This window comes from Scyliorhinus torazame, chromosome 5 (assembly GCF_047496885.1).
Source record: "Scyliorhinus torazame isolate Kashiwa2021f chromosome 5, sScyTor2.1, whole genome shotgun sequence".
NCBI lineage: Eukaryota > Metazoa > Chordata > Chondrichthyes > Carcharhiniformes > Scyliorhinidae > Scyliorhinus > Scyliorhinus torazame.
Genome location: NC_092711.1, coordinates 175,853,915 through 175,925,355, shown reverse-complemented (window position 1 = coordinate 175,925,355; position 71,441 = coordinate 175,853,915). Strand labels below are relative to the sequence as shown.

The 71,441-nt window shown below is 48.1% G+C and overlaps 2 protein-coding genes and 1 long non-coding RNA gene across 4 annotated transcripts; all 3 read right to left on the bottom strand.

The window, feature by feature from the left end:
- Window positions 1-20,100: 20,100 nt before the first annotated feature.
- On the bottom strand, window positions 20,101-30,158 carry LOC140420759 (uncharacterized). Its single transcript, XM_072504742.1, has 2 exons — window positions 29,996-30,158; window positions 20,101-21,984 (listed from the first exon to the last, which is right to left on the bottom strand). The coding sequence occupies exon 2, from the start codon at window positions 21,633-21,635 to the stop codon at window positions 20,346-20,348; it is 1,290 nt and encodes a 429-aa protein (XP_072360843.1). The 5' UTR covers window positions 21,636-21,984; window positions 29,996-30,158; the 3' UTR covers window positions 20,101-20,345.
- A 13,541-nt stretch (window positions 30,159-43,699) lies between these two features.
- Window positions 43,700-52,602, bottom strand: LOC140420758 (uncharacterized). Its single transcript, XR_011946555.1, has 2 exons — window positions 52,190-52,602; window positions 43,700-50,031 (listed from the first exon to the last, which is right to left on the bottom strand). It is a non-coding gene; the product is annotated as an uncharacterized lncRNA (long non-coding RNA).
- Window positions 52,603-60,759: 8,157 nt separating this feature from the next.
- Window positions 60,760-70,337, bottom strand: LOC140420757 (uncharacterized). Of its 2 annotated transcripts, none has more exons than XM_072504740.1 (2): window positions 70,212-70,337; window positions 60,760-66,728 (listed from the first exon to the last, which is right to left on the bottom strand). In XM_072504740.1, exon 2 carries the CDS (start codon window positions 66,361-66,363, stop codon window positions 65,188-65,190), a length of 1,176 nt encoding a protein of 391 aa, XP_072360841.1. In that variant the 5' UTR covers window positions 66,364-66,728; window positions 70,212-70,337; the 3' UTR covers window positions 60,760-65,187. The 2 variants fall into 2 exon arrangements, with proteins under 2 accessions (XP_072360841.1, XP_072360842.1); XM_072504741.1 differs by having other exon boundaries at window positions 70,225-70,337.
- Between the last annotated feature and the right edge of the window lie 1,104 nt (window positions 70,338-71,441).

Below are 71,441 nucleotides of genomic sequence, written 5' to 3'. Positions count from 1 at the left end.
TGCAATAAAATGAAGGAGATCCAGTTCAAGATACTGCACCATCTTCAAATTACGTCTAGTCTTAGACTATATCCGCGATGTGCCTCAAGTGCCTGATAGTCAAGGGCAACTATGTATGTTGTTTATGGACCTTTGTCAAGATCCAAGCCTATTGGCGAAATGTGGTCAGGGAACTGGAGAGGATTTTAGACAGAGTGTTAGAGTCGAACGCTTTATTCCTGATCCTGGGTCTCCTACATGGACGAATCACTGATTCTATTTAAAAAAAAGCTGTGTAATATCTTGACTGTTGCCACTCGTAAAAATATCCTCTACTCCTGAATTAGCGACAATTTCCCCTCTGTCCAAACCTGGCATAGGCTGATTATCGAAAGCATACCAATGGAATTTTTAATGTCTGTACTCCGTTCTAAGTCTGATGTATTCCACAGAGTATGGAAGCCCCATCTCAAATACACAGGTTCCATTTTATCTGACCTGCTCGTCCTGGGCTTTCCATGAGCTTTTTATGCTTCATTTTAATTGGACAATGTTGTTAGTTTGTTTCACAATATTAAAGGATATGCAACCTGCATTGTTATCCTTCTGTTTTTATATAATCTTACCCTCTTTCCCCACTCACTATGTTAACCTGTTAACTGGTTGTTAAATTGATCCGGCATTTCATCGAGAGGCTCTGGTCCCTCAAATATCCTGTCCCAAATGAATTCTGCAATGTGTTCCTTGTATTTATGCTGGGAATATCCCTTTTTCTCTGCACCCATTTTCCACCAATGTTTCTGTAACTTTGTGTTCATTGTTAAAAACCAATAAAAATATGTATTTTAATCTATCCAGCTCATCTGTGCATATATTCAATGACCTCCCCCTCCCCCCCCCCTCCCCCCTCCCCCCCCTCCCCCCTCCCCCCTCCCCCCCCCCCCCCCCCCTCCCCCCCCCCTCCTCCCCCCTCCCCCCTCCCCCCTCCCCCCCCCCCTCCCCCCTCCCTCCCCCCTCCCCCAAAGCCTCCATTGGTCCCTGCAGAAGAGAATTCAAGAGACAAACAACCCTCTAATGGAAGAGACGACTGGAAATATATAATGTTGCAACAGTACAATATTACACAACTGGAAATAATAAATGTATTTTATTACAGAACCATCACTAATATATCTAATCTGTGCCATATAACATTAGATATATCTCTGTCTGATATTACTTTTCTGTCCCCTTAAATGTCAGCCATCTTCTGGGGAAACCAGCCCTTCAATTGGGAAAATTAGGAAAGAGACCAGTGTCTGGATTAGCACAGTGGGCTAAACAGCTGGCTTGCAATGGAGAACAATGCCAGTAGCGCGGGTTCAGTTCCAATACTGGCCACCCCAAACAGGCGCCGGAATGTGGTGACCTGGGGCTTTTCACGGTAACTTCATTGAAGCCTACTTGTGGCAATAAGTGATTATTATTGTATTATTATATTATCCTTTTAGTCAGACAATTTTAGTGAAGACAATCTTCACTCACACAAAGCTCGTGCTCTGATTGGCTGGAGGACAAGAATCCTTCCGGCGCTCCAATTCTTCCCATTGGCCAACATCTCAGCAGAAAGGTCAGGAGGCGGCTCCCTCCCGAACGTGCGCACCTGTCCCTCTCCTTTAGGCATGCGCAGTCCCGGGCCGCGGGGAGATCACCGAGCGGCTTCTCGCTCTGGCCGGAGTCATCAACCCGTTGCTGGGAAACCTTGCATTTCGGTGGTGTGGGGGGAAGGGGAGCAATAGATGGGGGTGGGGCTCCCGTGTCCGTACCGGGTATGCGCACTGGAATCTGGAGACGTCATTGCGGAGCAGCGTGATTCCCGTTGGTTGATTCAGGCAGGACTCCACTGTGAGGTCAGAAAGCGGAAGTTGGACAAGAATTTTAGACTGAAGCTTCCTCCTCTGGGCAACAGCAGAAAATTAATGTCTCAACCTTCCCCATTTATTTTCTTATTCTGGGTGACATTGGTCACTTGCAGCAACTGAAGTGAGGGTGCATACTCCGGAAAGCTTGGCCCAGGTCTCTCTCGCTCTTAAAGACAGTGATATCCTTTGCTCCCTCAGCTTGACACATTTATTTGTCTGGCTAAAAGGATGGTCTCTTTCCTAATGTTCAATGAAAGGGCTGGTTTCCCCAGGAGATGGCTGACATTTAAGGGGACAGTAAATTAACACTGAACAGATTTATGTTCAGTGTTACATATTACTGACTCAATATATTATTTACAGTTCTCTGTAAGATGCAATGATTATTATTTCCAGTCTTGTGATATTATTCATTACTTGGTACTACTGAACTAAGCATTGCTAAAAAAAAAAAGGGACTTCTGTTGAAACTTTTCATCTTCACTCATCAGGACAGATGCAAGAATACCAAATTTCAAAGGGAACATTAGCACACTGGGCTAAATCGCTGGCTTTGAAAGCAGACTGGGCAGGCCAGCAGCACGGTTCAATTCCCGTAACAGCCTCGTCGAACAGGCGCCAGAATGTTGCGACTACGGGCTTTTCACAGTAACTTCATTGAAGGCTACCTGTAACAATAAGCGATTTTCATTCATTTCAAAGTAGTTCCTGATTGGTTGGCAAATCAGAATTGATTGGGTGATGCTTTGCTATTGTGAATAAAACAGTTTGATCATCAATCTTTTGAGTATTGATTAAAGGTGCAAAATATCCAACTAATTTTATTCCAGTTCTATATATGATTATCAGGACTCTGTTTCTTGTACCGGAAGTGGTGAGAATTGGCCTGTCCACCAGAATGTCCTGCCACCTTTTGGAGATTTGGGAGGCTGTGTGTTAGATAAAGCAAAGTGTGTATGGAAGAAGAGTGTGTGAGACAGAGATTTACTTTTGGGGAACGAATGAGGAAAGAATGTTCCATAGAAACTAGAATTGTGTATTCTAAATTCCTATCCTGTACAGACAGTGCTGAATTGTTGTCAACTTATTTTACAGGCTACTAGAAGGGGAGGATTCAGAGACAAATCTCAAATGCAACGTCACAGGAAGATCTGACAGGATCTTTTGATTAATTGAGACGGAAATATTATTGGCCTTGGAATCTTCAGGATAAGTTGTTTGTTTGTCCTGCCTGGTTAAAAATATTATAATCATCAGTGTGACTGGGAAGGGTCTGAGACTCACAGACCCCCGAGTGAGAGTGTTCCAGACCATTAACTGTGGAAAGAGCTTCAACCAGTTACACGTGTCGTGTGTGTGGACAAGGCGTGAATAAATCGTTGACCCTGGAGAAACACGTGGAAACCTGCACCATGGAGAAACCGTGGAAATGCAAAGACTGTGGGAAGGGATTCAAAGGCCCATCGCAATTGGAAATTCATCGACGCAGTCACGCCGGGGAGAGGCCGTTCCCCTGCTCTGAGTGTGGCAAAGGATTCAGTCACTGCTGCTCCACCAGCGAGTTCACACCAGGGAGAGGCCATTCCCCTGCTCTGAGTGTGGCAAAGGATTCAGTCAGTTACCAACCTGCAGACCCACCAGCGAGTTCACACCAGGGAGAGGGCATTCTCCTGCTCTGACTGTGGAAAGACATTGACTAGGTTATTCGCCCTGCTGAGACACCAACGGGTTCACACTGGAGAAAGACCGTTCACCTGCTCAGTGTGTGGGAAGGGATTCAGTCAGTCATACAACCTGCTGAAACACCAGGACAGTCATAACCGTGAGAAACACTTCAAATGCTCTGACAGTGGTGGTGGCTTTAAGAACTCTGTGGATCAGATGTTCCACCAGCACATTCACAGAGGAGAGAGATGGTTCAGCTGCTCTCGCTGTGCAAAGAAGTTTAAAAAGTCATCCACCCTGCTGATACACCAGCGGATTCACACTGGGGAGAGGCCATTCACCTGTTTGCAGTGTGGCAAAGGATTCAGCCAGTCATCCACCCTGCTGCTCCACCAGCGAGTTCACACTGGGGAGAGGCCGTTCACCTGCTCTCAATGTGGGAAGGGATTTACTCAGTTATCCAAATTGCAGACACACCAGCGAGTTCATACTAGGGAGAAGCCATTCACCTGTGCTCAGTGTGGGAAGGGATTCAGTCAATCGTCCACCCTACAGAGACATCCCTGTTAAAATTCCCCGGAGTGAATTCGCCGGTGCGTCAGAAGGTGGGATGACTGAATAAATTTCTTCCCACAGTCAGGGCAGGTGAACGGCCTCTCCCTGGTGTGAACTCGCTGGTGGGTCAGCAGGTTGGACGATCGGGTGAATTCCTTCCCACAGTCAGGGCAGGTGAACAGAGCCTCCCCTGTGTGAACCCGCTGGTGTATCAGCAGGTGGGATGAGAGAGTGAATCCATTCCCACACCGGAGCAGATGAAAGGCCTTTCCCCGGTGTGAACTCGCTGGTGTGTCAGGAGGGTGGAAGACTGAGAGAATCCCTTCCCACACTCGGAGCAGGTGAATGGCCTCTCCCCGGTGTGAACCCGCTGGTGTGTCAAAAGGTGAGATGAGAGTGAGAATCCCTTCCCACACAGTGAACAAATGAACGGCCTCTCCCCAGTGTGAACTCGTTGGTGTGTCCGCAGGTGGGATGACTGAGTGAATCCCTTCTCACACTGAGAGCAGGTGAATGGCTTCTCCCCAGTGTGAATTCGCTGGTGTTTCCGCAGGGTGGATAACTCAGTGAATCCCTTCCCACACACCGAGCAAGTGAACGGCCTCTCCCCAGTGTGACTGCGTCGATGAATCTCCAGCTTAGACGGGACTTTGAATCCTTTTCCACAATTCCCACATTTCCATGGTCTCTCCATGATGTGGGTATCCTGGTCTCCCTCCAGATTTACTGGTCAGTTGAAATCTTTTCCTCAATTAGAACAGAGATAAGGCCTCTCTCCGCTGTGAATGGTGCAATGTTTTTCAGGTTGTGGAACTGGTTAAAGTTCTTTCCACAGTCTGGAACACTCTCACTCGGGTGCGTGTGTCTCGGTGCTTTTCCAGTCACACTGATGTTTAAAATCTTTTGAAGCAGTCAGAACAGATAAACATTTCTCCTTCCACCTTCAAATGCCAATGATATTCCGGTCCAGATGAATCGAGTGACTCTGTCAGATCTTGATGTGATGTTTGGTTTGAGATTTACTTTCTGTAAATCCTCAACTTTCTAATATCCTGTAAAAGGAGATCACAAAATTCATTCCTGTCATTACAAGCTAGAAACATAGAACAGACAATTTCAGTTTCTATGGAACATTCTTTCCTCTCTCATTTCCCAAAAGTAAATTTCCATCCACATCCCTCTGGCCAGTGTCACTGTGCAGTACCTAATATTCCATTCCAATTCTCTTCTCACACCTAGTGGTGCACCAAGGCAGACTTTTGTCTGTTTCCGTAGCTAGTTATTCCGAAAACATAATATACACCCTCCAAATTCTCCTAAAGGTGCTGGTTCATCCAGCTTCACAGATCCATGCTCACCACTTCCTGCCCAAGAAAGTAGAGACCTGATAATCATTGGTATTACTGGAATAAAAGTAGCTGGACATTTTTCACCCCTTTAGTTACACAAAAATATTGGGTGTCAATTGCTCTGTGTTGCAATCAACATGGCAAAGAATTGCCCAATCAATTCTGACTTGCCAAACAATCAGGACCTGTTTTCAAAAAAATTGTTCCCTTTGAAATTTGCTATTCTTGGATCTGTCCGGATGAGTGAGGATGAAAAGCCTCGACTGCTGGTCCCTCTTTTTAGCAACACACAAGTTCTATAGCACTGAGTGATGAATAATATTACAAGACTGGAAATAATCGGACTTCCAGTGGCGGCCATGGAGTGAGTGGTCGCACATTTGGCAGCTCCTGCTCGAGGTGGAATTTTTGGTCCTTCTCCCCAGTTGCTGGGCAGATGTTTTGAAGGAAAATGGTTTAAGAGTGGTGGAGGAAGACTTTACTCCATCGGTGAATGGATTTGTGGACCAGAAGTGGGTTTAGAAGAAAGGAGCTGCAAGAGCAAGAAGCTCTTTGTGTGACACAGGGAAAGATGGCGGAGAGCTAGGGGTCAGCCCGACCAGCTCAATGGTCGACTGAGCAGCTGGTTGACTTTCTGAATGAAACTTTCAGCCAACAGAGGAGGGAGGCTCTGGAGGATCTGGAGAAGGTGGTACACCCGCTGAGAGCGGGGATCGATCGTGTGGAGCTGAGGCTTGAGATCCAGAGCCAGGCGATCCAGAAGGTGGGGGAGCACGAGGTGTAGCTTACCTCGTTGGTGGCCGAGATCGGGATGATGCGAGAGACCCAGAAGCGGCTTAAGGAGAAAGTGGAGGACCTGGAAAACTGCTCCCGGAGACAGAATTTAAGAATTGTGGGGATGCCAGAGGGCATTGAGGGAGCGGTGCAGGCTCGTGTCGCCAAAATGCTGGAGACGTTGATGGGGGAAGGGGCCTTTGACTGGCCCCGGTGGTTGATCGGGCGCACAGGGCGCTGATGAGGAAACCGCAGGCGAACGAGCTGCCGAGGGCTATGGTGGCGAGGTTACGCCGATTCCTGGATAAGGAGAAGATCTTGAGGGGGGCCAGGCAGACAAGATGTACCTGGGAGGGTAATGAGCCCTGGGTATACCAGGACCTGTGTGTGGACCTGGCCAAGAAGAGAGCGGGATTCAACCGAGTCAAGGCTGCCCTCTATAAGTAGGGGGTGAAGTTCGGGATGCTGTACCCTGCCCACCTCTGGGTGACCCACAATGGTCGTGAGGATTATTTTGGAGCGCAGGCGGAGGCGATGGAGTTTGAGAGAGACAATGGACTGGCAGGAGAAGGACATTGAACTTTGGAGGAGGTGTGAGGAGATGCTGATTCTCTCTGTCCCATTGTGATTGTTGTTTTTTTATTGTATTGTTTTGTTTGGGGTGACGGTCAGGGAAGAACCTCGTTTCACTCAGGGATCGTTTGTCTTTCTTGCGAGGTTCTTTGCTGGGAGGCTGGAGGATCAGGTGGGGTGAGGGCATCTTTTATTTTCTTATTGTTATTGTTGATTGCACCATGGAAGTGCTGGGGGGAGGGGGGATCAGTGGGGGGTAGGAAGTTTGCCGCTGTGGGTGGGTCAGCCAGGCTAGCTGGGCGAGCTAGTTCACAGGAGCGCAGTGGGGGGTGAGCAGGTGATCAGAGTATTGAGATTGTGTTGTTCAGGGTGTTGACGGAGGTGGTGCTGTTGAAGTGCGATAAGGAGGGGGTTGGTGACGGTGGGCATCAGAGGGCGGGCCTGGAGAGTTGCGTGATGTGGGCCGGGGCTGGCCCAAGAGAAGCTATGGCTGATCAGTGGAGAGGGGGAGGGGCACGCCCCCTGACCAGTTGATCACAGGGAGAGTGAGAGGGCTGAATGGGCCGGTCAAAGTCGTGCATGTTCGCCCACTTGAGGAGCTTAAACGCGGATGTGCCATTTTTACAGGAAACACATTTGAAGATCGAGGACCAGACTAGGCTAAGGAAAGGGTGGGTAGGCCACGTCTTTCACTCAGGGTTAGATATGAAGACACGGGGGGTGCCATTTCAAATCCCCTGTAAAAATCCAAACACAGCGTATTGTGAAATTATTCAATTTAAAACAGAACGAGTTGTTGGGATTCACTGCCTGACAAAGCTGCAGGAAGGAAATTCAACTGTAACTTTCACAAGGGAACTGGACAGATTCTTGAGGAAAAGAACTTACCGGGCGATAGGAGTAATTAGATAGTTCATTCAAAGAGCTAGCATGGGAACAATGGACAGAATGGCCTCTTTCTGTGCTCACTGAGACTCATTTGCATTTGAAGAAAGTGGGAAATACCTGGAAGCCACTTCCTACGATGCGGGTAGAAGCAGAGATGTTGGAATGTTTCCAAAGGAAAATTGGATGGGCTTTTGAGGGAAATAAACTGACAGGAATATGAGGATAGATCATATGGTTTGATCTACAAGTTGTGAATCTTTGGAATTCTCTACCCCAGAGGGCTGTGGAAGCTCAGTCATTGAGTGTGTTTAAGACAGAGACTGACAGATTTCTAAATCCCAATAACACAAAGGATGTGGGGAAAAGACATTGAAGTGGATGATCAGCCATGATCGTATTGAACGGTGGAGCAGGCTCGACGGGCTGAATGGCCAAGTCCTGCCCCTATATTCCAATGATACAAAGATAAGCAGGAAAGTAAATTGTGACAAGGACATAAGGAGGTTAAAAAGGTAGATGTGAGACTTCCGGGTGCGGCGATGACCAGCTGAGTCGCACGTTTCGGCAGCTCCCGGTGAAACGGACTTTTGGGCTCTTGATAGGAGCCCCAACGGCAATTTTGACGGCTAAAAACACTGTGCGGTAAACCAGAAGGGAATCCCCCCTGGATACGGATGAAAAAAGGAGAAAGTGGCCGGATTGCAGTGGATCCTTTAGAACAGCGGCAAGGAAGGCAAGCAAAAACCAAGATGGCGTCGGAAGGTGGCAGTTTAACATGGGGCCCTGAACAACAAGAGTTCTTGAAATGCTGTGTGGAAGAGCTCAAAAAGGAAATGAAGAAAGAGCTGTTGGCCCCGATACTACAGGCGATCGAAGGGCTACGGGCCAAGGCGGTGCTTCATAAAAAGAAGATAAAATTTGGAATGCTGCAACCGGCAAGACTGTGGGTCACATATCGAGGGAGGCACCACTACTTTGAGACGGCGGATGAAGCGTGGACTTTTATTGTGGAAGAAAAACTGGAATGAGCGGGTTATTAAAAAGAACGTTTGAACAAAGTGGTGGGGCGAATGTGGGGGGCGAAGAGGGGGGGAAAGAGGAGTTTTATGTACTAATCCTGCGATGTGGTAACTTTTCTCTCTTCCACAGGTGGTGATGGGGGAGGAGGGGAGGTGGAGGAGATGGGGCGTTGGCCATTGGGGGCGGGGCCAAAGGAGAAGCGCGGGCTTGGTTCCCGCGCTATGATAATCATGGCGGGAATAGAGAAGCAGGAAGGAGGGGGCGTTGCACGGTGCGAGCCGAGGTCACGGGGGGGAAGCTGAGGTCGGCCAGAGTTTGCTGACTTCTGGGAGCAACATGGGAGGAGTAATTACGCTAGCGAGGGATCTAGCGGGGGGGGGAATTACTGGGTTGCTGCTGCTGGGGAGAGGGGGGAGCTGGTATGGGAGGGGACGGGCGGGGGGGCACCGCCTGGGGGAGATACAGCTGCGTGAGAACCGGGTGAAGAGCTGGAAAAAGGGGATCGCTAATCGACAAGGGGGGGGGGGGGGGGGGGGGTAGGAAGCCCCCCAACCCGGCTGATCACGTGGAACGTGAGAGGGCTGAACGGGCCGATAAAGAGGGCACGGGTACTCGCACACCTTAAGAAACTTAAGGCAGATGTGGTTATGTTACAGGAAACGCACCTGAAACTGATAGACCAGGTTAGGCTACGCAAAGGATGGGTGGGGCAGGTGTTCCATTCGGGGCGAGATGCAAAAAACAGGGGGGTGGCTATATTAGTGGGGAAGCGGGTAATGTTCGAGGCAAAGACTATAGTGGTGGATAACGGGGGCAGATACGTGATGGTGAGTGGCAAACTACAGGGGGAGACGGTGGTTTTGGTAAACGTATATGCCCCGAACTGGGATGATGCCAATTTTATGAGGCGGATGCTAGGACGCATTCCGGACCTAGAGATGGGAAAGCTGATAATGGGGGGAGATTTTAATACGGTGTTGGAACCAGGGCTGGATAGGTCGAAGTCCAGGACTGGAAGGAGGCCGGCAGCAGCCAAGGTACTTAAAGATTATATGGAGCAGATGGGAGGTGTAGACCCGTGGAGATTTAGCAGACCTAGGAGTAAGGAGTTCTCGTTTTTCTCCTATGTCCATAAAGTCTACTCGCGAATAGACTTTTTTGTGCTGGGAAGGGCGTTGATCCCGAAGGTGAGGGGAACGGAGTATACGGCTATAGCCATTTCGGATCACGCTCCACACTGGGTAGACTTGGAGATAGGGGAGGAAACAGGAGGGCGCCCACCCTGGAGAATGGACATGGGACTAATGGCAGATGAGGGGGTGTGTCTAAGGGTGAGGGGGTGCATTGAAAAGTACTTGGAACTCAATGATAATGGGGAGGTCCAGGTGGGAGTGGTCTGGGAGGCGCTGAAGGCGGTGGTTAGAGGGGAGCTGATATCAATAAGGGCACATAAAGGGAAGCAGGAGAGTAAGGAACGGGAGCGGTTGCTGCAAGAACTTTTGAGGGTGGACAGACAATATGCGGAAGCACCGGAGGAGGGACTGTACAGGGGAAGGCAAAGGCTACATGTAGAATTTGACTTGCTGACTACGGGCACTGCAGAGGCACAATGGAGGAAGGCACAGGGTGTACAGTACGAATATGGGGAGAAGGCGTTCAGGTTGCTGGCACACCAATTGAGGAAAAGGGGAGCAGCGAGGGAAATAGGGGGAGTGAGGGATGAGGAAGGAGAGATGGAGCGGGGAGCGGAGAGAGTGAATGGAGTGTTCAAGACATTTTATAAAAAATTATATGAAGCTCAACCCCCGGATGGGAGGGAGAGAATGATGGGCTTTTTGGATCGGCTGGAATTTCCCAAGGTGGAAGAGCAAGAAAGGGTGGGACTGGGAGCACAGATCGAGGTAGAAGAAGTGGTGAAAGGAATTAGGAGAATGCAGGCAGGAAAGGCCCCAGGTCGGATGGATTCCCAGTCGAATTCTATAGAAAATATGTGGACTTGCTCGCCCCGGTATTGACGAGGACCTTTAATGAGGCAAAGGAAAGGGGACAACTGCCCCCAACTATGTCTGAAGCAACAATATCCCTTCTCTTAAAGAAGGAAAAGGACCCGCTACTTAGCGGGTCCTATAGACCTATTTCCCTCCTAAATGTAGATGCCAAGATCCTGGCCAAGGTAACGGCAATGAGAATAGAGGAATGTGTCCCGGGGGTGGTCCACGAGGACCAAACTGGGTTTGAAGGGGAGACAGCTGAACACGAATATACGGAGGCTGTTAGGGGTAATGATGATGCCCCCACCAGAGGGGGAAACGGCGATAGTAGTGGCGATGGATGCCGAGAAAGCATTTGATAGAGTGGAGTGGGATTATTTGTGGGAGGTGTTGAGGAGATTTGGTTTTGGAGAGGGGTATGTTAGATGGGTGCAGCTGTTGTATATGGCCCCGATGGCGAGCGTGGTCACGAATGGACGGGGATCTGCATATTTTCGGCTCCATAGAGGGACAAGGCAGGGATGCCCTCTGTCCCCATTATTGTTTGCACTGGCGATTGAGCCCCTGGTGATAGCGTTGAGGGGTTCCAAGAAGTGGAGGGGACTACTTAGAGGAGGAGAAGAACACCGGGTATCTTTGTATGCGGACGATTTGCTACTATACGTGGCAGACCCGGCGGAGGGGATGCCAGAAATAATGCGGATACTTGGGGAGTTTGGGGATTTTTCAGGGTATAAATTGAACATGGGGAAAAGTGAGTTGTTTGTGGTGCATCCAGGGGAGCAGAGTAGAGAAATAGAGGACCTACCGTTGAGAAAGGTAACAAGGGACTTTCGTTACCTGGGGATCCAGATAGCCAAGAATTGGGGCACATTGCATAGGTTAAATTTAACGCGGTTGGTGGAACAAATGGAGGAGGATTTCAAGAGATGGGATATGGTATCCCTGTCACTGGCAGGGAGGGTGCAGGCGGTTAAGATGGTGGTCCTCCCGAGATTCCTCTTTGTGTTTCAGTGCCTCCCTGTGGTGATCACGAAGGCTTTTTTTAAAAAAAGGATTGAAAAGAGCATCATGGGTTTTGTGTGGGCCGGGAAGACCCCGAGAGTGAGGAAGGGATTTTTACACCGTAGCAGGGATAGGGGGGGCTGGCACTACCGAGCCTAAGTGAGCATTATTGGGCCGCTAATATTTCAATGGTGAGTAAGTGGATGGGAGAGGAGGAGGGAGCGGCGTGGAAGAGATTAGAGAGGGCGTCCTGTAGGGGGACTAGCCTACAGGCTATGGTGACAGCCCCATTGCCATTCTCACCGATGAACGACACCACAAGCCCGGTGGTGGTGGCTACACTGAAGATTTGGGGACAGTGGAGACGGCATAGGGGAAAGACTGGAGCCTTGGGGGGGTCCCCGATAAGAAACAACCATAGGTTTGCCCCGGGGGGAATGGATGGGGGATATGGAATGTGGCAAAGAGCAGGAATAACGCAACTGAAAGATCTGTTTGTGGATGGGAAGTTCGCGAGTCTGGGAGCGCTGACCGAGAAATATGGGTTGCCCCAAGGGAATGCATTCAGGTATATGCAACTGAGGGCTTTTGCGAGGCAACAGGTGAGGGAATTCCCGCAGCTCCCGACACAAGAGGTGCAGGACAGAGTGATCTCAAAGACATGGGTGGGGGATGGTAAGGTGTCAGATATATATAGGGAAATGAGGGACGAAGGGGAGACTATGGTAGATGAACTAAAAGGGAAATGGGAAGAAGAGCTGGGGGAGGAGATCGAGGAGGGGCTGTGGGCAGATGCCCTAAGCAGGGTAAACTCGTCGTCCTCGTGTGCCAGGCTAAGCCTGATTCAGTTTAAGGTATTACACAGGGCGCATATGACTGGAGCACGGCTCAGTAAATTTTTTGGGGTGGAGGATAGGTGTGCGAGGTGCTCGAGAAGCCCAGCGAATCATACCCATATGTTTTGGTCATGCCCGGCACTACAGGGGTTTTGGATGGGGGTGACAAAGGTGCTTTCAAAAGTAGTGGGGGTCCGGGTCGAACCAAGCTGGGGGTTGGCTATATTTGGGGTTGCACAAGAGCCGGGAGTGCAGGAGGCGAGAGAGGCCGATGTTTTGGCCTTTGCGTCCCTAGTAGCCCGGCGCAGGATATTGCTCATGTGGAAAGAAGCCAAGCCCCCGGGGGTGGAGACCAGGATAAATGACATGGCAGGGTTTATAAAGCTAGAGCGGATTAAGTTCGTTCTAAGGGGGTCGGCTCAAGGATTCACCAGGCGGTGGCAACCGTTCGTCGAATACCTCGCAGAAAGATAGATGGAATGGAAAAAAGAAGGCAGCAGCAGCAGCCCAGGATCGGGGGTGGGGGGGTGGGAGCAGGAACCAGAAGGACTCTCAGGGTTGTTAATATATACTGTATAATATGTATAGGTCGTTGCGACAGATAATTATATATTGGACTGTTAAATTATATTTTTGGAGAGTGTTACTTGTGATAAGGCAGTTGCCAATTAGGGTTAGTTTTCATTTTTGTTATTTATTCATTTTCTGTTCATAAAATAGGTCATTGTTATTTGTGTTGTTATAATATTGTGTCAAGGATGCACAATGTATGGTGTTGGTGGACCAAAAATTTTCAATAAAATATTTTTTTTTTTAAAAAGGTAGATGTTAAATGAGTGGAATAGGATCTGCCAAATGGAGAATAACGAGAGAAAATGTTTTGTCCATATTGGCCAGAAGGATAAAAAATCTTATTATCTAAATGGTGAGAGATTGCAGAGCTCTGAGATTCAGAGGGATCTGGGTGTCCGAGAGCATGAATCACAAAAGGTGAGTATACAGGCACAGCAAGTAATTAGGAAAGCTAATAGACTGTTATTGTTTATTGTGAGGGGAATTGATTACAAAAGTAGGAAGGTTATGTTTCAGTTATACAGGACATTGCTGAGACCACATCTGGAGCACTGCGTACAGTATTGCTCTCATTTAAGGAATGATGTAAATGTGTTGGAAGCAGATCAGAGAAGTTTTACTGGACTCATACCTGGAATTGGAGGCTGGTCTTATGAGGAATGATTGGACAGGCTGGGCTTGTGTACGATGGAGTTTAGGTGACTTGATTGAACCGTGTAAGATCTTGAGGGGCCTCGACAGGGTGGATGTGGAAAGGATGTTTCTTCTTGTGGGAGAATCTAGAAATTGTGGTCACTACAAAACCAATAACTTGCCCCATTTAAGGCGGAGAACTTTTTTCTCTGAGGGTTGGGAGTCTTTGGAACTTTCTTCCTCAAAGGGCAGTGGAAACGGAGTCTTTGAATATTTTTAAGGCAGACCTGGATAGATTCTTGAAAATCAAGGGGTGAAAGTTTATCAGGGATAGGTGGGAATAAGACCACACTAAGACCATAAGGAATAGGAGTAGGCCATTCGGCCCTTCCAGCCTGCTGCACATTTCAATAGGATCATGTCTGAAACTAACATTCCTCACGTTCACTTTCCTGCCCTTTCCCCGTAATCATCGGTTCCCTGACTGATCAAGAATCTATCTCAGCCGGGCAGCACAGTGGCGCAGTGGTTAGCACTGCTGCCTCACGATGTTCCCAGGTTCGATCCCGGCTCTGGGTCACGGTCAGTGTGGAGTTTGCACATTCTCCCCATGTTTGCGTGGGTTTCGCCCCCACAACCCAAAGATGTGCAGGGTAGGTGGATTGGCCACACTAAATTTCCCCTTAATTGGAAAAAAATGAATTGGGCACTCTAAATTTACATTTTTTTTAAACTAAAAAAAAGAATCTATCTCAGCCTTAAATATACACAAGGACTCTGTCCCCACAATTCAGTTCCAAAGATTCTCAGAAGAAACTCCTCCTCAGCTCAGTCTTAAATTGACATCTCTTTATTCTGAGACTATGCCCTCTGGTCAACACTCCCATGAGGGAAACATCCTCTCCGCATTTACCCTGTCAAACCCCTTAAGAATCCTGGATGTTTCAATGAGATCACCTCTCATTCTTCTAAATTCCAATGAGTAGAGTCCCAACCTGTTTAACCTTTGCTCATAACACAATCCCTCCATAATAGGGTTCATCCTCGTGAACCTTCTCTAAACAGCCTCCAATAAAATAATATCTTTCCTTAAATAAGGAGACCAAAACTGCTCTCAGTTCTCCAGATGTGGTCTCTACCAGCACCTTGTACAGCTGCAGCAAGACTTCCCGACTCTTATACTCCAACACCCTTGAAATCAGGGCCAACATTCCATTAGCCTTCCTGATTACCTGCTGCACCTGTCTGCTAGCTTTCTGTGTTCCGTGCACAAGTTCCCCCAAGTCCCTTTGTGCTGCAGCTTTCTGCAGTTTTTCTCCATTTAAATAATACTGTTATTTTGTTCTCCCTTCCAAAATGAACTTCACATTTTCCCACATTATGCTCCATGTGGCAACTTTTTGTCCACTTGCTTAACCTCTCAATATCTCTTTGCAAACTGTTTGAATCCCCCTCGCAACTTGCCTTTCCATCTATTTTTATGTTGTCTGCAAATTTGGGCACAGTACATTCACTTCCTTCCCCCAAGTCATTAATATAAATTGTACACAGTTGCGATCCCAGCACTGACCCCTGTGGAACCCCACTGGTTACAGGTCACCAATCTGAAAGAGAACCCCTTATTCCCACTCGCTGTTTCCTGCTCATTAACCAATTCTCTATCCATGTCAATATACTACCTCCAACACCATGGGTTCTTATCTCATGACTTAACGGTTTGTGAGGTACCTTGTCAAAGGCCTTCTGGAAGTTTAAATACAACACATCTACTGGTCCCCCTCTATTCACTCTGGTTGAGACTTCCTCGAAACACTCTGATAAAATTGTCAGACACGGTTTCCCTTTCACAAAGCCATGCTGACTCTGCTTGATTAGATAATGATTTTCTCAATGTGCTCCTATTACTTCCTAATAATTGATTCCAACATTTTTTCAATAATAAATGTTAGGCTAATCGTCCTATAGTGTCTCGTTTTCTGCCTCCCTCCCATTTTGAATCAGGGGTTGTCACATGGGCAGTTTTCCAATCCTCTGGTACTTCTCCAGAATCCAAGGATTTTTGGAAAATTACAATCAATGCATCCACTATCCCTGTAGCCATTTCTTTTAGGATCCTAGGATGCAGCCATCCAAGAGACTTATCTTATCCTCATTAGTTTGTCCAATACAACTTCTCCAGTGATGGTATTTAATTGTTCCATTCGCATTCTTTAGTATTAATGGGATAGTCAAAGTATCTTGCACCATAAAGACTGATGCAAAAAAATCTGTTTTAACTCCTCTGCCATTCATTCCGTAGGGCAGAAACTCACTTTAGGTATCTGGGGGTGCAGGTTGCCCGGGAGTGGGGGAGGCTTCGCAGGTACAATATCACTAGTTTGGTGGGGAGTGAAAGCTGATCTGGCAAGGTGGGATGGTCTCCCTCTGTCACTGGCGGGTCGGGTACAGGTGGTTAAAATGAATGTTTTGCTGCGATTTCTGTTTATTTTTCAATGCCTCCCGATTTTCCTGCCAAAGGCTTCTTTCAGGGAGATTGAGGGAAGGATTACCTCGTTCATATGGGGAGGGAAGGCGGCCAGAGTGAGAAAGGTGCTGATACAGAGGGGAAGGCAGGCAGAGAGTTTGGTTATCCCGAACCTGATGTACTACTACTGGGCAGCGAATGTGGAGAAGGTGCGGAGCTGGGTCAGAGGGGTTGATTCCCAGTGGGTCAGAATGGAGGAAAGTTTGTGCAGGGGGTCGGGACTGAAAGCACTAGCCACAGCGCCGCTCCCGATAGCTCCGGGTAAATACTCAGCGAGTCTGGTAATAATAGCTTCATTGAAAATCTGGAGGCAGTTTCGCCAACACTTCGGGTTGGGGGCAGGGTCAAGGGAAATGCCGATTCGGAGGAACCACAGATTTGAACCAGGGAGGTGGGATGGAAGTTTTCGGAAATGGGAAGAGAAGGGGATTAAGACTCTAAAAGATTTGTTTCTTCGGGGTCGGTTTGCAGGATTGAGGGAGCTGGAAGCGAAGTATGGGCTAGAGCAGAGAGAAGGGTTTAGGTACATGCAGGTTCGGGATTTTGCCAGGAAGGAGATACAGAGCTTCCCGGAGGAACCGGCCTCCACATTGCTGGAGGAGGTGCTGACGACAAGGGGACTGGAGAAGGGGGCAGTGTAAGCGGTGTATGGAGCTATTTTGGAAGAGGATAAGGTACCACTGGAAGAGATCAAAGCAAAGTGGGAGGAAGAGTTGGGAGAGGTTATTATAGATGAGGGGTTCTGGTGTGAGGTGCTCAGGAGAGTAAATGCCTCCACCTCATGTGAGAGGTTGGGGCTGATACAGCTGAAGGTGGTATACAGAGCACACCTCATGAGGGCGAGGATGAGGCGATTCTTTGAAGGAGTAGATGGTAGATGTGTGTGAATGTTGCGGGCGGGGGGGGGGGGGGCTAATCAAGTTCATATGTTTTGGTCCTGTCCAAAGCTAGAGAAGTACCGGAAGGAGGTTTTTAGGGTAATTTCCGAGGTGGTGCACGTGAAACTGGACCCTGGTCTCCGGGAGGCCATATTCGGGGTGTCAAATCAGCAAGGGTTGGAAACGGGGGCAGAGGCAGATATTGTAGCCTTTGTCTCGTTGATCGCCCGAAGACGGATCCTGCTGGGATGGAGAACAGCCTCTCCACCCTGTGCCCTGGCGTGGCGGGGGGACCTGTTGGAATACTGGACCCTTGAAAAGGATAAGTTTGAACTGAGGGGAAGGATGGAGGGGTTCTACAATTAATGGGCATTATTCATTATGCACTTTCAAAAACTGGATAACATCGAACATTAGTTGGGGGGGTGGGTGGGAGGGTTGGGGGACTGTGTGTATGAAGGGTGACTACGGGTAATCCCTGATTTGTTTATGTAAACATGCGGGCTGATGTTTGTTGATTGGTGGGAGGATGGGATTGTTGTTATTGTTATGGGGATTGACATATTTGTTGCTGATTGTTTATTGTTGGTAGGTGTAAATTTGGCAGAAAATGTGAAAAAGGAGAATAGAATATATATATTTTTAAACTCCTCTGCCATTTCCTTGTTCCCCATAACTGACACAGCGGTGTGGAGGCACATGGTGGTTAGCACTGTTGCTTCACAGCTCCAGGGACCCGGGTTCAATTCCCGGCTTGGGTCACTGTCTGTGCGGAGTCTCCACGTTCTCCCTAATACTGCGTGGGTTTCCTCCCACCAGTCCCAAAAGATGTGCTTGTTAGGTGAATTGGACATTCTGAATTCTCCCTCTGTGTACCCGAACAGGGGCCGGAGTGTGGCGACTGGCGGATTTTCACAGTAACTTCATTGCAGTGTTAATGTAAGCCTATTTGTGAAAATAATAAAGATTATAATAATAAAGAATATCATTACTATCTCCTCAGATGTATTTTCTGAGGGGCCTCTGTGGAGTTGAGGTTTCAATCAGATCAGCCGTGAACTTATTGAATGGTGGAGCAGGCTCGAGGGGCCGAGTGGCCTACTCCTGCTCCTAATTCCTCTGTTATCACATCCTTTATAATAAATTGTAGCATTTTCCCTCCTACTGATGTCAGGCTAATGGGTCTGTGGTTCCTGTTTTCTCTCTCCCTCCTTAAATATTGGGGTTACATTTACCACCTTCCAATCTGCAGGAACCATTCCAGAATCTATAGAATTTTGAAAGATGATCACCAATGTATCCACTATCTCCACAGCTGCCTCTTTCAACACTCTGGGATGTAGAGCAGCAGCTTTTGGGGACTCATTAACTTTCAATACCATTAATTTCTCCAGTACTACTTTCTCACGAATACTAATCTCTTTCATTCCCTCGTGCTCACTGGTTCCTTGGTTCTCTGGTGTTTTGGGGACGATTTCTGTATCTTCCTCCGTGAAGACAAACACACATTGTTTAGTTTCTCTGCCATTTCCTTATTCCCCATTATAAACTCTCCTGTCTCTGCCTGGAATGGACCCACATTGGTCTTTGCTAATCTTTTCCTTTTCACATTCCGGTAGGAATTTTTCCTGTTGGTTTTTATGTTTCTCCCCAGTTTGCTCGCATATTCTATTTTCTCTTTATCAGTTTCTTGGTCCTTTGCTGAATTCTAAACCAAGTTCCCAATCCTCAGGCTCACTAATATTTTACCCACTTTGAGTCTCCTCCATTGATCTAATAGAATCTAACTTTTCTTGTTAGCCACGATAGCTTCATTTTGCTGTTTAATTTTTGCTTCTTAAAGGAATCTATATTTTATGTAAATAAAATGCGAGTGGTTGCCTGTCTATTGTCTATCGTCATACAAAGAACAACAAAGAAGAAAGGACAGCACAGGAACAGGCCCTTCGGCCCACCAAGCCTGCTCGGATCATGATGTTTGTCTAAACTAAAACCTTCTGTGCTTCCAGGGTCTGTATCCGTCTATTCCCATCCTATTCATGTATTCGTCAAGATGCCTCTTAAACGTCACTATCGTACCTGCTTCCATCACCTCCTCCGGCAGCGAGTTCCAGGCACTCACCGCATTCGGTGTAAAAAAAACTCCCTCACACATCTCCTCTAAACTTTGCCCCTCGCACCTTAAACCTCTGTCACCTGGTAATTGACTTTTCCAACCTGGGAAAAAGCTTCTGACTATCCACTCTGTCCGTGCCAGTCAATTTTGTAAACTTTTATCAGGTCGTCCCTCAACTCTGTCGCTCGAGTGAAAACAATCAGAGTTTATCCAACCTCTCCTCATAGCTAATAACCTCCAGGCCAGGAAACATCCTAGTAAACCTCCTCTGTACTCTCTCCAAAGCCTCCACATCCTTTTGGTAATGTGGTGACCAGAATTGTAGGCAATATCCACGTGTAGCCTAACTAAGGTTTTGTGCAGCGGCTGCATGACTTGCCAATTTTTATACTCAATGTCCAGACCAATGAAGACAAGCATGCCGTCTGCCTTCTTAGCTCCTTATCCACCTGCGTTGCCACTTTCAGTGATACGTTTATTGTAATTTCCCAATCTACCACAGACAACTTGCCCCTCATACCATGACAGTCTCCTTCTGTGAGAAACACCCAGATAAATTAGGCAAAAGAACCCTGTAACCACCATAGCCCATCTTCATGGCAACGTGGCTGCTTTGGGAACTAAATATCTTCCAATGTGCAAACACCTTTTCATTCTGTGCTCCTCGTCAAACTTGGAACCAGGTAATCGCAACTAGCCTCAAAAATGGTCAGCCCACCGGAGGCAGAGGTGCTAGACTGACCAGTCCAGCAGAAAGAAACCCTCCAATCATCACCATTCACCAGATGTCAGAATGAACAAAATGCAGTCCTGGATGTCAGTGAGAGCAGAAACAATAACAACGGAGCCAACATCTGCAATTTATTGTGAACTTGTTGGAGTCACAACAGGTGTGATGAATCACAAAACCCCCTCCCCACATTGAGAGCAGATGAATGGTCTTTCCCCAGAATTAACTCGCTAGTGTCTCCGGAGATGGGACGGATCATTGAATGTCTCCCCTGCTCAGAGTAGGTGAATGGCCTCTTCCAGGTGTTAACTCACTAGGGTTCCTGCAGGGTGTATGGATATCTGAATCCCTTCTCTCACGAAGAGCAGGTTAACGCCTTCTCCCCTGTGTGAACTCGCTGGTGTTTCCGCAGGTTGGATAACCAAATGAATCCCTTCTCACACTGAGAACAGGTGAACGGCCTCTCCCCAGTGTGAACCCGCTGGTGTCCCAGCAGGCTCCATGAAGTAGTGAATCCCTTCTCACACTGAGAGCAGGCGAACGGCCTCACCCCAGTGTGAACACGCTGGTGTGTCAGCAGGTTCGATGAAGTAGTGAATCCCTTCTCACACTGAGAGCAGGTGAACGCCTTCTCCCCAGTGTGAACTCGCTGGTGTCTCAGCAGGCCGGATGAAGTAGTGAATCCCTTCTCACACTGAGAGCAGGTGAACGGCCTCTCCCCAGTGTGAACCCGCTGGTGTCCCAGCAGGCTACATGAAGTAGTGAATCCCTTCTCACACTGAGAGCAGGCGAACGGCCTCACCCCAGTGTGAACACGCTGGTGTGTCAGCAGGTTCGATGAAGTAGTGAATCCCTTCTCACACTGAGAGCAGGCGAACGGCCTCACCCCAGTGTGAACACGCTGGTGTGTCAGCAGGTTCGATGAAGTAGTGAATCCCTTCTCACACTGAGAGCAGGTGAACGGCCTCTCCCCAGTGTGAACTCGCTGGTGTGTCAGCAGGCCGGATGAAGTAGTGAATCCCTTCTCACACTGAGAGCAGGTGAACGGCCTCTCCCCAGTGTGAAGTCGCTGGTGTGTTAGCAGGTCGGATGAAGTAGTGAATCCCTTCTCACACTGAGAGCAGGTGAACGGCCTCTCCCCAATGTGAACTCGCTGGTGTGTCCGCAGGTCGGATAACTGAGTGAATCCTTTCTGACACTTAGAGCAGGTGAACCGCCTCGCCCCAGTGTGAACTCGCTGATGTCTCTGCAGGACGGATAACCGAGTGAATCCCTTCTGACACTGAGAGCAGGTGAACGGCCTCTCCCCAGTGTGAAATCGCTTATGTGCCAGCAGTCCCGATGAAGTAGTGAATCTCTTCTCACACTGAGAGCAGGTGAACGGCCTCTCCCCAGTGTGAACTCGCTGATGTATCCGCAGGGTGGATAACTGAGTGAATCCCTTTTCACACTGAGAGCAGGTGAACGGCCTCTCCCCAGTGTGAACTCGCTGATGTTTCCGCAGGCCGGATACCTGAGCGAATCCCCTCTCACACACAGAGCACGTGAACGGCCTCTCCCCAGTGTGAATGCGCCGATGAACTTCCAGCTCAGATGGGACCCTGAATCCCTTCCCACAGTCCCCACATTTCCACCGTTTCTCCATGTTTTGGGTATCCTCGTGTCTCTCCAGGTTTGCCGATCAGTTGAAGCCTCGTCCACACACAACACGTGTACAGTCTCTGTCCGCTGTGAATGGTGAGATGTTTTTTCAGGCTGCGTAACTGGTTAAAGCTCTTTCCACAGTCAGTGCCCTGGAACACTCTCACTCGTGTGTGTGTGTGTCTCGGGGCTTTTCCAGTCACACTGATGTTTTGAAGCCGACAGAAAAGACAAACATTTCTCCTTCTAGATTCAAAGTCCGGTGATATTCAGTTTCAAGGAATTGAGAGACTCAGTCAGATTGAGATGTGACGTTTGAGATTTCTGTCTGTAATTCCTCCTCTTCTAATATCCTGTAAAAACAATTTACAAAAGTTACTTTTCTTCTCCTCATTTTGGAGAAGGTTTCCTGAGGGTAACGACAGTCTGGCCGTGAGGTTAATCCTCCGGGTCCTCAGTCTTATTGAGGAATGTCCCCTTGGGTCTATTGTGGTGGTGATTCTTTTGTATTTTTGTTATTATGGGAGGGTTTATGTGTTGTTGACTTTATCCTACTCTGGTACAGACGGGGCTTTTATCTGTGAAAGGAGCAATTTGGAGAAACTTTGGTGCCTCTGGTGTAAAGTGAGTTGGAGGAGGGGGTAATGGCGCACGCACGATTGTGGTGTGAAAATCTGTTCCTGTTCTCTCTTGTCGCCTAACTAATGGCGGCAGTTAATCTGCAAATTTTCTCAGGGAATGTACGGGGCATCCATCACCCTATCAGAAGGAAAAATATCCTCTCCTTTCGAAAGGAGAAAGTCGACATCGCTTTATTACAGGAAACCCATCTGGATTATGAGGAACACTTTAAATTGAGGCGGGATTGGATGGGGAAGTTTTTTTCACCTCTTTTTCATCCAGTAACAGACTTGTGGCAATGCTTATTATACACTATCCAAGCAGTCAGGGTAACTCTGCCGATTACAATGTGCATGTCAATTTCCTTTGTGCCGGTCCCCCCATCTCCCGTCCCTCCCCTCCGCCCCATCACTCGTCGTTTCTGGGTCCTTTCCTGGGCCCTTCACTGTACAATGGGAGTTATCTATTATTTACAAGTGGACGGTGCCCCCCCCTCCCCCCCCACCCCCACCCATTGATGGGCCTCCCCCCTTCCACCCCGCGCACTCCCTGTCCTGTTTTAAACCTTCCCTTGGGGGGTTCCTCCTCTTGTGTTTTTGTTCTCGGCTCTCTGGTCTCTGTGTCAGTTGGTTTCTGGTTCTCCCACCTTGTCCCAGTAGCCCCCCCCACCTCTTTTCCTGCCTGCTCCCTGTGATCCCGTTGGCCCCCGTACACCCACCTCCCTCCCCAGTGATCCATTGGCCGCTGGCTTCAAACAGGTCCTGGAACAAGTTGGTGAATGGCCTCCACACTTTGTGGGAACCATCCTCTGACCCTCGGACGGTGAACTTGATCTTCACCAGGTGGAGAAATTCCGATAGGTCTGCCAGCCAGTCTGAGCTGTGGGTGGTGCTGCTGATCGCCAGCCGAGCAGGATTCTCCAGCGGCCGATTAGAGAAGCAAAGGCAAGGGCGTCCGCCCTCTTCCCCATGAGTAGTTCTGTCTGGTCCGATACCCCGAAGACTGCCATTTGTGGGCACGGCTCCACCTTCATAACCATGGACATTGCCTCTAAATAGGCTGTCCAGAATTCGACAAGTCTGGGGCATACCCTGAACATGTGGGTATGGTTTGCCGGGCCCCGCTGGCACCATTCACATTTGTCCTCCATCTCCGGGAAGAACCTGCTCATTCGGGTTCTTGTCAGGTGCGCTCTGTGCACAACATTCAGCTGCATGAAGCTTAGCCTTGCGGAGGAGAAGGTGGAGTTGGTCCCGTTCAGTGCTTCGCTCCAGAGACCCCACCCTATTTCCGTCCCTCGCTCTTCTGCCCATTTTTCCTGGGTTTCGTCAAGTAAGGAGCGCATCCTTATTAAGAGTTGTCCGTACAGGTCCCCACAGTTTCCCTTCCCCAGACTGTCTGCGTCCAGTAACTCCTCTTGCATTGTGCTTCTCAGGGTTCCTGGGTGTGCTGGTGTCTCCTTGCAGAGAAAGTGTTTGACCTGGAGCTCATCCCTGTTTGGTAGGTTCAGTCTCTCCATCAGCTCCTCTAAGGTCGCTAGTCTATTTCCCGTGTAAAAGTCCCTAACCATCAGTGTTCCCCCACCCTGTCTCTACCTCTTGAAGGTGGTGTTGAGAATGGCTGGTGCAAACCTATGGTTGCCGCAGATGGGGGCCATGAAGGACACATCGGTCAGACTGAAATGCTGCCACATCTGGTTCCAGGTTCTCAGGGTAGCTGCCACCACTGGACTGGTGCTGCCGGGGATGGGAGTGGGGCCCGGAGGGTCATTCCTGTACATGAGGACTCGTCCATCATCACCCATTCTATGACTGGGCCCTTTACCCATCTCCTCACTCTTTCGGCCGTGGCTGCCCAGTGTTAGTATTGCAAGTTCGGGAGGGCCAGGCCTCCCATGTTTCTTCTCCATTGTAGTACTGTTTTAGGGATTTTGGAATTCTTGCCCCTCCGCACAAACGCCATAATCACCTTATCTATTGAATGGAAAAAGGCCTTGGGGATGTAGATCGGTAAGGATCGAAACAGGAAGAGGAACCTGGGCAGTACATTCATCTTGATCATCTGCATCCTCCCCGCCAGGGAAAGCAAGAATCCATCCCATCTCTGTGGGTCGTTTTTGACTTCCTCCGCCAGACTGGTCAGCTTCCACTTGTGGATCCGTGTCCACTCGTGGGAAACCTGGATCTCCAGGTAGCGGGATTTGTTTTGGGCTATTTTAACTGGGAGGCCCTCCAGCTCTGCCCCTCCCCCTCACCGGGAAATCTTTGTTTTTGCCCAGGTTGGGTTTGTGGCCCAAGAAGATTCCGAACTCTCTCCGGGGAGGAGGGGGTCCTCGGAGGCGTACAGTCCCCGGTAGAAGGCCTTGAACGCTTGGTTGACCTTTTTTGGTTGGGCTACGGGACGGCTATGGTTGGGCGGCACGGTAGCACAGTGGTCAGCAATTTTGCTTCACAGCGCCAGGGTCCCAGGTTCGATTCCCGTCACTGTCTGTGTGGAGTCTGCACGTTCTCCCCATGTCTGCGCGGGTTTCCTCCGGGAGCTCCGGTTTCCTCCCACAAGTCCCGAAAGGCATACTGTTAGGTGAATTGGACATTCTGAATTCTCCCTCAGTGTACCCGAACAGGTGCCGGAGTGTGGCGACTAGGGTATTTTCACACTAACTTCATTGCTGTGTTAATGTAAGCCTACTTGTGACAATTATAAAAATTATTCTACCAGTCTGCCTCTGTTATCCTTTACCTGGGCTATTTCCCTAGTGGTTGCGTTCTTTCTCAGCTGGTGAACCAGCAGGCGGCTAGCCCTCTGTGCTCATAAAAGGTCCCCCGTGCCTGGTGGAGTTGGTCACTGCTTTCCTGGTGGGGAGCAGGTCAAAGTTCTTTTGCAGCTTCTTTCTCTCCAGCAGAAGCTCTATGGTCAGGGCCTCGGAGTATCGTCTGTCAACCTCCAGAATGGAGTCGATCAGTTGCTGCCTAACCGCTCTCTTTTCCCTGTCTCTACGAGCCTTTTGGCGATTATTTTTCCCCGAATCACAGCCTTCAGTGCCTCCCAGAACGTGGAAGGTGAGACTTCCCCGTTCTGGCTGTTAGTGATGTACTTGCCGATGGCCGGTGATGTTTTCTGGCAGAAGACCTTGTCGGCCAAGAGGGTCGTGTCCAACCTCCATGTGGGGCATTGGGTTTGTCCCGTCTCCAACCTCACATCCATGTAATGTGGAGCGTGGTCTGAGATTCCAATCATGGATTATTCCGCTCTGACTATTTCTGGAGGCACCGATTTCCCCACAACAAAGAAGCCGATGTGAGTGTAGACCTTGTGCACTGGTGAGAAGAACGAGAATTCCTTCTCATCCGGGTGTAAGAATTGCCAGGGATCCACTGCCCCCGTCTGCTCCATGAACGTTCCCAGTTCCCTCGCCATGGCTGTCATTTTCCCTGTTCTGGGATTGATCTGTCAGTAAATGGATCCTGTAAACAGGTGTGAAGTTTCCCCGCTCATGATCAGACCGTATCCCCCCCTCTTCTATCTCCCTCCCAGCCCACTGTATCCCCCCCTCTTCTATTCTGCCCCCCACCCCACCGTATCCCCCTCCTCTATCCTCTCTTTCTCCCCCCCCCCCCCCCCCCCCCCCCCCCACACACAGACGCTCTCTTCCCAGTGGGAGATGTGCCACGGGCCCTCTCTCTCCCGTACTTCCTGGCACTAGCTTTCCCGCTGGTGTGCCCCCCCCCCCCCCCCCACCCAGGATCGATCTGACCCCCATCCTACACCCGCTCTGCTTGTGTCCCTGCTGCCTCCTCGTCACCCTCTCCTGCGCTCTGCTGACCTCGCCCCCTCCCTCCTATGAGCTGGCTCCCCTGTTCAGTGCGAGGTGACGCCCTGTCGATGTCTGGCGGTTTGGGGAAGCTGTCCCTCCCAATCAGATTGCCCAGCATTTGGGCCACGTAGTCGATTGGGGCCGCCGACCCGCTTGCTCGCCACTCCTGTCCCTTGCTGCAGTTTGTGACCCTGCAGCCTTTCGAGCTGTTGCTTCCTAGCATTTTGTTGTCCGCACTATTGTTGAGGGTGAGGGGATGTTGAAGTCTGATTTTGCGGCTAAATTCGGCCGACAGTGCCTATTTTTCTGTTGTATGGAGGAGAGCCACCTGATGTGTGACTGCTCTGCACATCCCCGTCACAAGTTCCCTCTCTTTTGAATGTTGACTTGAAATTGCGATCTTATGTTTTGGCGATAAGGCTGGAGGACATCCTTCCGACAATCGTGCGGGAGGACCAGACTGGGTTTATACGGAGAAGATTTTCCAGTAACAACGTTGGAAGGTTGCTGAATTTGATTCAGGCTGTTCAGAAATATGCATTGGATGGGCTGGTGATCTCCTTCGATGCATAGAAAGCTTTTGCTTGAGTTGAGTGGAATTATCTGGTGTATCCGCTGCGAGGCTTCGGGTTGGGTGAGGATTATATTGAGTGGATTCAATTGTTACATCACAGACCGGCAGCGGCGGTGCTCACCAATGGTTTACGGGCATCGAATTTTCAGCTTCAGAGAGGGACTAGACAGGGCTGCCCTCTGTCCCCCTTGTCCACTGAGCCAATGCCAGAGGCTATCAGATCGGAGTCTCTGATATCGGGACTGGGGGGTGGGGTGAGGCAGCACAAGATCACTCTGTGTGCACATGACGGGCTGCTGTTTGTGTTGAACCCCAGTGTTTCAGTCCTGGACATTACTGGAGTAGTGGATAGATTTTTTTTCAAGTATTTTCATTCTGATTTTAACATTTGTAACACATAACATTACAAAGTAAAACCAACACAAAACCTCTAAACCCACCCCAACTCCCTAACCAAACTCTTCACCTCCCTCCCCTCCCACCTAGCAGTTCCTTGAAATTATAGAACATAGAATCCGTACAGTGCAGAAGGAGGCCATTCAGCCCATCGAGTCTGCACCGGCTCTTTGAAAGAGCACCCTACATAAGCCCATGTCTCCACCCTATCCCTGTAACCCATTAACCCCACCTACCCTTTAATGGAAGCCTACAAAGCCTCCGTTTCCCTGCTCCAACCCCACACGTACTCTGCGTTCGCCGCCCAATAATAGTATAACAGGTTCAGCAGGGCCAAGCCGCCTGACTGTCGCCCTCTCTGAATCACCGTCTTCCTAATCCTTGCCACCTTATCTGCCCACACAAACGATTAAACCAACCAATCCACCCCCATAAAGACCAATTTTGGCAAAAAGACCATTAGGCACCGAGATAAAAATAAAAACCACAAAATGTTCATCTTAACCAGCTGTACCCGATTGTGGATAGATTTAGTGCCTTCTCTGGTTATAAGATGAATTTTACTGAGTCAGAGGCCATGCTGGTGAGGGGAGGGGGGGTGTTGAAGGGTAAGCCCCCTCCTCTTGCTAAGTTCTCAATCAGATGCTCCCCCCTTGGGATTTAAATATCTGGGAATATCAATGACCCTTTTTCAGACAGCTATATGGGGCCAACTTTCCACAGCTGATGGTGACTATTAGGTGGGACCTTGCCCGGTGGTCGGCTCTTCCGATTTCATGGCGAGGGAGGATCACCTTCATTAAAATGAATGTGTTGCCCAGACTGCATACCCTCTGCAGATGCTGCCTATGCTGCTGTCAACCATGGTCATTCAGGAAATTAATGGAATGATTAGTACATTTATCTGGAATAAAAATAAACCTCACCTCAACTTAGTTGAGCTCCAATCACCAGGAGCTAAAGGTGGGTGTCTCCGGAATATCAGGCTTTATCAATTGGCCTCTCATCTTAGGTTCACACGGAATTTGGTTACGATAGACCCAACATCCATCAGGCTCGATATGGAAGCAGGCCAATCAGTTCTCCCTCGATCCAAAACTGGCACAGATTGATTACAGAATGTATCCCATTGCAATTGTAATGTCTGTACTTCATTCTAAGTCTGATGCATTTGTTAAATAATGAGACCCCTGTCTCAAATATATGTGCTCCAATTTGACAGACTTGCTCCTCCAGGGATTTCCATCAGTGAATTCAATTCAACTGAGCCCAGAGTAGGGCACAGTGAGGCACAGTGGTTAGCACAGAGCCAGGGAACCAGGTTTGATTCCTCGAGTGCCTATCTGTGTGGACATGGACATTCGCCCTGTGTCTGTGTGGGTTGCCTCTGGGTGCTCCAGTTTCCTCCCACAGTCCAAAGATGTGCAGGTTAAGTGGATTGGTCATGCTAAATTGCCCCTTAGTGTCCAAAGATGTTAGGTTAGGTGGGTTGACGATGATCAATGCACCGGATTATGGGAATCGGGCGGGGAGTCTGCCTCGGTGAGTGCATTTTCTGAGGGTCAGTGCAGACTTGAAGAAGCGAATAGCCTCCTTCTGCACTATAGAGATTCTGTGTCATCTATGTTATTTTAATTCAACTATGCTGTTAGTCTGTTTTGGGGTGTGCATTGGTATCCTTCTGTTTTTATATAATCTTACCCTCTTTCCCCACTCACTCTGTTAACCGGTTGTTCAATTGATCTGGCATTTCATATAGCGGCTCTGGTCCCTAAAATATCCTGCTACAAATTAATTCTGCAATGTGTTGCTTGTATTTATGCAGCAATATCAGTTGTTCTACACTGTACCCATTTTCCATCAATTTTTCTGTTAGTCTGTTGCATTCATTATTTTAAAAAGTTTTTAAAAATCACAAAAGAAATATTAAAAATCTGTCCAACTCATCCATGAATATATTCATGATGTGGAGATGCCGGCGTTGGACTGGGGTGAGCACAGTACGAAGTCTTACAACACCAGGTTAAAGTCCAACAGGTTTGTTTCGATGTCACTAGCTTTCGGAGCGCTGCTCCTTCCTCAGGTGAATGAAGAGGTATGTTCCAGAAACACATATATAGACAAATTCAAAGATGCCAAACAATACCAGGAATGCGACCATTAGCAGGTGATTAAATCTTTACAGATCCAGAGATGGGGTAACCCCAGGTTAAATTCACACCTCTTTAACCTGTGGTTACCCTATCTCTGGATCTGTAAAGATTTAATCACCTGCTAATGGTCGCATTCCAAGCATTGTTTGGCATCTTTGAATTTGTCTATCTATGTGTTTCTGGAACATACCTCTTCATTCACCTGAGGAAGGAGCAGCGCTCCGAAACCGAGTGACATCAAAACAAACCTGTTGGACTTTAACCTGGTGTTGTAAGACTTCGTAATGAATATATTCATTGACTCTCAAACTCCACTGGTCCATGTGGAAGAGAAATCCAGAAACTAACAACCCACTGAGGGAAGAGATGACTGGAAATATATAACATAGCTACAGTACAATATTACACAACTGGAGTTAAAAATAAATGTACTTTATTACAGACCATATGTAATATATCTAATCTGTACCATTTAAAAATACTAGACATATCTCTGTCTGATATTAATTTACTGACCCCTTAAATGTGAGCCATCTCCAGGGGAAACCAGCCTTTAATTGTGAACATTGGGAAAGAGGCCATCCTTTTAGCCAGACAAATAAATGTGTCAAGCTGAGGGAGCAAAGGATGTCAATGTCTTTGAGAGAGAGACAGAGAGAGAGAGAGAGAGAGACCTGGGCCAAGCTTTGCAGAGTCTGCACCCTCCCTGGATTCACTTCCTTTCCCTTCAGTTGCTGCAAGTGACCAATTAAAGGTGAGAATGAGAAAAGAAATGGAAAGGGGGAGAAAGGAAAGTTTTTACTCACAGATGTTGGAGACACAGGAGGAAGTTTCACTTCCAATGCCCGCTTTGTGACGTCACGAGAACCCGATCTGAATCAACCAATAAGAATCACTCTGTTCAACTGACGTTTTCGGGTCTCAGTGCGCAGGCTCGGCACGCGGACACGGGAGCCCCGAAGCCCCACCCCCACCAGTTTCCCCCTGTACCTCCTCGAGACAAAGGTTTCCAAAAAACCGGCTGATGGATGCAGCCAGATCGAGAAGCAACTCGGTGAGCTCCCCCTGGCCCGGGACTGCGCATGTCCCAAGGAAGAGGGGAAGTTGCGTAGGTGCAGGGGAGAGCCCGCCTCCTGACCTTCTGAGGTTTTGATCATTGGAAAGAGTTGTGGGACTGGAAGGACTCTCGTCCTCCAGCCAATCAGCGCGCGGGCTTTGTGTGAATGATTGAGCTTCACACAGACTGAAACTTCCTCCGGTCTCCAACATCTGTCAGTAAAACACTTTCTTTTCTCCCCCTTTCCATTTCTTTTCGCATTCTCGCCTTCAATTGGTCACTTGCAGCACCTGAAGGGAAAGGAAGTGAATCCAGGGAGGGTGCAGACTCTGCAAAGCTTAGTCCAGGTCTCTCTCTCTCTCAAAGACATTCACATCCTTTGCTCCCTCAGCTTGACACATTTATTTGTCTGGCTAAAAGGATTGTCTCTTCCCTAATGTTCACAATTGAAGGGTTCTTTTCCCCCAGGAGATGGCTGACAGTTAAGGGGGCAGTAAATTAATATCAGACGAGAAATGTCCAGTGTTATATGGCACAGAGCAGATATATTATTGATGGTTCTGCAATAAAGTACATTTATTATCATCCCATTTTCTCCAAATGAAATGTGTAACAATGGGTACCTGCATGGGTCCTAGCTACGCTTGCCTAACACAAGACCCTGCTTCCATACCCGCATGTCTATCCTTGTCTTCTGCAGTGTTGCAGTGAAGCTCAATGCAAACTGGAGGAACAACATCTCATCTTCCGGTTAGGCACACTAATTCCTTCCGGTCTCAACATCGAATTCAACAACTTCAGATGATCAGCTCCACCCCACCTCGACCCATTTGTTTTCATCCCATTTCATTTTAACTGTCTTTTACCATTTATTTCTCTCTTGCCTTTCTTTATATATATTTACCCCCCATCTTCTCCACGTTTCCTTACCCTTTCTCCCCTTTGCTTCCCCCTTCCCCTCCCCCCACATCTACAACTTCACAGTTTACCCTCTGATGTTAATTTCTCTGCAGTTTGGCCTTTCACACCTTTTGTTCTCTCTGGGGACTGCCATTAGCACTCCCCTTGCATTCTGTGGCTATTAGCACCCCGTTTCCCTTGGTTTCTGTGGCTATGACTCCTCTTTCATTCTCACTCCACAATATAAATATTTCCCACTTTCTCTGTCTTTTAGCTTTGACAAAGGGTCATCTGGACTCAACGTTAGCTCTTTTCACTCCCTACAGATGCTGCCAGACCTGTTGAGATTTTCCAGCATTTTCTCTTTGGTTTATTATCATTTCTTGTCTTGTAATATTGTTCTGTAGCTATGTTATATATTCCTAGTCATCTCTGCCCTCAGAAGGTCGTTAGTCTCTGGAATTCTCATCCATAGTGACCAGTGGAGGCGGGGAGGGTCATTGAATGTTTTTTACGGATAAATTGGACAGATTGTTTTAAATCTGTTTATTATTATATTTTTAAAAAACATTTTTTTAAGCATAACCACAACAGAGTAACAGTAAAATTGGTGGGAAATGGGTACAGAGCAGAACAAGAGCTATTGCCAGCAACAATACAACAACATTTTGCAATAGAACAACCAGATAACAAGTTAACATCGTGGGCGCGATTTTCCGAAGAGGAAACAAAGTCCCCGAGCGAGCACGTTTAGCTGCATGTTTCATGCCACTCTCAGCGCTGAGAAACACATGGCTATTCAACGTGACACGCATTGTATAGAGGACCGGAATGGGGACGCACAGCCAAGGCTGCACTTAGCCCGTTTTCTACTGTGAGGAGCTTCGCTGGCCGGAACTCCCCAGTTTAGCGAGAGATGGTGAGGCCATTTTTAAATGATGTCTCAATCTCCAAGGCTCCAGAAACGAGCCCTGACCTCCCGACCCCACCCCCTCCAGCCCGATCGCACTATGGAAGGGTCGCCAGCCACCCGAACCCCTCTCAAGACACACGCTGGGCACCCCCTGCCCGATCATATGCACATGCAAAAAATGCCAGCCTGGCAGTGCCAGGCCAGCACCCAAGTGGCACTGCCAAGGGCCAGGCTGACCCTTGTCACCGTGAACATTGTCCTCTTATTTCGCAAAATGACCCTGATCCTCGTCCCATAGCAGGAATGGTAGGTCTGTCCCACCCAGCCCTTCCTTAACCGCAGCCGGTCCTTCTCCCTCAGATGTGTCTCTCGGAGGAAGACTACGTCGGCTTTCATGCTTTTCAGGTGGATGGAGACTCTGGATCTTTTTACTGGGCCGTTAAGTCCCCCATCGTTCCAGGTGACTATTTTGTCCCCCCGTTCCTGTGGGATCAAACATACTTACCTGGTGGTCGGGCCCCTGCGCTCCGGGGTTTCCCTTTTCCAGAGGACATCCAACATGGCCGCCAACTGTGTGTACACCATGTGGGTGAGCCCCTGCTCTCCAAGGTTTCCCTTTGTTCAGGGACCCTCCAAAGTGGTTGCTTGCAGAGCCATTTTGTTCCAAGTCGCCACATGTGGCCTGTTGTAGCCGGTCTAATCTAATGCCTTCCATCTTTCTACTTTCTACACCTATTTCTCCCTTCCGGTCTTCTTCCCTCCACCCCCCCCCCCCCCCCCCCGGGGTCTTCTCACCCGCACACACCCACCTCTATTCCATAGCTAAACCTTCCCCCTCCCTGCTGTTTTCTCCCCTGATTATCCCTCCGTGCCCGTTATCTGCCCGACACCACCCTGGGGCCAGGTGGCTTCCCCCTCCGCAGCCTCTCTCTCCTGCATGAATCCCGGTGCTAGCTACCTCACTAGTGTGGTGGCCCCCTCCTGGGAGTTGTTTCACTTCCTCCCATTGCCCGATTTCTGGGCTTCCTGTCCGCCATTTCCCTGTGCTTAGCTATATTTAGATCATCCTTCCCTCTCTTGCTGCTCTCGTCTCCAAAACGGGGCAGTGTTCACCCGTGTGAAGCGGTCTCTGTGGCAATGGTCTCCTGTTGGCTGTGCAGACTGTAAAAGGGAGAGAGCTTTTTTTTGTTAAAACATTGCTTTATCAAAGTCTCATTCTGCGGGCTCTTCATCGCTGCCCCTGCTGCCATTTCTCCAGTCTGTTCTCTGCGACGAACATGCGTCTGCAGGGACCGTGAGAAAGTGTTCCCTGCCTTGATACATGACCCAGAGCTTGGCTGGGTCCAGCATTCCGAATCCTACGCCGTTTCTGTACAGCGCGGCCTTCACTGTGTTAAATTCGGCTCAACGCTTGGCCAGGTCAGCCCCAATGTCCTGGTAGATCTGGATCTTGTGACCTTCCCGGCTGCAGTTTGTGGACTGCCTGGCCCAGCACAGGATTCTTTCCCGGTCCTGGTACTGGTGCATCTTGCCGATTATCGCCCTCGGCTGTTATCCGGTTTGGGCTTTGATGGGAGCGACCGGTGCACTCTGGCAATTTCTGGTGGTTTGGGGAAGCTGTCCCTTCCCAGCAGGTTACCCAGCATTTGGGCCACATAGTCTGTGGGGTTCTGACCTTCGCTCCTCTCCGGTAGGCTCACGATTCGTAGGTTCTGCCGCCTCGACCGGTTCTCCTGATCCTCAACCTTTCCTCTCAGGTTGCCTTGTGTCGCGACCAGCCTTGCCACCTCCTTTTCCAGGGCGATGATCCGGTCGCTCTGGTTCATTGCGGCTCTTTCCAGATCTTTAATCGTTGCCTCCTGGGCCTCCAGTCGCTTTTCGGCTTTGTCCAGGGCCAACTGCATGTTCGCCAGAGCTTCGGCCACAAGCTTCACCGCAGTTTGTATGTCCGATTTCATCTCTTCTTGGTATTCCCTCAACTCACTTGAGAGGAATATCCTCCATCCATCCCCTGGTGAGAGGGGGCTTTTCGTGCGGCCTGTCGGTTCCTCTCACTCTGGCGAGTTCCGGCTTTCACCGCCTCGTGCGCTGGTCGGCTCAGCTGATAGTTGTTTGTCCCGGCTTTTCCCACTCCTGGTCTCCACTCAGCCTCTGGACTGGCTGTTGTTCAGCATCTTTCCTTCTTCCTTCATTTTGTAATGGTGTGGGGCTGATTTGTATCGTTTGCAGGCGTTTGTTCGAGGAAAAAGAGTCTATTTTTCAGGTTCGCGGGAGGAGAGCCACCTGATGTGTGACTTCTTAGCAAACCCCCGAAACCAGAAGGCCCCTCGCCTTCTCTCTGTTCTCGTACTGGACCCTACTTGCCCTCCGTAGCTGCCGCACCGCTTTTCTCGTCATCAACCTATCAAAGTTCCCCTGCAGCCTCTTCCTCACCGCCAGCAACTCCTTAGTGGCCCCCCTCCCCGGTATCTCCTGCCCACCTCGACTATCTGGTCCAGCAGCCGTCCGTGCTCCTCCCTCTCCTCCGACCCCTGTGAGCCTTAAACAAGATAATATCACATTGAACCACCGCCTTCAACGTCTCCCAGAACGTGGGTGCCGACACCTCCCCATTCTGATTAAGCTCCACATAATCCCCAGTCACCCTCCTCACCTTATAACAAAACCCCTTATCCGCCAATAGGCCTGAGTCCAGCCTCCATCCCGGCCTCTGCACCTGTCCCGAATGAAGCCTCACATCCAGCCAGTGCAGTGCAAGATCTGAGATCATGATTCACGCATAGGCCACTCCCACTACCCCCACCAACACCACCCGACTCACCACAAAGAAATCAATACTTCAATACACATTATACACATGCGAGAAGAAAGAGTACTCCCTCCATCCCGGGTTCCTGAACCTTCATGGGACAACCATTTCCATATTCTCCATAAACTCTCCCAACTTCTTTGTCATCCTCGACCTTCCCATCGACTTAGGCCTCGACCTGTCCACCTTCAGCTTCATTTCACAATTAAAGTCTCTGCCCATAATCAGTTGCTGTGTATCTATCTCCAGGATCGCTCCCAAGACCCCCTTATAAACCCAGCAACTTCCCAATTAGGCACATATACATTGACTAGCACCACAGGCGTCCCCTCTAGCACCCCACTCGCTATCACACATCTTCCTCCTGGGTCCTGCACCTCCCTGGCCCCCACGCACCCTGTTCTCTTGTTCAGCAGGATGGCTACCTCTCCTTGACTCTGAATCAAACCCCGAGTGGAACACTTGCCCCACCCATCCCTCCCTCAGCCTAACCTGATCCTTCACCTGGAGATGCGTCTCCTGTAGAAAAATCATCTCCGCTTTCATACCCCTCAGGTGTGCAAAACCCGGGTCCTCTTGACAAGCGCATTTAGCCCCCGGACATTTCATGTCACAATCATTACTGGAGGCTTGTACCTCTATTCCCCTCTACCGTCCGCCATCATCCCCTATCAGTTCTGCCTCACTTAATTCCCCCCTGAACTGGGCCCATCCAAGATGGCCCCCCTCTCTGCTCATGACTGCTCTCAGTCTCCAATCCTGACACATTACAACCCCCCCGCCACCACCACCCCTACCTGACCATCCCACTCCCCTTCCCCCACCTGACCACCCCTCACAACCTATCTAAAACCTTTCTAATTGATGTTACTGCATTTGTGTTTCAGCCGGCTGGGTGAATTATTGAATTTCTTACCATACATGGAGCAGGTGAATGGTCTCTCCCTGGTGTGAACTCACGGGTATATCTGCAGATCAGATTAATTACTGAATCCCTTCTCACACTTGGAGCAGGTCTCTCCCCAGTGTGAACCCACTGGTATCTCAGCTGGTGGGATGACGTTTTAAATCTCTTTGTGCAGTGACAGCAGCTGAAAGGTTTATCCTCAGTGTGAGTGGTGGGCCATCAGTTCCACAGCGCTTTTAAAGGCATTCACACACTCAGAGCATTTAAACTGTCTGTTATTGGTGTGAGTGACATGGTATTTCAGTGAGCTGGAGGACAGAGTGAATCTCTTCCCACACTCTGAGCAGGTGACCGATCTTTGCATTGGAACACTTTCCATTAACACCAATATTTAAAAGTTTTGGAAGCAGACAGTGCAGAGACATATTTTTCCTTCTAGATTCAAAGGCTGATTATATTCAGGTTCCGATGAATTGAGTTACTACACCAAATTTCCTCTTAGTCTTCACTGCTCTAAGGAGAACAACCTTGGCCTCTTCACAGAACTGAAGTTTCTCATTCCTGTCACCGTACCAAATCCCTGCAGCCTTTCCAAAGTCTTGACATCGTTCCTGAATTATGGGGCCAGTACCTGGGCCTCATTTGCTGAGGAAGAACATTGAAAAGCAGAGAAGTCATGTTCAATTTGTTAGATCCTGGTTTGACTACACTTCGAATACTGTGAGCAGTTCTGCATCTCCATAATTATAAAAATGAGAGAGAGAAACAGGACAAGGTGCAAGAAAGATTCACAAGGATGGTACAAGAATGGAGAGTTTTAAGTTACAGGATAGACTGAACAGACTGGGGGTATTTTCTCTGGGAAAGAGAAGGCTGACGGTTGACCTGATAGAGACTTTAAGATTATAAAGGGGTTTTATAGGGTTGATGTTGAGATGAAGAGTTTCCACTTGTGGGTGAGGCCAGAAATTGTGGAAACAAAGATAAGATGATCACTGATAAATTCAGGAGGAACTGTTCTTTTTTTCAGGGAGGTGAGAATGTGGACCACGCTACCACATGAAGTGGTTGAGGTGAGAGACAGATATAAGGGGAACCTAGATGAACACATGACGGGGGAAGGAATAGAAGGTTCTGCTGATTCACAGGAGTTGAAGTAGAATTGAAGGAAGCTCAAGTGGAGCCTAAACACTGACGTAGACCAACTGAGCTAATGTCAGAATGGATAGTCTTGACTGTAATTAGCAGCAATAACAGCAAAATCCAATCTCTGCACTCACATATGAACTCGCTGGAGTCTCAGCTGGGTGGATGACCCAAGGAATCCCTTTCCAAACTGGATGCAGGTGACCGGCTTCTCCCCTGCGTGACTCGATTGTTGTGACAGCAGGTGGGACAACTGAATGAATCTCTTCTCACACAGAGAGCAGGCGAATGTCCCATCCTCATTGTGAACTCACTGGTGGTTCAGTCGGTTGGCAGAATCTGTAAATCCCTTCCCATACACGGAGCAGGTCAACAGCTCTAACTGGTGTGACAGTGGTGATGGGTTTCCATGCAAATGGGATCTGAATTAATTCCCACAATTCCTACATTTCCATGCATCTATGGTCTCTCCAAAATCTGAATGGTTCGATGTTATTTCAGGTTGCATAACTGGTGGAAGCTCTTTCCACAGTCAGTGCTCTGGAGAAATCTCACTCCCCTGTGTGTATTTCACTGCTTTACCATTCACACTCCCATTTAACATGTTTCAAACTGACAGAACAAAAAATCACTTCTCCAAGATAAAAAGACTGATGATATTCACAACCTGAGAAATTGAATGAATCAATCAGACCCTGCTGTGACATTTGATTTAGTTTACAGTCTGTAAAAGCTCCCCTTCTAAAATGCTACAAAAAAGGGCATTACAGTCAGTTGCATTCAGTTCATAGCACTCGCGCCTCTGAATCACAGGTCCCAATATTTATATCTTACTCAAGGATTTGAGCATAAAAACCAAGGATGACTATCTACTGCAGTCTGGAAGGTGAACTGCAATGTAGAATTTCAGATGAGGCATGAAACCGAGCTCTGGTCTGCCTGTTCTGATGGATGTTTAAGATCCAAGGTCACTGTTTCAAAGAAGAGCAGGGGAGTTATTCCTGGTGTCCTGGCCAATATCTATCCGGTAATCATCAAAGAAAAAATGTTGGTGGAATCCAGATGTTTGTCTCTGATGCCAACACAACTGCAGCAAAAATAGATGACAGAAATTCAGAATACATAATTCTACTTGCCATGAAACATCCTTCTCCCTCTAAAACTATAAATCTCTGTCCCCTCATGCACTCCCTTCTCACTATTTATTTTAACACTAATTCAAACAAAGAACAAAGAACAAAGAAATGTACAGCACAGGAACAGGCCCTTCGGCCCTCCAAGCCCGTGCCGACCATACTGCCCGACTAAACTACAATCTTCTACACTTCCTGGGTCCGTATCCTTCTATTCCCATCCTATTCATGTATTTGTCAAGATGCCCCTTAAATGTCCCTATCGTCCCTGCTTCCACTACCTCCTCCGGTAGTGAGTTCCAGGCACCCACTACCCTCTGCGTAAAAAACTTGCCTCGTACATCTACTCTAAACTTTGCTCCTCTCACCTTAAACCTATGCCCCCTAGTAATTGACCCCTCTACCCTGGGGAAAAGCCTCTGACTATCCACTCTGTCTATGCCCCTCATAATTTTGTATACCTCTATCAGGTCGCCCCTCAACCTCCTTCGTTCCAGTGAGAACAAACCGAGTTTATTCAATCGCTCCTCATAGCTTATGCCCTCCATACCAGGCAACATTCTGGTAAATCTCTTCTGCACCCTCTCTAAAGCCTCCACATCCTTCTGGTAGTGTGGCGACCAGAATTGAACACTATACTCCAAGTGTGGCCTAACTAAGGTTCTATACAGCTGCAACATGACTTGCCAATTCTTATACTCAATGCCCCGGCCAATGAAGGGAAGCATGCCGTATGCCTTCTTGACTACCTTCTCCACCTGTGTTGCCCCTTTCAATGACCTGTGGATCTGTACTCCTAGATCTCTTTGACTTTCAATACTCTTGAGGGTTCTACCATTCACTGTATATTCCCTACCTGCATTAGCCCTTCCAAAATGCATTACCTCACATTTGTCCGGATTAAACTCCATCTGCCATCTCTCCGCCCAAGTCTCCAGACAATCTAAATCCTGCTGTATCCTCAGACAGTCCTCATCGCTATCCGCAATTCCACCAACCTTTGTGTCGTCTGCAAACTTACTAATCAGACCAGTTACATTTTCCTCCAAATCATTTATATATACTACAAAGAGCAAAGGTCCCAGCACTGATCCCTGTGGAACACCACTGGTCACAGCCCTCCAATTAGAAAAGCATCCCTCCATTGCTACCCTCTGCCTTCTATGGCCTAGCCAGTTCTGTATCCACCTTGCCAGTTCACCCCTGATCCCGTGTGACTTCACCTTTTGTACTAGTCTACCATGAGGGACCTTGATAAAGGCCTTACTGAAGTCCATATAGACAACATCTACTGCCCAACCTGCATCAATCATCTTAGTGACCTCCTCGAAAAACTCTATCAAGTTAGTGAGACACGACCTCCCCTTCACAAAACCGTGCTGCCTCTCACTAATACGTCCATTTGCTTCCAAATGGGAGTAGATCCTGTCTCGAAGAATTCTCTCCAGTAATTTCCCTACCACTGAAGTAAGGCTCACCGGCCTGTAGTTCCCGGGATTATCCTTGCTACCCTTCTTAAACAAAGGAACAACATTGGCTATTCTCCAGTCCTCCGGGACATCCCCTGAAGACAGCGAGGATCCAAAGATTTCTGTCAAGGCCTCGGCAATTTCCTCTCCAGCCTCCTTCAGTATTCTGGGGTAGATCCCATCAGGCCCTGGGGACTTATCTACCTTAATATTTTTTAAGACACCCAACACCTCGTCTTTTTGGATCACAATGTGACCCAGGCTATCTACACCCCCTTCTCCAGACTCAACATCTACCAATTCCTTCTCTTTGGTGAATACTGATGCAAAGTATTCATTTAGTACCTCGCCCATTTCCTCTGGCTCCACACATAGATTCCCTTGCCTATCCTTCAGTGGGCCAACCCTTTCCCTGGCTACCCTCTTGCTTTTTATGTACGTGTAAAAAGCCTTGGGATTTTCCTTAACCCTATTTGCCAATGACTAACCCTATTTGCCAATGATTCATCCCACTGTTCTCCTGCTTTTCCCCAATTCTCCTCCCCTCAAGATGCTGACTCTCTGGTACAGTTTCACTCTCACCTATTGTCTTCCCCAATATGTCACCCAAGTGTCTAAATCTTATCCTTAAGTTAACAAACTGTTTTGCTCAGGGGAGGAGAGGCATGGTGGTGCAGTAGTTAGCACTGCTACCTCATGGCGCCAAAAAACGTTTGCATATTCTCCCCGTGTCTGCTTGGGTCTCATCTCCACAACCCAAAGATGTGCAGAGTAGCTGGATTGGCCACGCTAAATTGCCCCTTAATTGGAAAATTAATTTTCCAATTGTTTCCAGTGGTTAGCACTGCTGCCTATGACACTGAGGACCCAGGACCGATCCCGTCCCTGGGTCACAGTGCGTGTGAAGTTTGCCCATTCTCCCTGTGCCTACCTGGGACTCACCCCCACAACTCAAAAAGATATGCAGGGTGGGTGAATTGGCCAAGCTAATTTTGCCCCTTCGTTGGAAAAAAAGAATTGGGTACTCTAAATTTATATTAAAAGTTGGAAAATAAATTAATTGGGTACTTTAATTTTTTTTAAATTTATCCAAAGTTACTTTGTGCCAGGGTGGGGTTACTTCCTCGCTTTTCATCCCAGTCCCTGGAATTTGGAGACTGGGCTCAGTATGGGTAATGGCAACCGGGGCTCCCACAATCCCGCGCGCTTGAGAAACCGCTTTATCCGCAGCGCTGGTGGAGAGCACGGGACTGCGCATGTCCAAGGAAAAGGTCAGTTGCACACACAGAAAAAGGCTATTCCATTGGGCATGTGGTCCGCTCTTCTTGAGGTCAAAAGTGCTTCCGTGGCCACGTGACATTGTGCCCTGCGTCTTTAAGCGGCTGGCAACCAATGGGAAGAGTCGAACGACCGGAAGGACTCTGTTCCTCCGCCAATCAGAGCTCCCCCATTGTCTCAATTCGGAAGCTGGACATGGAGGTTTCTGCCGAGCAAAGTTGTTGTTCCTCGAATGCTGAATGAGCTTGAACTTCACACAGATTAAAACTTCCTCCTGTATCCAACATCTAGGAGTAAAACTTTATTTTCTCCCCCTTTCCATTTATTTTCTCATTCTGATCTGCAATTGGTCACTTGCAGCAAATGAAGAGAAAGGAAGTGAATTCAGGGAGAGTGCAGACTCTGGAAAGCTTGGCACAGGTCTCTCTGTCTGTGAAATACATTGACATCCTTTGCTCCCTCATCTTCACACCTTTATTTGTCTGGCAAAAAGGATGGTCTCTTTCCTAAAGTTCACAATTAAAGGGCTGGTTTCCCAAGGTGAAGGCTGAACATGAGGGTCACGGGGAACAGGTTGGAAAATGGACTGAAAGTTAAAATGAGGAGCGAATTCTTCACTCGAGGATGTGGTGAACCTTTGGAATTCCCTCCCCCAGAGGACTGTGGACCCTCAGTCATTAAGTATTTTCCAGATTGAGATTGATAGGTTTCAAGATGTTGATGTCACCAAGGGAAATGGGGAATAGTGTGGGGAAATGGTGCTGAGCTAGATCGGCCATTGAGCTCATTACAGGGTTGAGCAAGTTCAATGGGCCAAATAGCCGGCTGTAACTCCCATTTGTTATGATCTCTGTGTTAAGGACAGGAAGCCGTGAGCGTGAATCTGTCAATCAGCATCTTCAGAATTGGGAGGGTGAATATTAGTACAGCCGAGTGAGAATGGAGGGAGAATGTGTGGGACGGAGATGTACAGCTTTTGGGGAATGAGTGTTCAGAAATTCTGTTCTGAGTTTCTATCCTGTGCTGACAGTGTTGTCTTTTGTAAAAAAAAAATCTAGAATATTAAAAGAGGAATTATAGCCAGAAATCTCAAACATCATGGGCAAAATTCTCCGGAAACGCTGCGATGTCCGCCGACTGGCGCCCAAAACAGCGCAAATCAGTTGGGCATCGCGCTGCCCCAAAGGTGCCGAATGCTCCGCATCTTTGGGGGCCGAGCCCCAACCTTAAGGGGCTAGGCCGGCGCCGGACGAATTTCCGCCCCGCCAACTGGCGGAAAAGGCCTTTGGTGCCCCGCCAGCTGGCGCGGAAATGACATCTCCGGGCGGCGCATGCGTGGGAGCGTCAGCGGCTGCTGACGGCATTCCCGCGCATGCGCAGTGGAGGGAGTCTCTTCCGCCTCCGCCATGGTGGAGACCGTGGCGGAGGCGGAAGGGAAAGAGTGCCCCCATGGCACAGGCCCGCCCGCGGATCAGTGGACCCCCCTGGGCCAGATCGCCCCGCGCCCCCCCCAGGACCCCGGAGCCCACCCGCGCCGCCTTGTCCCACCAGTAAGGTAGGTGGTTTAATCTACGCCGGCGGGACAGACATTTTAGCGGCAGGACTTCGGCCCATCCGGGCCGGAGAATCGCGGGGGGTGGCCCGCCAACCGGCGCGGCGCGATTCCCGCCCCCGCCGAATATCCGGTGGTGGAGAATTCAGCAACTGGCGGGGACGGGATTCACGCCAGGCCCCGGCGATTCTCCGACCCGGCGGGGGGTCGGAGAATCTCGCCCCATGTCTTGATCTGCCAGAGTCACTTGATTCCTTGGGGAACACACACCCGAGAGTGTTCCAGAGCACTGACTGTGGAAAGAGCTTTAACCAGACACGCAGCCTGACAAAACATCGCAGCACTCAACAGGGCGAGACTGCTCATGTGCTCTCTGTATGGGTAAGGCTTCAATTGTCTAACCTGGAGAGACACTAGGAGACCCAAAATATGGAGAAACAGTGGAAATGCTGGAACTGTGGGAAGAGATACATAGCCCCATCTGCACTGGAAGTTCATCGACGCATTCACACTGCGGAGAGGCCATTCAGCTGCACTCGTTGTGGGAAAGGATTCAGTCAGTCATTCACCCTGCAGACACACCAGCGTGTTCACACTGGGGAGAGACCGTTCACCTACTCTCAGTGTGGGAATGGATTCACTCAATTATCCAGCCTGCAGAGGCACTACTGGGATCACACTGGCGAGAGGCCATTCATCTGCTCTCAATGTGGGAAGGGATTCAATCAATTATCCAGCCTGACGTCCCACCAGCAAGTTCACAGGAGGGAGAGACCGTTCACCTGCTCTCAGTGTGGGAAGGGATTCTGTGTTTCCTCGTACCTGCTGAGACACCAACAAGTTCACAATTGATTACAGGGGTTGGATTCTGCTGCTATTGTTTCTGCTCTCAATTACATCCAGGACTGTATTTTGTTCATTCTGAGTTGGTCAATGGGGAGGGTCGGAGGGTTTCTTTCTGCTGGACTGGCCTTCTCACGACTGATGCGCTTGAGCCTTGTGGCAAATTTCATAAGGATCACAGAGTGAAAGGGTGTTTGGAAGGTAGATGACAGATAGTTCCTGTTTCTGTTTGGAACCCCTAAAGAATACAGGTTCAGATGAAGATAGGCTATGGTAGTTACATGGTTCTGTCTCAGAACGAAACTGTCAAGCTATGAGGGGCAAGTTGATTGGGAACTTACAATAAAATGTGTAATGATACACAGGCAATCGCATTTAAGGAATTATCACATATTTACGTAAAATATAGATTCCTTTCAGAAACAAAAATCCAACAGGAAAAGTGACGCAACCGTGGCTAACAAGAAAAATTAAAGATTCCACTGGTTAAAGGAAGAGGCTCATTGATAGATTATAGATTTATTGCTTCACTGATTTATTGGTACCTTTAAGAATGAATGCAGTATAATTCTTAAATTCAGTATACATACAGACAGAAAATGGAATATCCACAAGGCAAAGTCATTGTTTCAGATAAAAATATGAGAATTGCTGCACAGGAACTTAATTATGTGTCAGAATCTAACACTGTTTCAAGAAAAGTTGCATAAAAGCCCTCGTAGTGAATAAACCATTGTTCTACAAATACATTTAGTAATGAAAACGAATTGCAGCCTCAGCAACACAAACATTTACAAAATGTAGCAAAGCCTTAGCAACAAGCAACGTTAATGCAGAACACCTCATCTTCAGAGGATTGGTACACGTGGCGGGAGCATGTAGATATTTAATTAATTTGATAGACATTAATGAATCTTAAGTCATGACGAATGCCTGGGTAACAAATCATGCTACAAGTGACAGAGAGTTTTTTGAATAAATCAGGAAGCCTCAGCTGAGAATTTGAAACCAATAAGGGGTTAGACCATTGATGAGAATTTGATTTATTTTTACGTAAGAGAATCAAGGTGGATAATTAACAATAAAGTTGTATTTTTGGACACCTCCAATCAACCAGATCTTCGGCTCATTTTTGAAGATAAAATAGATCTCATCGCTCACAAAATGGCCAAAATAAGTGTAACCCTGAAGATTGGAAACTTGTTTTAGAATTCAGCAAAGGAGGATCAAGAAACTCATAAAGAGAAAATAGAATACGAGAGCAAACTGGTTAGAAACATTTTCCTTTATAATGTGAAAAGGACAAGTGGGAGGAGGAGCTGGGCTAGAGGATGGTCTATGGGCAGACATGTTGAGTAGAGTCAACACGTCCGCAACATGTGCCAGGCTCAACCTGGTACAATTTAAGGTTGTTCACCGGGCTCACATGACACTGGCCCAGATGAGCAGATTCTTTGGTGAGGAGGACAGGTGCGTAAAATGTGCAGGAGGACTGGCGAACCATGTCCACATGTTTTGGACATGTCCAAAGCGGCGGGGATTTTGGCAGGGGTTTGTGGAAGTCATGTCCATGGTGCTAAAAATATGTGTGGCACTTGAGTCCAGAGGTGGTTATTTTCGGGGTGTCAGAAGACCAGGGAATCCAAGAGGAGAAAGAGGCAGACTTTCTGGTCTTGGTTCCCTGGTAGCCCGGAGATGGATACTATTAGCATGGAGGGACTCAAAGCCCCCGAAGTTGGAGACCTGGCTATCGGACATGGCTAGCTTTCTCTGTTTGGAGAAAATCAAGTTCGCCTTGAGAGGGTCTCTGTTAGGGTTCGCCCGGAGGTGGCAACCGTTCATCGACTTCTTTGCTGGAAGTAAATCGTCAGCAGACGTGGGGGGCGGGGGGGGAGGGGGGGGGGGTGTTTAGATTAGAGTAGGGGGTCAATAAGGCTTTTGCACAATGTTTATGGTTTCATGTATATTGTTTATTTGGTTGTTGTTACTATACCAAAAATATCTCAATAAAATGCTTTTTTTTTTAAAGTGAAAAGGAAAAGATTAGCAAAGACCAATGTGGGTCCATTCCAGGCAGAGACAGGAGAGTTTATAATGGGGAATAAGGAAATGGCAGAGAAACTAAACAATGTGTGCCTGTCTTCATGGAGGACATGAAATCGGCCCAAAAACACAAGAGAACCAAGGGACTAGTAAGCACGAGGAACTGAAGCAGATTAGTATTAGTGAAAAAGTAGTGCTGGAGAAATTAATGTGGTTCAAAGTTAATAAATCCCCAAAAGCTGATGCTCTACATCCCAGAGTGTTGAAAGAGGTGGCTGTAGAGATAGTGGCTACATTGGTGATCATCTTTCACAATTCTATAGATTCTGGAATGGTTCCTGCAGAATGGAAGGTGGTAAATGTAACCCCACTATTTAAGGAAGGAGAGAGAAAATGGGGAACCACAGACCCATTAGCCTGACATCAGTAGGAGGTAAAATGCTACAATTTATTCTAAAGGATGTGATAACGTACGGATTAGGAGCTGGAGTAGGCCACTCGGCCCCTCGAGCCTGCTGCACCATTCAACACGTTCACGGCTGATCTGATTGTAACCTCAACTCCACATTCCCGCTAATCCCCCGATAACCTTTCACCCCCTTGCCTATCAAGATTCTATCCAGCTCTGCCTTCAAAATATTCACAGACTCTGCTTCCACTGCCCTTTGAGGAAGAGAGTTCCAAAGACTCCCAAGAGAAAAAAGTTCTCCTCTGTCTTAAATGGGCAAGTTATTACTTTTAAAGTGACTCCAATTTCTAGATTCTCCCCCAAGAGGAAACAACCTTTCCACATCCACTCTGTCAAGTCCCTCAGGATCTTATACGGTTCAATCAAGTCACCTAAACTCCATCGGACACAAGCCCAGCCCGTCCAATCATTCCTCATCAGACCAGCCTCCAATTCCAGGTATGAGTCCAGTAAACCTTCTCTGAACTGCTTCCAACACATTGACACCATACCTTAAATGAGAGCAATACTGTACACCGTGCTCCAGATGTGGTCTCACCAATGTCCTGTATAACTGAAGCATAACCTCCCTACTTTTGTATTCAATTCCCCTCACAATAAACAATAACATTCTATTAGCTTTCCTAATTACTTGCTGTACCTGTATACTCGCCTTTTGTGATTCAGGCTCTCGGACACCCTCTGAATCTCAGAGCTCTGCAATCTCTCACCATTTGGATAATAAGCTTTTTTTATTCTTCTGGCCAACTTCACATTTTCCCACATTATTCTCCATTTGGCAGGTCTTTTCCCACTCACGTAACATATCTATATCACTTTGTAACCTCCTTATGTCCTCTTCACAATTTACTTTCCTACCTATCTTTACATCATCGAAGCCGGAGTTGGCCATTCAGCCCATTGAGCCTGCTCCACCATTCAATATGATCATGGCTGATTATCCACTTCAATGTCTTTTTCCCCACACTGTCCCCATATCCCTTTGTGTTATTGGTAATTAGAAATTTGTCAGTTGGGTGGCACAATGGGTAGCACTGCTGTCTCACGGCACCAAGAACCCGGGTTCGATCCTGGCCCCAGTCACTGTCCGTGTGGAGTTTGCACATTCTCCTCGTGTCTTGTGGGTCTCAACCCCACAACCCAATTAGATGTGCAGTGGAGGTGAATTGGCCACGCTACACTGCCCCTTAATTGGAAAAAAATAATTGTGTACACTTAAATTTATTAAGCAAACAAACAGCCGGGAGAAGAAGCACCGTCTTGTGGTCCAATATTCCAAAGTGTGGTCCGGGGATGGATCATCAGGCGCCCTAGATGTTTGTGTAGCAGTGGTCAAGGATGTCGGGGTCCCTGTCGGGACAGGAGATGTGTTGGTGGAATTTTGGCAGTACACTCTTGAGGTTGGCCTGGTTAAAGTCCCCGGCCACGATGAACAGGGCCGCCGGGTATTTCATTTCATTGTTATTTATAGCGATGTACAATTCATCAAGCGCCTTCTTCACTTCCGCCTGGGGTGGGATGTAGACCACTGTGATAATGGCAGAAGTGAACTCCGTGGAAGGTATTTTGGATGAGACTTCACAGTCAGGTATTCCAGGTCCGGGGAGCAGTAGTTCGCCAGGGTCGCCACATCCGAGCACCAGGAGGTGACGAGGAGACAAACCCCTTCACCCACTCCATGTTCAGTCCTGGATGTGATTAACAGCAGGAATAACAGCAGAATTTAACCGGTCATCACTTGTGAACCTTTTGGTGTCTCAGCATGTTGGATGACTGAGTGAATCCCTCCCCACAGTGAGAGCAGGTGAATGGCTTCTTTCCAGTGTGAACTCGCTGGTGTGTCAACAAGGCAGATGAATCACTAAATCTCTTCCCACAATCAGCACGGTAGCATGCTTTATAAAGCATTAGTTAGGCCCCATTTAGAATACTGTGAGCAATTTTGGGCCCTACACCTCAGGAAGGACATACTGGCACTGGAGCGGGTCCAGCGGAGAGTCACACGGATGATCCCAGGAATGGTAGGCCTAACATACAAGGAACGTCTGAGGATCCTGGGATTATATTCATTGGAGTTTCGGAGGTTGAGGGGAGATCTAATAGAAACTTACAAGATAATGAATGGCTTAGGGACGTAGGGAAGTTGTTTCCATTACCAGGGGAGACTAAGACCCGGGGGCACAGCCTTAGAATAAAAGGGAATCACTTTAGAACAGAGATGAGGAGAAATTTCTTCAGCCAGAGAGTGATGGGTCTGTGGAATTCATTGCCACAGAGGGCGGCGGAGGCCGGGACGTTGAATGTCTTTAAGACAGAAGTTGATAAATTGCTGGTTTAGCTAGGGGCTGGTTTAGCTCACTGGGCTAAATCGCTGGCTTTTAAAGCAGACCAAGGCAGGCCAGCAGCACGGTTCGATTCCCGTACCAGCCTCCCCGGACAGGCGCTGGAATGTGGCGACTAGGGGCTTTTCACAGTAACTTCATTGAAGTCTACTTGTGACAATAAGCGATTTTCATTTCATTTCAAATTCTTGATTTCTCGAGGAATTAAGGGCTATGGAGAGCGGGTAAATGGAGTTGAAATCAGCCATGATTGAATGGTCGAGTGGACTCGATGGGCCGAATGGCCTTACTTCTGCTCCTATGTCTTATGGTGGTTAGCACAATTGCTTCACAGCTCCAGGGTCCCAGGTTCGATTCCCGGCTTGGTTCACGGTCTGTGCGGAGTCTGCACGTTCTCCCCGTGTGTGCGTGGGTTTCCTCCCACAGTCCAAAGATGTGCAGGTTAGGTGGATTGGCCATGCTAAATTGCCCTTAATGTCGGGTGGGGGTTATGGGGATAGGGTGGAGATGTGGGCTTGGTGCTCTTTCAAAGAGCCGGTGCAGACTCGATGAGCTGAATGGCCTCCTTCTGCACTGTAAATTCTGTGATCAGAGCAGGTGAATCAACTCTCCCCGGTGTGAACTCGCTGGTGTCTCCGCAATGTGGATGATGTTTGAAATCTCTTTGTGGAGTGAGAGCAGCTAAACGGTCTCTCCTCAGTGTGAATGCGCTGGTGTTCCATCAGTATCCAAGAGCTTTTAAACCCACTCCCACAGTCGGAGCATTTAAAGGGTCTCTCATTGGTGTGAGTGACATTGTGGTTCAGCAAGTGATGACCGAGTGAATCTTTTCCCAGTCGGAGAGGTGAACGGGCTCTCCCCAGTGTGGCCTTGCTTGTGTTTCATCAGGTTGGATGAAGTTCTAAAGCTCCTTGTGCAGTGAGAGCAGCTGAACGGTCTCTCCTCAGTGTGAACGCGCTGGTGGGACATCAATCGCTGTGAGCTTTTGAAACCCCTTCTGCAGTCAGAGCATTTAAAGGGCCTGCTCTTGGTGTGAGTGACATTGTGGCTCAGCAGGTTGGATAATTGAGTGAATCCCTTATCACACACAGAGCAGATGAATGGCTTCTCCCCGGTGTGAACTCGCTGGTGTGCCTGCAGGTTGGATAACTGAATGAATCCCTTATCACACACAGTGCAAGTGAATGGCCTCTCCCCAGTGTGAACCCGCTGGTGTGTCTGCAGGTGGGATAACCGAGTGAATCCCTTATCACACCCAGTGCAGGCGAATGGCCTCTGCCCGGTGTGAACTCTCTGGTGTCTCTGTAGGTGGGATAACCGAGTGAATTCCTTCCCACAGACCGAGCAGATGAACGGCCTCTCCCCAGTGTGAACTCGTTCGTGTCTCCGCAGATTGCCAATGTCAGTGAATCCTTTTTCACACTGAGAGCAGGTGAACGGCTTCTCTCCAGTGTGACTGCGTTGATGCCTTGCCAGCTCATGCGGGGCTGTGAATCCCTTCCCACACACAGAGCAGGTGAACGGTCTCTCTCCATTGTGACTGCGTTGATGCCTTTCCAGCCCGTACGGGCCTTTGAATCCCTTCCCACAGTCCTCACATTTCCATGGTTTCTCCATGGTCTGGGTGATCTTGAGTCTCACCACGTTGGACCATCAGTTGAAGCCTTGTCCACAGTACACGTGTACAGGCTCTCCCTGATGTGAATGGTGTAATATGTTTTCAGACTGTGTCACTGGTTCAAGCTCTTTCCACAGTCAGTGCTCTGTAACAGTCTCACATGGGGGATGTGTGTGTGTCTCAGTGCTTTTCCAGACACACTGATGTTTAAAATCTCTTGAAGCAGACAGAATAGACAAACATTTCTCCTTCTAGATTCAAAGGCCGATGATATTCGATTCCCAAGAATTGAGTGACTCAGTCAGTTCTTGACGTGATATTTAGTTTGAGATATCGGCCTCAAACGCCTCTCATTCTAACTTCCTGCAAAAAGATTTTACAAAAGTGATCACTGTCAGTGCAGAATAAGAAATTCAGAACAAACAATTCTAGTTTCTAGCAAACATTCTTTGCTCTCTCTCTTACCCTCAAATGCTCTAAATCTCCATTCCACACACTCTCCCTCCACTCTCACTCTGCTGTATCTAATATTCACTCTCCAAATTCTCCTTAATAATAATCTTTATTATTGTTACAAGTAGGCTTACATTAACACTGCAATGAAGTTACTGTGAAAAGCCTTTGGTCGCCACACTCCGGCACCTGTTTGGGTACACAGAGGGAGAGTTTAGAATGTCTAAATCACCTAACAAGCACGTCTTTCGGGACTTGTGGGAGGAAACCAGAGCACCATGGAAGAAACCCATCACTCCCGGAGTGATGTCCTGGAGCAGAGATGATTGACCTTCAACCACCATTGTCCTTTGTGCCAGGTATGACTCCAACCAACGCAAAGTATTCCCTCAGATTCCCATTGACTCCACTTTAACTAGGGCTCCTTGATGCCATACTCAGTCAAATGCTGCCTTGATGTCAAGGACAGTCACTCTCATCTCACCTCTGACATTCAGCTCTTTCGTCCATGTTTGGACCAAGGCTGTAATGAGGTCAGGAGATGAGTGACACTGGCAGAACCAAAACGGAGCGTCCATGAGCAGGTTATTGCTAAGTAAGTGCCACTTGATAGCACTGTTGATGACTCCTTCCATCACTTTGCTGATGATGGAGAGTATTCCGACAAGGAATTCATTAGTTGGGTTTGATTTGTCCTGTTTACTGTTCCCTTTAATGTCAACCTTTAAATGTGAACATTAGGAAACAGTAAGAAGTCTTACAACACCAGGTTAAAGTCGAACAGGTTTGTTTCAAACACTAGCTTTCGGAGCACTGCTCCTTCCTCAGGTGAATGAAGAGATATGTTCCAGAAACATATGTATAGACAAATTCAAAGATGCACGACAATACTTAGAATGCGAGCATGAAATGAAAATGAAATGAAAATCGCTTATTGTCACAAGTAGGCTTCAATGAAGTTACTGTGAAAAGCCCCTAGTCGCCACATTCCGGCACCTGTTCGGGGAGGCTGGTACGGGAATTGAACCGTGCTGCTGGCCTGCTTGGTCTGCTTTAAAAGCCAGCGATTTAGCCCAGTGTGCTAAACCAGCCCCTTTGCAGTTAATTAAGTGTTTCCATATCCAGAGATAGGGGTACCCCCAGGATAAAGAGGTGTGAATTGTCTCAAGCCAGGACAGTTGGTAGGATTTCACAAGCCCAGGCCAGATGGTGGTGGATGAATGTAATGCCACATGAATCCCAGGTCCCAGTTGAGGCCGCACTCATGTGTGCAGAACTTGGCTATAAGTTTCTGCTCGTTGATTCTGCGTTGTCGCGCGTCCTGAAGGCTGCCTTGGAGAACGCTTACCCGGAGATCAGAGGCTGAATGCCTTTGACTGCTGAAGTGTTCCCCGACTGGAAGGGAACATTCCTGCCTGGTGATTGTCGCGTGATGTCCGTTCATTCGTTGTCACAGCACCTGCATGGTCTCGCCAATGTACCATGCTTCGGGACATCCTTTCCTGCAGCGTACGAGGTAGACAACATTGGCCGAGTCGCACGAGTATGTACCGCGTACCTGGTGGGTGGTCTTCTCACGTGTAATAGTGGTATCCATGTCGATGATCTGGCACGTCTTGCAGAGATATATATCACCATTACATGTTCTCACGTGCAATGGTGGTATCCATGTCGATGATCTGGCACGTCTTGCAGAGATATGTATGTTTCTGGAACATACCTCTTCATTCACCTGAGGAAGGAGCAGCGCTCCGAAAGCTAGTATTTGAAACAAACCTGTTGGAATTAACCTGGTGTTGTAAGACTTCTTACTGTGCTCACCCCAGTCCAACGCCGGTATCTCCACATCCTTAGGAAAGAGACCATCCTTTTAGCCAGACAAATAAATGTGTCAAGCTGAGGGAGCAAAGGATGTCAATGTCTTGAAGAGAGAGAGAGACCTGGGCCAAGCTTTCCAGAGTCTGCAGCCTCCCTGGATTCACTTCCTTTCCCTTCAGTTGGTGCAAGTCACCAATTGAAGGTCAGAATAAGAAAATAAATGGGGGAGAAAATTAAGTGTTTTACTCACAGATGTTGGACAGGAGTCTGTGAGCAACTCAAGCTCATTCAGGGTTGGAGGAACAACAGCTTTGCTCGGCAGAAACCTCCATGTTCAGCTTTCGCATTGAGACAATGGGGACGCGCTGATTGGCGGAGGAGCAGAGTCCTTCCGGTCCTCCAATCTTCCCATTGGTCAATACCTCAGCAGTCAGGTCAGAGGCGTGGTGCTCCCCTGCACATGCGCAGCTTCCCCTCTCTTTTCGACATGCGCTGTCCCGGGTCAGGGGAGAGGGATTTCACCAACACATGCGCAGCTTTCCCTCTCCGTTAGACATGCGCATTCCCGTGCCGGGGTGGGGGAAGGAGCGATCACCGAGCGGCTTCTTGCTCTAGCCGGAGTTCTCAGCCGGTTGCTTGGAAACCGTCTCGAGTATCTGTCGGGGGAGGGGGAACAAAGAGTGTGGGCGGGGCTCCCGTGTTCGCGCGCCGGGCGGGTGCGCGCTAATGTAGTGACGTCACAGCGAAGCGAATTTATTCCGATTGGTTGATTTAGGACGAGCTCCTTTGTGATGTCACAATGTGGAGGTTGGACAATGAGCTTCAGACTAAAACTTCCTTCTCTGGGCAACATCTGGGAGCATCAATGTCTCCCCCTTTCATCAGGTCATAAGATTTCGGAGCAAAACTAGGCCATTTGGCCCATCGAGTCTGCCCCACCAGGATCTCATCCTGGCCTTAACTCGACAGTCCTGCCACTTCTCCATAACCCATCAACACAGTACCAATTAAAAACTCCTAAATTTACTCACTGTCCCAGCTCCACCGCACTCTGGAGTAGTGAATTCCACAGATTCACAGCCCTTGGGAGAGGCAGTGTTTCCTCAACTCTTAGAATTTGCTACCTCTTTTTAAAAATAATCTTTATTGTCACAAGTTGGCTTACATTAACACTGCAATGAAGTTACTGTGAAAAGCCCCTACAGTAACACCACCTAACTTTTTTTTGACAAACAATTTTATTAAGACATTTTGGCACAATAAACAACAATAATATAAAACAGTGTGCAAAAAAACAATCGTTATAGTGCAAGAAACCCAGCTCCCCTCCCACAAGAACCAGCCTAAGTACCCCCCTAACCTACATTACCCTAACCCCGCCCCCCGCTGACGATTAATTTTCCGCGAAGAAGTTGATAAATGGTTGCCACATCCGGGCGAACCCATACAGCTTTCATCCAGACCGAGAAAGCCTGCCATATCTGATAGCCAGGCCTCCGACTTCGGAGGTTTTGAGTCCCTCCATCCCAGCAGAATTCGTCGCCGGACTACCAGGGAAGCAAAGGCCAAAACGTCAGCCTCTCTCTCCCCCTGGACTCCCGGGTCCTCCGAAACCCCCAAAATAGCCACCTCTGGACTCCTCACCACCCCTGTTTTCAGTACACAGGACATAACATCCGCGAACCCCTGCCAGTACCCCCTGAGTTTTGGACATGCCCAAAACATGTGGACATGTTTCGCCGGCAGCCCTCCCGAACATCTGGCGCACCTGTCCTCCAATCCGAAAAATTTACTCATCCGGGCCACTGTCAAGTGGGCCCAGTGGACGACCTTAAATTGAATCAGGCTGAGCCTGGCGCATGTTGTGGTCGTGTTCACCCTACTCAACGCCTCCGCCCATAAGCCCTCTTCTATCTCACCTCCAAGGTCCTCTTCCCACTTAAGCTTCAGCTCCTCGGTCTGACTCCTCCGCTCCCATAAGTTCTTTATATATATCCGAGACCCTCCCCTCCCCCACCCATCCACTGGACACTACCCTGTCCTGGATCCCCCTGAGTGGCAGGCGTGGGAAGGACTGAATCTGCGCAGAAAGTCCCGCACATGCAGGTACCTGAACTCATTCCCTCTCGCCAGCCCAAATTTCTCCTCTAACGCCCTCATGCTCGGGAAGCTCCCTTCCAAGAATAAATCCCCCATCCTCTCAATCTCAGCCCTCTGCCATGCTCAGAACCCACTGTCCATATTCCCTGGGGCAAACCGGTGATTATTGCAAATTGGGGACCAAACCGATGCTCCCATTCCCCCCATGTGCCTTCTCCATTGGCCCCAGATCCACAATGTCGCTACCACTATGGGGCTCGTGGAGTACCGTGCTGGTCGGAGTGGCAGGAGCGCTGTAACCAGGGCTGCCAAATTGGTCCCCCTGCACAAAGCGGCCTTCATCCGCCCCCAATCCGACCCTGCACCCACCATCTACTTCCTTATCATAGCTATGTTGCTGCGGTGCTGAGGACCCGGGTTCAAATCCCGGCCCTGGGTCATTGTCCGTGTGGAGTTTGCACATTCTCCCCATGTCTGCGTGGGTTTCACCCCCACAACCCAAAGATGTGCAGGTTACGTGGATTGGCCACGCTAAATTGCCGCTTAATTGGAAAATTAAAAAAATAATTGGGTACTCTAAATTTTTTTATTTTTTTTTAAATCATATTGGCCGCCCAGTAGTAATTACTGAAGTTTGGCAGCGCCAGCCCCCCTTCCCCTCTGATCCTCTCGAGCATCACCCTCTTCACCCGCAGGGACTTTCCCGCCCACACAAATCCCATAATCATTTTATTAACCTTCTTGAAAAAAGAACGCGGAATGAAAATGGGGAGACACTACAAGATGAACAGGAATCTCGGGAGGATTGTCATTTTAACTGTCTGCACTCTCCCCGCTAGTGTCAGTGGGAGCACATCCCACCTCCGGAACTCAGCCCTCATTTGCTCCACCAACCGAGACAAGTTCAACTTGTGCAGACAGCCCCAGTCCCGCGCCACCTGTATCCTTAAGTATCTAAAACTGTCCCCCACTAACGTGAACAGCAGCCCCCTCAACCTACCCTCCTGGCCCCTCACCTGGACTACAAACAACTCATTCTTTGTCATGTTTAGTTTGTACCCCAACAACCAGCCGAATTCCTTCAGGATTCCCATAATCTCATCCATCCCAGCCACTGGATCCGTGATGTATAGGAGCAGGTCGTCAGCGTACAATGAAACTCTGTGTTCCACACCTACCCCCGTACCAGCCTCTTCCAGCCCCTAGAGGCTTTTAGGGCAATTGCCAGCGGCACTATTGCTACCGCAAACAGCAGTGGGGAGAGGGGACACACCGGTCTTGTCCCATGGTACAGTCTGAAATAGTCAGATGTCGTCCTGTTCATCCTCATACTCGCCTCTGGAGCCTGGTACAACAGTCTGACCCAGTCGATAAAGCCCTCCCCGAACCAAAAACATCCCAGCACCTCCCATAGATAGTCCCACTCAACCCGGTCGAAAGCCTTCTCAGCATCCATTGCCACAAGTACCTCTACCTCCTTACTCTCCGGGGCATCATAATCACATTCAGCAGCCTTCTTAGGATGGCCACCAGCTGCCTGCCCTTGACTAACTCGGTTTGATCTTCCATAATGACGTCTGGCACACAGTCCTCAATCCTAGCCGCCAAGGGCTTGGCCAGAATTTTAGCATCTACGTTGAGCAGAGAGATCAGCTTATAGGACCCACATGCCTCCAGGTCTTTGTCCAGTTTCAATATCAGCGAGATGGTGGCCTGTGACATCGTTGGGGGTAACACCCCTCGGTCTCGTGCCTCATTAAAAACGCTAGCCAGCACCGGCCCCACTATCTCGGAGAATTTTATGAAACTCCACCGGATACCCATCCGGCCCTGGGGCTTTACCTGATTGCATGGCCCTCAAGCCCACCAATATTTCTGAAGTCCTGATCGGGTCCCCAACCAGTCTACCAATCCCCAATCCCCTGCCCACTTTTGGGAAGGTCAGTTCATCCAGAAAGCGTCTTATCCCCTCCCGCCCCAGGAGTTCTGAGGATTAAAGCTTGCTATAGAAATCCCTGAACACCTTGTTCAGCCCGGCCGAATCCCCTACCAAGTTTCCTGCCCTGTCCGTCCTGTCCCTATGTGCTCTGATCGAAATCAGCTCCCTTCTCACCACAGCCTTCAGCGCTTCCCAGAGCACCGCCGCTGAGACTTCCCCTGTGTCATTGACGTACAGGTAGTTTTGCATACATTTCCTCACCCTCTCACACCGCCTCGTCAGCCAACAAACCGACCTCCAGCCTCCATTGAGGACGCTGAAAACTTTCCTTGCAGACCTGCAGATCAACCCAGTGCGGGGCATGGTCCGAAATAGCGATCGCCGAATATTCTATATCCGTCACCCCCGCTAACAAATCTCTGCTCATGATGAAAAGATCAATTCGGGAATACACCTTATGAATATGTGAATAGAACAAAAACTCCTTCCCCGTTACCCCCCCCCCCCCCCCCCTACCATCTCCAGAAGCCTTTTTTGTTGGTCCTTCAACCTCTCCATCTCCGCCTCCACCACCATTTGGTGATCCTCCTGCTCCTCCAGCGCCTTTTCCAGCTTCTGGATCGTACGATCCTGGGCATCCAGCCTGTGCTCAGGGCCCTCGATATACTTCTGAATCGGGTCTATACTGTTCCGCTGCAAAGCATTAAAGCCCTCATGAATGACCTTCAACAGATGCCCCATTGTTGGCTGGGCTGTCTGCATTAAGGGTCCGGACGTCGGCCATATTGTCCTCAGCAGCAGCTTGTACACTGCCCTTGTTTGCCCACTTCTTCAACTGTTTGCGATTCTTTCTGCTTCTTAATTCCATACACCTGTGTCTGGAGTCAGTGCCTGAGTGCCTATGCCTTCCAAACTAGCACTCAAAAGTACAAAAAAGTTGGGGGAAAAGGTCCAAAAGCACCAAACGTGTGACTTACTCCTCCATAGCCGCCACCGGAACCTCCACCTAACCTTTTTGGACACTAAGGGCAATTTATCTTGGTCAATCCACCTAACCTGCACATCTTTGCACTGTGGGAGGAAACCGGAGCACCCGTATGAAACCTACGCTGACGCGGGAGAACGTGCAGATTTCCACAGACAGTGACCGAAGCCGGAATCGAACCTGGGACCCTGGAGATGTGAAGCAACTGTGCTAACCACTGTGCTACCATGCTGCCCATCTTATCCTCGGACTATTACCTCTTGTTCTAGAATGCCTGAAAGACGTGCTGTTAGGTGAATTGAACATTCTGAATTCTCCTTCTGTGTACCCTAACAGGTGTCAGAATGTGGCGACACGGGAGTTTCACAGTAACTTCATTGCCGTGTTTTTTTTGTTTGTTTTTTTAAATTTAGATTACTAAATTCATCTTTTAAAATTAAGGGGCAATTTAGCGTGGCCAATCCACCTACCCTGCGCATCTTTGGGTTGTGGGGGCGAAACCCAGGCAAACACAGAGAGAATGTGCAAACTCCACACGGACAGTGACCCAGATCCGGGATCTAACCTGGGACCTCGGCGCCGTGAAGCGGCAGAGCTAACCACTGCGTCACCGTGCTGCCCCATTGCAGTATTAATGTAAGCCGACTTATGACAATAATAAAGATTATTTTAAAATTTTAGAGTACCCAATTCATTTTTTTCCCCAATTAAGGGGCAATTTAGCGTGGCCAATCCACCTAGCTTGCACATCGTTTTGGTTATGGGGACAAAACCAACGCAAACACGGGGAGAATGTGCAAACTCCACACAGTGTCCTAGAGCTGGAATCGAACCTGGGATCTCAGTGCCGTGAGGCCGCAGTGCTAACCCACTGCGCCACTGTGCTGCCCTCGATTATTATTATTATTAAGAGGGAGTAGCCTCTCCAAATCTACTTTACCTTTCCATTTCTTTTCTCATTCTGAGGGGACTTTGGTGACTTGCTGCAACTGAAGTGAAAGGAAGTTTTTATGTTGCACACATGTTGAGTTCAGTATTATAGACATATTTTTGTCTTGCAGCCTGCATGGAGATTTTCAGGCCTCTGCCCAGGACAGGAAGCAGTGAGCATGGATCTGTCAATCAGCCTGAATCAGCACCTTCTGAGATTTGGGAGGATGAATATTACGTACAGTAGAGTGAGAATGGGAACTAGAATTGTCTGTTCTCAACTTGCATTTTACAGGATATTAGACGAAGATTTGAAGAAAAAAACGTCACTTCAGGATTTGGAAGAGTCATTTGGTTTATCGGGACCTGAATATCATCAGGAAACCATCACAGCAAAAGACGCCTCTGGGGTTAAGGGCTGCCAGTCAGGCAAAGGAATAGAATGGAAGTAAACACAGGAACGAAGCATCACACTGGATTGGTTCCAGGAGAATTGAGTGACAACTTCAGCGACGTTACCATGGAGTGTGGTTGTTCATTGTGTTAAAGTAAAAGTAAGAAGTCTTGCAACACCAGGTTAAAGTCCAACACTAGTCGAATCACTAGCTTTCGGAGCACTGTTCCTTAGGTGAATGAAGAGGTGGGTTCCAGAAACATAGATACAGACAAAGTCAATGATGCAAGACGATACTTTTGAATGCGAGTCTTAGCAGGTAATTAAGTCTTTACAGGTCCAGACGGAGTGACTGGAGAGAGGGATAATCACAGGTTATAAAGAGGTGCGAATTGTCTCAAGACAGGACAGTTGGTAGGATTTTGCAAGCCTAATAATGCAGAATCGCCGAGCAGAAACTTATAGCCAAGTTCCGCACACATGAGTACAGCCTAAACCAAGACCTTGGATTCATGTCGCGTTACATTCTCACCCCCACCCCCCCCGCCGCAAACCATCTGCCTGGGCTTGCGAAATCCTACCAACTGTCCTGGCTGGAGACATTTCACACGTCTTTAACCTGGGGTTACCCCTCTTCCCAGTCACTCCGTCTGGACCTATAAAGAACATTTATTATTATTTCTACTCTTGTAATATTGTACTGTAACCATGTTATATATTTTCAGTAATCTCTTACCTCAAAGTTTATCTTTGGAATTAGTTTCCTACAGGGACCAGTGGAGTCTGGGAGTCATTGAATATATTCAAGGATGAGCTAGACAGAATTATTTGTTTTATTATAAGTTCTCTGTTTTTGTTTTCAATTAAGGGTCCCTCTCCCTTGGACATGTGCAGTTCCAGACCACCCATCCACCTGGGATAGAGCAGTTTCACCAGCATGGGAGGATTGTGGGAGCTGCGCCCGCCATTACTTGTCCAGAGCCATCTCCAACCTTATGAGACTCGGATGAAAAATGAGGGGGTGGACATTGACCCCAAACTGACACAAAGTACATGTGGGTAGTCACTGGATTTGATTGTGACGCCACCCCCCTCTCACCAAAACATCTTTTTAAAATTTAAACTACCCAATTCATGTTTTTTCCAATTAAGGGCCAATTTAGTATGGCCAATCCACCTACCCTGCACATATTTGGGTTGTGGGGATGAGACCCACACAGACACGGGGAGAATGTGCAAACTCCACACGGACAGTGACCCAGGGCCGGGATCAAACTTGGGTCCTTGGTGCCGTGAAGTTAGACAGAATTCTGATTGATGAGGGAGTTGAGGATCATGGGGAACAGGTAGGAAAATGGACTGAAAGTTAAGATGAGGAGTGAATTCTTCACTCGAGGATGTGGTGAAACTTTGGAATTTTCTACTCCAGAGGACTATGGAGCCTCATTCATCAAGTATTATCCAGATCGAGTTGATAGGTTTCGAGATGTTGAAGTCACCAAGGGAAATGGGGAATAGTGTGGGGAAATGGTGCTGAGCTAGATCGGCCATTGAGCTCATGACAGGGTTGAGCAAGTTCAATGTGCCAAATGGTCGACTGCAGCTCCTATTTGCACTGGAAGCTCATCAGCGCATTAACACTGGGGAGAGACCATTCAGCTGCTCTCTTTGTGGGAAAGGATTCAGTCAGTCATTCACCCTGCGGAGACATCAGCGAGTTCACACTGGGGAGAAACAATTCGCCTGCTCTCAGTGTGGGAAGGGATTCACTCAATTATCCAGCCTGCAGAGGCACCAGTGGGTTCACACTGGGGAGAGGCCATTCATCTGCTCTCAGTGTAGGAAGGGATTCTGTGAATCATCCACATTGCCGAGACACCAGCAAGTTCACACTGGGGAGAGGCCATTCACCTGCTCTCAGTGTAGCAAGGGATTGTGTTTCCTCGTACCTGCTGAGGCACCAACAAGTTCACAATTGATTACAGGGGTTGGATTCTGCTGTTATTGTTGCTCCTCAATTACATCCAGGACTGCATTTTGTTCATTCTGACAGTTGGTCAATGGGGAGGGTCGGAGGGTTTCTTTCTGCTGGACTGGCCTTCTCACGACTGATGCTTTTGAGCCTTGTGGCAAATTTCATAAGGATCACAGAGTGAAAGGGTGTTTGGAAGGTAGATGCCAGATAGTTCCTGTTTCTGTTTGGAACCCCAAAGCATGCAGGTTTAGATGAAGATAGGCTTTGGTGGTTACATGGTTCTGTCACAGAAGGAAACTGTCAAGCTAGGAGGGGCAAGTTGATTGGGAACATACAATAAAATGTGTAATGATACACAGGCAGTCGCATTTAAAGAATTACACATATTTATATAAAATATAGATTCCTTTCAGAAACAAAAATCCAACAGGGAAAGTGACGCAACCGTGGCTAACAAGAAAAATTAAAGATTCCATTAGGTCAAAGGAAGAGGCTCATTGATAGATTATAGGTTTATTGCTTCACTGATTTATTGGTACCTTGAAGAATCAATGCAGTATAATTCTTAAATTCAGTATACATACAGACAGAAAATGGAATATCCACAAGGCAAAGTCATTGTTTCATACAAAAATATGAGAATTGCTGTACAGCAACTTGATGTGTCAGAATCTAACACGGTTTCAAGAAAAGTTGCATAAAAGCCCTCGTAATGAATAAACCATTGTTCTACAAATACATCTAGTAATGAAAAAGTATCGCAGCCTCAGCAACAGAAACATTCACAAAATGTAGCAAAGCCTGAGCAACAAGCAAGGTTATTGCAGAACACCTTATCTTCAGAGGATTGGTACATGTGGCAGGAACATGTAGACATTTAATTAAATTGATAGACATTAATGAATCTTAAGTAATGACCAATGCCTGGATAACAAATCATGCTCCAAGTGACGGAGAGTTTTTTGAATAAATCAGGAAGCCTCAGCTGAGAATTTGAAACCAATAAGGGGTTAGACCATTGATAAGAATTTCTTTAAGAATAAAGTTTCATGACTAAAGTTTCTTCTGTATTCATGCTTTATGAAATTATGAACCATCTATTGATTTCCTAATATTTTCTCATGTTTTTGTTTAACTCTCTTTATTATGTTTTGATGTATTATTTGATCTGCATTTTGATTTATTTTTATGCAAGAGAATCAAGGTGGATAATTAGCAATAAAGTTGTATTTTTGGACACCTCCAATCAACCAGATCTTGGTCTCATTTTTGAAGATAAAATAGATCTTATCACTCATATAGTTGCCAAAATAAGTGCAACCCTGAGGATTGGAAACTTGTTTGAGAATTCAGCAAAGGAGGATCAAGAAACTCATAATGAGTAAATAGAATGTGAGAGCAAACTGGGGAGAACTGGAAAAGCTCCAATAGGAATGTGAAAAGGGAAAGATTAGCAAAGACCAATGTGGGTCCATTCCAGGCAGAGACAGCAGAGTTTATAATGGGGAATGAGGAAATGACACAGAAACTAAACAATGTGTGTCTGTCTTCATGGTGGAAGATACAGAAATTGTCCCAAAAATATGAGACCCCCAAGGGACCAGTGAGCACGAGGAACTGAAAGAGATTAGAATTAGTGAAAAAGTAGTACTGGAGAAATTAATGTGGTTGAAAGTTAATAAATCCCCAAAAGCTGCTGCTCTACATCCCAGAGTGTTGAAAGAGGTGGCTGTAGAGATAGTGGATACATTGGTGATCATCTTTCACAATTCTATAGATTCTGAAATGGTTCCTGCAGATTGGAAGGTGGTAAATGTAACCCCAATATTTAAGGAGGGAGAGAAAAAACAGGGAACCACAGACCCATTAGCCTGACATCAACAGGAGGGAAAATGCTAAAATCTATTAGAAAGGATGTGATAACATACAAATTAGGAGCAGGAGTAGGCCACTCGGCCCCTCGAGACTGCTCCACCATTCAATAAGTTCCCGGCTGATCTGATAGTAACCTCAACTCCACATTCCCGCCGACCCCCCAATAATCTTTCACCCCCTTGATTATCAAGAATCTATTCAACTCAGTCTTCAAAATATTCAAAGACTCTGCTTCCACTGCCCTTTGAGGAAGAGAGTTCCAAAGACTCCCAACCCTCAGAGAAAAAAGTTCTCCTCTGCCTTAAATGGGCAAGTTATTACTTTTAAAGTGACTCCAATTTCTAGATCCTCCCACAAGAGGAAACATCCTTTCCACATCCACCCTGTCAAGGCCCCTCAGGATTTATGCGGTTCAATCAAGTCACCTAAACAGCCTGTCCAATCATTCCTCATAAGACCAGCCTCCAATTCCAGGTATGAGTCCAGTAAACCTTCCCTGAACTGCTTCCAACACATTGACATAATTCCTTAAATGAGAGCAATACTGTACACAGTGCTCCAGATGTGGTCTCACCAATGTCCTGTATAACTGAAGCATAACCTCCCTACTTTTGTATTCAATTCCCCTCACAATAAACAATAACATTCTATTAGCTTTCCGAATTACTTGCTGTTCCTGTATACTCGCCTTTTGTGATTCATGCTCTCAGCCACCCAGATCCCTCTGAATCTCAGAGCTCTGTAATCACGCAGCATTTAGATAATAAGCTTTTTTATACTTCTGGCCAACAAGGACACATTTACATATTCCCACATTATTCTCCATTTGGCAGATCTTTTCCCACTCACTTAACCTATCCATATCCCTTTGTAGTCTCCTTATGTCCTCTTCACAATTTACTTTCCTACCCATCTTTATATCATCGGAGCCGGAGTTGGCCATTCAGCCCGTCGAGCCTGCTCCACCATTCAATACGATTATGGCTGGTCAACCACTTCAATGCCTTTTCCCCCACTATCCCCATATCCCTTTGTGTTATTGGGATTTAGAAATCTGTGAGTCTCTGCTTTAAACTCACTCTGCGACTGAGCTCCCACAGCCCTCTGGGGTCGAGAATTCCAAAGATTCACAACCCTCGGAGTAAAGAAATGTCTCCTCCGAGACCGGTCCTAAGTGGCTTCCCCCTTATTTTGAAATTGTGTCCCCTGGTTCCAGACTCTCCAACCCAGGGAAACATCTCGCCTGCACCTCCTCTGTCTATTCCTTTATGGATTTTATAAGTTTCAATTAAATCCCTCATTCCTTGAAATTCTAGAGAAAAAAGACCTAGTATCCCCAATCTCTCTTCATAGGACAGTCCTGTCAAACCTGGAACAAGTCTGGTGAAACTTTGTTGCTGTTCTTCTGTGGCAATACCTTTCCTAAGGTAAGGGGAGTAAAACTGCACACATTACTCCAGCTGTGGTCTAAGCATTTCATAATGATTGATGTCAAGGCCATCGGACGGTATTCATTGAGGCACGTTGCCTGGTTCTTCTTTGGCACCGGTATGATGGTGGTCTTCTTGAAGCAGGTGGGAACCTCAGAACGGAGTAGGGAGAGGTTGAGGATGTCCGCAAACACACCCGTCAGTTGGTCAGCGCAGGATCTGGGTGCATGGCAGGGATCCCGTCAGGACCTGTCGCTTACCGAGGGTTCACTTTCAAGAAGGCCAATCTGGCTTTGGAGGCTATGACGGTGGGCATGGGTGTGTCCAAGGTTTGTTGGTTTCCTGCTCGAAGTAAGCATAGAACGCAGAGTTTGTCGGGGAGGGCTGCGCTGCTGCTGAAGACTCTACTCGGCTTTACTTTGCACCCATTATGTTATTTAAGCCTTGCCACAACCAACGAGAGTCCATGTCGTTAATCTGTGATTCCAGCTTAGCCTGGTATTGTCTCTTGGGAGTCCTGGTGTTGTCTCTTGGAGTCTGTGATGGCTTTGCGGAGGTCATACCTAGATCTTTTGATTAGGTCAGGGTCGCCTGTCTTGAATGCCTCAGACGTGCCCTTCCACAGGGAGTGAATCTCCCGATTAAACCATGGTTTCTGGTTGGGTAACGTACGTACTACCTTCTTTGACACACAATCTTCTACACACTTGCTGATGAAGTCTGTGACGGTGCTGGTATACTTGTTTAGGTTGGCTGCGGGGTTCTTGAATATGGACCAGTCCACTGACTCCAAGCAGTCACGTGGGAGCTCTTCTGTTGCCTCGGACCAGCATTGCACGACCTTCTTAACCGGATTCTCCGCTTCAGTTTCTGCTTGTATGCCGGGAGAAGGAGCACCGTCTTGTGCTCCGATTTTCCGAAGTGCAGTCAGGGGACGGATCGAGAGGCGCCCTTGATGTTTGTGTAGCAGTGGTCAAGGATGTTGGGGCCCCTGTCGGGACAGGAGATGTATTGGTGGAATTTTGGCAATACACTCGAGGTTGGCCTGGTTAAAGTCCCTGGCCACAATGAACAAGGCCTCCGGGTATTCTGCTTCATTGTTATTTATAGCGGTTACAATTCATCAAGCGCCTTCTTCACTTCCGCCTGGGGTGGGATGTAGACCGCCGTGATGATCGCAGAAGAGAATTCCCATGGAAGGTAGTATGGACGGCACTTCACAGTCGGGTATTCCAGGTCCGGGGAGCAGTAGTTCGCCAGGATCGCCACATCCTAGCAGCAGGATGAGTTGATGAGAAGACAAATCCCTCCACCCACTTCAGTCCTGGGTGTGATTAACAGCAGGAATAACAGCAGAATTTAACCCATCATCACTTGTGAACCCTTTGGTGTCTCAGCATGTTGGACGACTGAGTGAATCCCTCCCCACAGTGAGAGCAGGTGAATGGCTTCTTTCCAGTGTGACCTCACTGGTGTCTCCGCAATGTGGATGACGTTTGAAACCTCTTTGTGCAGAGAGAGCAGCTGAACAGTTTCTCCTCAGTGTGAATGCGCTGGTGGGACATCAGTACCAGAGAGCTTTTAAACCCACTCCCACAGTCGGAGCATTTAAAGGGTCTCTCATTGGTGTGAGTGACATTGTGGCTCAGCAAGTGATGACCGAGTTAATCTTTTCACAGTCGGAGAGGTGAACAGGCTCTCCCCGGTGTGACCTCGCTCGTGTTTTATCAGGTTGGATGAGGTTCTAAACCTCTTTGTGCAATGAGAGCAGCTGAACGGTCTCTCCTCAGAGTGAATGCGCTGGTGGGACATCAGTAGCTGTGAGCTTTTGAAACCCTTCCTGCAGTCAGAGCATTCAAAGGGCCTGCTCTTGGTGTGAGTGACATTGTGTTTCTGCAGGCTGGATAATTCAGTGAATCCCTTATCACACACAGGACAGATGAACGGCTTCTCCCCGGTGTGAACTCTCTGGTGGCTCTGCAGTCTGCATAACTGAATGAATCCCTTATCACACACAGAGCAGATGAATGGCCTCTCCCCGGTGTGAATTCGTTCGTGTCTCCGCAGGTTGCCAATGACATTGAATCCCTTTTCACACTGAGAGCAGATGAAAGGCCTCTCTCCAGTGTGAACTCGTTCGTGTCTACGAAGGTTGCCAATATCAATGAATCCCTTTTCACACTGAAAGCAGGTGAAAGGCCTCTCTCCAGTGTGAACTCGTTCGTGTTTCCGCAGGCTGCCAATGTCAGTGAATCCCTTTTCACACTGAGAGCAGGTGAAAGGCCTCTCTCCAGTGTGAATTCGTTCGTGTCTCCGCAGCCTGACACTATCAATGAAATCCGTTTCACAGTGAGAGCAGGTGAACGGTCTCTCTCCAGTGTGAACTCGTTCGTGTCTCCGCAGGTTGCCAATGTCAGTGAATCCCTTTGTACACTGAGAGCAGGTGAAAGGCCTCTCCCCAGTGTGAACTCTCTGGTGGCTCTGCAGTCTGCATAACTGAGTGAATCCCTTCCCACAGTCAGAGCAGGTGAACGGCCTCTCCCCAGTGTGAACTTGTTCGTGTCTCCGCAGGTTGCCAATGTGAGTGAATCTCTTTTCACACTGAGAGCAGGTGAAAGGCTTCTCTCCAGTGTGAACTCTCTGGTGTCTCTGCAGTCTGGATAACTGAGTGAATCCCTTCCCACAGTCAGAGCAGGTGAACGGCTTCTCTCCAGTGAGACTGCATTGATGCCTTTCCAGCTCGTTCGGGCCTTTGAATCCCTTCCCACAATCCTCACATTTCCATGGTTTCTCCATGGTCCGGGTGATCTTGCGCCTCACCGCGTTGGATGATCAGTTGAAGCCTCATCCACACACACAACACATATACAGTCTCTCCCTGCTGTGAATGGTGTAGTATTTTTTCAGGCTGTGTCACTGGTTAAAGCTCTTTCCACAGTCAGTGCTCTGTAATAGTCCCACATGGGTGTGTGTGTGTCTCAGTGCTTTTCCAGACACACTGATGTTTAAAATATCTTGAAGCAGACAGAATAGACAAGCATTTCTCCTTCTAGATTCAAAGGCCGATGATCTTCAGTTCCCAAGAATTGAGTGACTCAGTCAGTTCTTGACATGATATTTAGTTTGAGATATCGGCCTCAAACTCCTCTCGTTCTAACTTCCTGCAAACAGATTTTACAATAGTAATCATTGTCAGTACAGGATAGAAACTCAGAACTGACAATTCTAGTTTATATCGAACATTCTTTCCTCTCTCTTTCCCTGAAATGCTCTAAATCTCTATCCCACACACTCTCCCTCTATTCTCACTCTGCTGTGTCTAATATTCACCCTCCCAATTCTCCTGAAGGTGCTGATTCAGGCTGTTTGACAGAACCAAACTTCCTGTTCTGGACACAGAGACCTGAAAATCTTCATGCAGTCTGCCAGACAGATATATGTCTATGTTACTGGATGAAAGTCAAAGATATCTAGGAGTACAGGTCCACAGGTCATTGAAAGGGGCAACACAGGTGGAGAAGGTAGTCAAGAAGGCATACGGCATGCTTGCCTTCATTGGCCGGGGCACTGAGTATAAGAATTGGCAAGTCATATTGCAGCTGTATAGAACCTTAGTTAGGCCACACTTGGAATATAGTGTTCAATTCTGGTCGCCACACTACCAGAAGGATGTGGAGGCTTTAGAGAGGGTGCAGAAGAGATTTACCAGAATGTTGCCTGGTATGGAGGGCATTAGCTATGAGGAGCGGTTGAATAAACTCGGTTTGTTCTCACTGGAACGAAGGAGGTTGAGGGGAGACCTGATAGAGGTATACAAAATTATGAGGGGCATAGACAGAGTGGATAGTCAGAGGCTTTCCCACAGGGTAGAGGGGTCAATTACTAGGGGGCATAGGTTTAAGGTGAGAGGGGCAAGGTTTAGAGTAGATGTACGAGGCAAGTTTTTTACGCAGAGGGTAGTGGGTGCCTGGAACTCGCTACCGGAGGAGGTGGTGGAAGCAGGGACGATAGTGACATTTAAGGGGCACCTTGACAAATACATGGATAGGATGGGAATAGAGGGATACGGACCCAGGAAGTGAAGAAGATTGTAGTTTAGTCGGGCAGAATGGTCGGCACGGGCTTGGAGGGCCGAAGGGCCTGTTCCTGTGCTGTACATTTCTTTGTTCTTTGTTCTTTTGTTGAAAGTGTGTGTAATATACAGACTGTATTCACTTACTTTCCCTCCCAATTTTCCTGAAGGTGCTGATCAACAAATCTAAACTCACTAAAACCTGTACAAGAGTAGAAAATCTCCATATAAGTACATTTACTGATTAGAGATGGGGAAATTCTTGAGGAAGAATTTTATTTAGTCATGGAGTGGTCATGACAGGGAACTCACTGCACACAAGGGTTGTGGAAGTTATTGAGATGATTCATAATTTAAAATAAAATAGGATGGTCACTTCAAGAAAATAAACTTGCAGGTGAACAGGGATATCGAGGGGGAATGGGACTGACTGGATTGCTGTACAGAGAGTCAGCATTGACTTGAGTTCCCAAATGGATTCTGTCAGTGCTGCAATGACTGTATGACTGGAAATATATAATGTAGGTACAGTACTATATTACAAAACTAGAAATAATAATACATTTATTTTATTACAGAACCACCAATAATATATATAATACGTACCATATAACAACACTAGACATATCTTTGTCCGATATTAAATTTTTAAAAATTAATTTACGGCATGTGGACAATGCTGGTCAGGCCAACATTTATTGCCCATCCCCAGTTGCCCTTCCAAAGTAGTGGTGAGCTGCCTTCTTGAACTGCTGCAGTCCTTGAGGTGTAGGTACATCCCCTGTGCTGTTTTTTTTTTTAAATTTGTTTTTTATAAATTTGAATTACCCAATTCATTTTTTTCCAATTAAGGGGCAATTTAGCATGGCCAATCCACCTTACCACCACATCTTTGGGTTGTGGGGGCGAAACCCCACGCAAACACGGGGGAGAGTGTACAAACTACACATGGTCCCAGAGCCGGGATCGAACCTGGGACATCGGCGCCGTGAGGCAGCAGCGTTAACCACTGCTCCACCATGCTGCCCTACATCCCCTGTGCTGTTCTGGAGGGAATTCCAGGATGTTGCCCCAGGGACAGTGAAGGAACGGCAATATATTTCCAAGTCAGGGTGGTGTGTAACTTGGAAGCAAACCTCCAGGTGGTGAGGTTCCCAGGTATCTGCTGCTCTTGTCCTTCTAGATGGTTGTGGGTTTGGAAGGTGCTGTCTGAGGAACCTTTATGAGTTACTGCAGTATATCTTGGACATGGTATACATGGCTGCTACTGCTTGTCGGTGGTGGAAGGTTTGAATGTTTGCGGAAGGCGGCGCAATCAATCAGGCTGCTTTGTCCTGGATAGATTCGAGCTTCTTGCGTGTTGTTGGAGCTGCACTCATCCAACAAAGTGGAGTGTATTCCATTACACTCCTAACATGTGCTTGTAGATGTCTGGTGGACAGGCTTTGGGGCATCAGGAGGCGTGTTACTCGCCATAAGATTCCCAGCCCTTGATCTGCCATGGTAACCACAGTATTAATATGGCTAGTCCAGTTCAGTTTCTGATCAATGGTAACCCCCAGGATGTTGGTTGTGCGGGTTTCAGTGATGGGAATGCCACTGAATGTCAAGGGGTGGTGGTTAGATCCTCTCTTGTCGGAGATGGTCATTGCCTGGCACTTGTGTAGCAACGGATGTAACTTGTCACTTATCAGCCCAAGTCTGGATATTGTCCAAGTCTTACTAAATTTGGACATGGACTGCTTCATTATCTGAGGAGTTGAGAATGGTGCTGAACATGTTTGCGGATGACTGCACAATCACCACTTCTCACCTTATGATGGAAAGGAGATCATTAATGAAGCAGCTGAAGATGGTTGGGCCTCTGATACTGCCCTGAGGAAATCCTGCAGTGAAGTCCTGGAGCTGAGATGATTGACCTCCAATCACCACACCCATCTTCCTTTGTGCCAGGTATGACTCCAACCCGTGAAGAATTATCCCCTGATTCCCATTGACTCCAGTTTAGCTGGGGCTCCTTGATGCAATACTCAGTCAAATGCTGCCTTGATGTCAAGGGGAGTCACTCTCACCTCACTTCTGGCATTCAGCTCTTTCGTCCAAGTTTGAACCAAGGCTGTAATGAGGTCAGGAGCTGAGTGACACTGGCGGAACCCAAACTGAGCGTCCAGGAGCAGGTTATTGCAGAATAAGTGCCACTTAATAGGGCCTTTGATGATTCCTTCCATCACTATGCTGATGATGGAGAGTATTCCGACAGGGAAGTAATTGGCTGGGTTTGATTTGGCCTGTTTACTGACCCCTTAAATGTCAGCCATCTCCTGGGGAAACCAGCCCTTTAATTGTGAACATTAGGAACAGACCATCCTTTTAGCCAGACAAATAAATGTGCCAAGCTGAGGGAGCAAAGGATGTCAATGTCTTTAAGAGAGAGAGAGGCCTGGGCCAACCTTTCCAGAGTCTGACCCTCCCTGAATTCACTTCCGTTCCCTTCAGTTGCTGCAAGTGACCAATTGAAGGTGAGAATGAGAAAAGAAATGGAAAGGGGGAGAAAAGAAAGTGTTTTACTCACAGATGTTGGAGACAGGAGTCTGTGTGCAGCTCAAGCTCATTCAAGGTTGGGGGAACAACAGCTTTGCTCGGCAAAAACCTCCATGTCCAGCTTCCGCATTGAGACAATGGTGGAGCTCTGATTGGCGGAGGGGCAGAGTCTTTCCGGTCCTCCAAGTTTTCCCATTGGTCAGCATCTGAGCGGTAAGGTCAGCGGAAGAGAGCTCACATGCGCATGCGCAGCATCCCCACTCCCTGAGACATGCGCAATCCCGGGTCAGGGGATGGGAAAACCACCGACGGCCGGAACTGTCAGGCGGTTGCCTGGAAACCGTCTCGAGGAAGTTTTGGGGGCGAGGAAACAGAGGGTGGGGGCTGGGCTCGCGTGTCTGCGCGCCGGCGTGTGCGCTCTAATGCAGTGACGTCACCGCGGAGCGGATTGATTCGTATTGGCTGATTTAGAGAATGAGGGCCTTTGTGATGTCACAATGTGGAGGTTGAAGGGTTTCAGACTAAAACTTCCTCTTCTACCAACATCTGGGAGCAAATCAATGTCTCCCCCTTTCAGAAGTTCATAAGGTATAGGAGCAGGATTAGGCCATTTGGCCCATTGATCTGCTCTGCCATTCCATCATGGCTGATCTCATCCTGGCCTTTTCTTCCCGGTCCTGAGAGTTCTTCAGAACCCTTCGACCCAATTAACAATCTGTCCAACTCCTCCCTAAATTTACTCACTGTCCCAGCTCCACCGCACTCTGGGGTAGTGAATTCCACAGATTCACAGCCCTTGGGAGAAGCAGTTTTTCCTCAACTCTGTTTTGAATAGGGCAGCACTGTGGCCCAGTGGTTAGGACTGCTGTCTATACGGTGCTGAGGACCTGGGTTCGATTCTGGACCTGGGTTCGATCCCGACCTGAGGAGTCATTGGTAACTTGCAGCAACTGTAGAGAAAGTAAGTGAATCTAGTCTGTATTTTCCACACATTTAGAGTTCAGTAATATAGACACATTTATGTCTGGCAGTCTGCATGGAGATTTTCAGGCCTCTCCAAGATGGGAAGCAGTGAGCAGGGATCTGTCAGTCAGCCGGAATCAGCACCTTTAGATAATTAGGAGGATGAATATTACATACAGCAGAGTGAAAATGGAGGGAGAGTGTGTTGGATGGAAACTAGAATTGCCTGTTCTCAATTTTCGTTTGTCAATTCCTTTTACAGGATATTAGATGAAGATTTGCAGAAAAAAACCTAACG

Coding starts and splice junctions, on each gene's coding strand:
- LOC140420759 (XM_072504742.1), bottom strand. CDS start 21,635: ATGGAGAAACGGTGGAAATGTGGGGACTGTGGGAAGGGATTCAGGGTC.
- LOC140420757 (XM_072504740.1), bottom strand. CDS start 66,363: ATGGAGAAACCATGGAAATGTGAGGATTGTGGGAAGGGATTCAAAGGC.